Here is a 55,966-nt window from a genome sequence, read left to right as displayed (position 1 = left end):
GTGATCAACACAGTCATCTGACATCACAGAAATGATTTATTATAATACCTGATTTAACTGTTCTCTCAAGTTGACTGCAATTTAAAACAAGGACAACATATTGAAATTAAAATCTAGCTCAAAATAAAAGTATATTTTTAAGTCATTTTAAGCCTTCGGACAGCCTTATCATAACTGCGTAGACAAATGAAGATGCACATTGTAGACAAATGAAATAAACGTTTTTTCTCAATGTTAATGCTTTTTTTTAGTTTTATTTAAGGTATGAGAGCATGTACATGTAGTAGATTCAATACACAACGGGGTTTTGACTGAGTGATGACACTTAAAAAAATTTGTAGTTGTAAACAAAGTAGTAAATACCATAGATTATTAATGGTTGGTGCGTTCCTAGGTTCTGTGATTGATATGCTACCATTCATCTCATTGAAATCGAACAGCCAATCGATGAGTGATATGATAATCAGCACACAAATTTTTTTGCACGCCCCACAAAGCAAAGTGTCACGCTGTTCTTCAAACCATAATATATTTAAAAAGTTATTTTTATGCCATGTTCGTCTTCCGTCCTGCTGTCCTTCCGTCACACTTTGTGTTTAGCTCTGTTCAAGGCTAAGTTTCAAAGAAACTATCCAAGATGTTTTCATCAAACTTCATATGCTGATAGATATTGATGAGGGCTATGCAACTGCATCAACATTTGTTGACCTTGACCTTTCCTTTGTCCTTGACCTCACTTTTCTTAAATTAGTGTTTAGCTCAGTTTTAAACATACCATTCAAGATGGTGTTATCAAACTTCACATATTGATACAAACTTCCACGGATGATGCATCTCGGGATGAACACTACCAGACTTGCTTCAGATGCTGGATCTGATCTACATTTTCCAGATGAATGACCAGGTTAAAGTTTGGAGCAGGTCAATTCCTAAGGAACTATAAGCTCTACTTGGACCAAACTTGCATGGATGATGAATCTAAGGATGGACAATACCAGACTTGCTGAGGATGCTGGATCTGACCTACACTTTCCAGATGAGTGACCAGGTTAAAGTTTTTGAAGCAGGTCCATTCCTAAGGAACTATAAGCCCTACCTGAATCAAACTTGCAAGGATGATGCATCTAGGGAGGGACACTACCAAAATTGCTTCGGATGCTGGATCTGACCTATATTTTCATTCCCAAGTAACTATAAGCCCTACCTTAACCAAACTTTCATGGATGAAGCATCTAGGGATGGACACTACCAGACTTGCTTCAGATGCTGGATCTCACCTATATTTTCATTCCCAAGTAACTATAAGTCCGACCGCTTTTAATTACTTATACATCCTCGGCGGGGCATTCATGTCCTATGGAAATATTTCTCGTTAAAAAATCCTGTCAGAACACTGGATTTCCTCCTTTTCTTCAGATGGTTGGTGAATATGGGCAAAAACACATCGGCCGAGTTGGATGATATGAGCCCTTGTTGAACCAATGGGTTTGTTTGATGAAGTGGCCACATGCATGACACAGTACAGATGTTGCACAACTGCTTAAATCATCTTTATGACATGGGAAGTGAAGTGAATAAACCGTATTGCTTAAAAGAGTAAGTTTTATTTAAAGGAGTTAAATTGCATAATTATTTATTAGAAATGGTCTTGCTCAGGCCACTTGAGTTCATCAAACACATCTTGCAAGATTAAAATTTAAAGATTAAAATTTGTCTAAATAATTTATTTGCCGTGATATTAATTTCTATTCATTCATTTTTAACATAGAGACTTTCTTGTGAATAACTTGGTCACCTTGCTTTTCTATTAATTCAGATGAACACTTTGGAGCTAGTTGCTTGTGGTCAATGGCATCTGAATTGAACGGGAAAATCCCAGTTTTCCGGGAAGCCTCCTTGATAGCATATGGAGAAAAAAATCTTCTCTTCGGCAGTTAAGAGAACAAGTGCATATCTGATAAAAATATGAATGATTGAAAAAAAAAACATTTATGTATTCTCAAAAATATAACCGGATATGTACAATAGTAAAATAATCAAGCAATGTATAAGCAGAACCTACTTGGCCTTTCCACTAGTCAAGTCTTTTCTTGCATGTCCAAGATTCACCGCAAGCTCAGAAAACTTTGCCTTTAGGGGACGGAAGAGACAGACGTCAAGAGGTTGGGTGATGTAGGTCGTGTGTGGAGGACTTCACTTTCCTCTCTAGCCTTCCTAATCAATTTTAAAGACAAATGGCTCTCGTGATTATCTAGAATTAATACTGCTGGTCTCACATGACAGTTAGGAAGAAAAATAACCACTTGTAGAAAAGGTCTTTGTCCATATAACTATTTAGAGAAGTTCCAAACAGCCAGTCCATGGGTGTACCTAAATATTTAATATTAATAGTTGATTTTTGTTTTGTTTTTTTTAAAATATAAAATACATATTATTTTCATAAACACAAATCAACTATTAATATTAATCATTTTTTAAAATAATTAAATTAAATTCTGAAAGGAATTCATTTTTAGGTCACCTGAGTAAACCCAGGTGACCTATTGCTATCCGTTTTCGTTCGTCGTTGTGCGCCGTGCATTAACATTTGCAAATTTTCAGCTTCTTCTCTGCAACCATTCATCTAATTTCAACCAATTTTGGCACAACAAAAATTGTGAATTTCATGGTCCCTGCCCCCCTGGGACCTGAGGGGTTGGGCAAAAACGTGTTAATTTAATGAATTCTTTAAAAAATCTTCTTCTTTACTCTTGGACATCAAGCAGTCAAACTGTTTACATGACTGTAATCAGCATTGAGTCCTGTACTAACAGTGTGAAATTCATGGCCCCAGCGTCAGGGGTTCTAGTGCTAGGGCGGCGCTAAGTGGATTATATAGTAAAAAAGCATAATTTTTTGGAGAATCTTCTACCCTGCTCCTTGGCATCAAATAAACTAACCAACTACATAGTTATGTTGAATAAGGTGGCCATTGGTTCTAGTGCTAGGGCGGGGCTTTATTGATTTTAGTGAAAATACATTAATTCTTTAAAATATTTTTCTCTACTCCTGGGCATTAAATAAAGTAACCGAATCCATAGCTATGTTGAATAAGACTGCCTCTTCCCAATTTGTGAATTTCAGGGCCCCTGGGTCAGGGGTTCTTGTTTTAGGGCGGGGCTCTAATGATTATATAGTGAAATGCATGAATTCTTTTAACATCTTATTCTTTGCACCTGGTTAATATTCCAATGATCTAATTACATATTTAAGGCCAAGATTTATTTTATTTCAGGTGATCTATAAGGCCCGTGGGCCTCTTGTTTAATGTTACAGTAATTATGTTCCCCAAACGAAGTTGGGGAACATAAAAATATTTTTTTACTCTGTTTCTTATTATTATTATTCTTTTTTCTTCTTATTTCTTCTAAAATTTATCAATGTTTTCCATAGTGTACTTTTTTGTCCGGAAAAAATGTTCTCAGAAACTGTTCACCAAACTAAGTTAAAACCTTTTTAGGGTTAGTAGGCATGTTGTGTAGATGTGCTGAACGAAGGTCATTTTGCGCGCATTCGCATGCACGTGCGGGCGCGTGCAATGAGTAAAATGACTGATATATTTAATATGGTTGTAACTTTTATATTTTTTGATAAAATGTTTTGAAACTCATTATATAATGATATATAAGATGTGTAGATAAGATGACATGCTCAAATTTTCATGAACTCATGCGCATGCACGCGCGCTTGTGCTCTGATTGGCTGAAACAGAAGTCTTAATATCTTTTTTGTTTTATGATGAAATGCTTTGAAATTTATAACATAGACATGCATTAGGATGTACTACAATATGATATATAAAATTTTTCATGAAATCACGCGCATGCACGTGCGCTGCAATCTGATTGGCTGAAAATTTAAATGTCTATAACTCCCTTGGTTTTCAACCAAACAGCATGAGATTTAGAACATAGATAGACATAAAGAACTTCAAGATGGTATGGTCACCCTTCACATGCATGCACGTGCGTGCACGTGTGCTTTGCTCTGATTGGCTGAAACGAAAATCTCAATATCTTTTCTGTTTTTTTACAAAATGCTTTGAAATTTAAAACATAGGCATACATTAAGATGTCCTACAATATGATATATAATAATTGTCAAGAAAACACGCGCATGCACGTGCGTTGCAATCTGATTGGCTTAAACTTTAAATGGCTATAACTCCCTTGTTTTTCAACCAAACAAGATGGGATTAAGAACATAGACAGACATAATGGACACCTACAAGAAGGTATGGTCATCATGCACGTGCGTGCACGTGCATTGAGTAAAAAGTATAGACAAGATGATATCGTCATTACGCTCATGCAATCACATGCGCTCGCCTGCATTGCTTAAATTTGAAATACTTGGTATACTTTTGGGAAAACTTTGTTTACGTCTTAAATGCATAGATTTTGCCTTCTTTTATGAAACTTACAGGGAATATGGCACGAGAAGGGAGTTGGGGAGCGTTTGGGGAACATCTGTAACGGTTCCCGTTACAATTAGCACTAGTTTACATTGTGTTTAGTTTTTAAGTTCACCTGAGTTGTCATATAAGGCCATCATTAAAAATATTTTTTTGGCTTTGCAGTATTGGACAAAATGATATTTGTTATAAAATCAAAGTCTCTAAAATTTATCAATGTTTTCAATGTTTTCATTCATAGTGGATAACTATACAGAATAATAACAAAATGCAGAAAAAATTAATATCTATTGCTATGAAATTTTCAATGAAAAAGCATCCTATGAAGGAAATAATATTACAGAATGGAAAATTTATAAGAAATTTAAAATCCTGAATAAAAATTATTGGGTATGGGTGATTTTGACAGGTTGGTTGGAGTACATCAAACAATACTTTTTTTATTGTTGGCCTGAGCTTTTCTGTTCACATTTTGTCTGTCCATCTGTATATTTTTTACACTTGACTAGTCACTTGACTAATTTTAATGAAACCAATTAATCAAACAGCCAAAATTTCAGACTTAAAAAGGGGCCTTAATAAAATTCCGTTTAATATTAAGAAAAGGGTTGGTACTTCAATATTAAGAATAACAATAAGAAAAAACCAGAAGTCTCTGTCGAGACTGTAGCTCTACTGGTTTGTACTTATCAAAAACCATTGCACTGTTTTATGTATCTTTGTGTAGTCTACTTGTGTGCCAACTTATTTTGAAATCAGACCAAAACTGTAGAAGGAGTAGTGTTTTAAAGGAATTTCACAGAGAATTCTATTTTTAGTAACCATGGCAACACCGTTCACCGAAATCAAAAACCGATGCACTATTCTATGTATCTTAGTGTAGTCTACTTGTGTGCCAAGTTATATTGAAATCAGACCAAAACTGTAGGAGTAGCGTTTTAAAGAAATTTCACAGAAAATTCTATTTTTTGTAACCATGGCAACACCGTTCATCTAAATCAAAAACCGATGCACTATTCTATGTATCTTAGTGTAGTCTACTTGTGCACCAAGTTATACTGAAATCAGACAAAAACTGTAGAAGGAGTAGCGTTTTAAAGGAATTTCACATAAAATCCTATTTTTAGTAACCATGGCAACACCTTTCATCGAAATCAAAAACCGATGCACTATTTTATGTATCTTAGTGTAGTCTACTTGTGTGCCAAGTTATATTGAAATCAGACCAAAACTGTAGAAGGAGTAGCCTTTTAAAGGAATTTCAAAGAAAATTCTATTTTTAGTAACCATGGCAACACCGTTCATCGAAATCAAAAACCAATGCACTATCCTATGTATCTTAGTGTAGTCTACTTTTGTGCCAATTAATATTGAAATCAGACAAAAACTGTAGAAGGAGTAGCGTTTTTAAGGAATTTCACAGAAAATTCTATTTTTAGTAACCATGGCAACACCGTTCATCGAAATCAAAAACCGATGCACTATTCTATGTATCTTAGTGTAGTCTACTTGTGTGCCAAGTTATATTGAAATCAGACCAAAACTGTAGAAGGAGTAGCGTTTTAAAGGAATTTCACAGAAAATTCTATTTTTAGTAACCATGGCAACACCGTTCATCGAAATCAAAAATCGATGCACTATTCTATGTATCTTAGTGTAGTCTACTTGTGTGCCAAGTTATATTGAAATCAGACCAAAACTGTAGAAGGAGTAGCGTTTTAAAGGAATTTCACAGAAAATTCTATTTTTTGTAACAATGGCAACACCGTTCATCAAAATCAAAAACCGATGCACTATTCTATGTATCTTAGTGTAGTCTACTTGTGTACCAAGTTATACTGAAATCAGACAAAAATTGTAGGAGGAGTAGCGTTTTGAAAAATTGTTTACAGACAGACGGACAGACAGACAGACAGACGGACGGACGCCGGACGCATTACTATCGCATAAGCTCTTCTGGTCTCTGACCAGTAGAGAAAAAATCACGCTATAATAATAGGTGAACAATGTGTCCAAATGGCATTGTTGTACATTCATCTCTAGTTATGTTCCCCAAACGAAGTTGGGGAACATATTGTTTTACTCTGTTTCTTATTATTATTATTTTTCTTCTTCTTCTTCTTCCTGGGTACTTTTTTGTCCGGGAATGATCTCGCAAACTATACATCCGACCAAGGTGAAATGTTTTTAGGGTCAGTAGACATGTTATGTAGATTTGCGGAATGAAGGTCATTTTGCGCGCACGTGCTTGCAAGAGCGTGCACGTGCAACATGTGAAATGACCGATTTAATTGATATAGGCGTAACTTTTTAAATTTTTGATGAAATGCTTTGAAACTTAAAATATAAGGATATATTAGTAGCATAGACAATATGACATGGTCAAAATAGCAAGATCTCACGTGCATGCACGTGCATTTTGCTCTGATTGGCTGAAACTAAAGTCTCAATATCTTTCTTGTTTTTTGACGAAATCCTTAGAAATTTTGAAAATAGCCATGCATTAGGATATCCTACAACATGATATATAGCAATTATCATGAAAACACGTGCATGCACGTGCGCTGCAATCTGATTGGCTTAAACTTTAAATAACTATAACTCCCTTAATTTTCAACCAAACAGGATGAGATTTGGAACATAGATAGATATGTTTGACTACAACAAAAAAATATGGTCACCATGCACATACATACACGTGCATGTACTTGCGCTGCAATCTGATTGGTTGAAACTTTAAACAACTATAACTCCCTTGGTTTTCAACCAAACGGGATGGGATTTAGAACAAAGATAGATGTAACGGACATCTACAAGAAGGTATGGTCATTATGCTCATGCATGCACGTGCGAGCACGTACGCGCACGTGAAATGAGCAAAATAAAAAACACTTGAATGAGCTAACTTTTTAAAACTTTTGGATTAAATACTTTAATGTTTAGTATATTAAAATATATAGATTGTGTAGACAAGATGATATGGTCATTACGCACATGCATTCACATGCGCACGCGTGCAATGCTAAAATTTGAATGGACTTTCTACACTTCTTAATAAACGTTGTTAAAGTTTCAAAGGCATCGAGTTTGTCTTATTTTATGAAGCTCCCAGGGAATATGGCACCAAAAGGGAGTTGGGGATCGTTTGGGGAACATCTGTAACGGTCCCCGTTACAATTAGCACTAGTTGTTATTATTCTGTATAGTTATCCACTATGAATGAAAACATTGAAAATATTGATAAAGAAGTCGGTTCACTTTACGCATAAATGGCCTTATAGATATGCCAATTAATTGATCAACACTTGATTTTCTATTTGAAGCATTAAAATAAATTAGAGACTTGGTGCTTACATATCCTAGTAAAAATTTTCTTCACAAGGTCCAGGTCTAGGAGAACTGGCTTTATGAAATTGCAATGTTCTTGAATTTTTAGGAAAACAGGTATAATTGAGCACTTTCAGTAAAGAAAAATAATGCTGATATGAGCGCACCCTCTGATCTAAAAAATAAAACATGTCCATGAATCCTCAGAAACCATTCTATCATTTACTAGTTGCATATTTTTTATCAGAGGTTGCGCTCTATATCAAATATCAAAAAATAACTTTCAAAATTGGCCGTTTTGTAGACTTTTTTCTGAATATGAGGAAATTGACGCATTTCGTGACGTCATAATGCATGGACTAGCCAGAAAATGACGTCATTTTTTATAGGATCGGATTCACCAAAGACCTAAATGATACTTTTATGCATTGTTAACTAAAACTGTGCAGTTTCAGTTTTTCAGAAATTCACAGGGCTAAATAAGGCAAAAGTGAACCTTGTTCTTTCGAGGACTTTGATTTTATTTCAAATATCATTTTGTCCAATACTGCAAAGCCAAAAAAATATTTTTCAGAAAAAAATGGCGAGATGTTGACATTGGACTAAGTGAAGGTTTAACATTATATGGAAAAATTGAGAAAGTGACAGATATGTTTTTATAAGGGATTTGCACCAAGAAGGTAGTTTTCTTGCATTTCAACTTTACAAGCTGATGTTTTCACTCAAAAATTCTGATTTAAAAGAATTTGCAGGATGACATGTGCTGTCGCACGTGTCGTTATGGCTGTGTAATGCAAGACTTACCTTTTCTAATGCTAAAATCTTTATCTTTGATGAGGAAATTTCTTCTCGGGTTGTATGCAGTGTCTACATAAATGACGTAATTTATGTTTTTTTACGTCATAATAAAAAAAAATAACAGATTGGCGGAGTTTTTAATGTTTTTATTGAAAACGGCAATGGGTACTCGCACGTTATGCTAATCTATTTTCATCAATTTTATTCTCTTTCGAAGACAGTCACCTATACCCTCTCCCTGTCGGCCTTTCCTCGGTCATTCGTGACAAAAATAATGCTTTAGAACAATGAGCTGGGTATTTTAAAACATAAGATTTGTATAGATGGAAAGTTCGCCTTCTAAAATACTTGGAAAGTTTTGTTAGAATCCCGAGTTAAGCATGGTTTTACGAAAATTCTAGGCTCATATGTGTTAAATTCAAAAGGATGGGTAAGGTTTTGTGTTATAATTATTTTACTGACAGGACAGTGGGATTCAAGCAGCACTTTTTCAGGCAAAATAGATGTTTATTTACTCAAAAAAGTTATTAAACTCCGGGGTATTGTTTTTCTGTTAGCGTTTTTGTTAAGGAACATTTCGCTAATATTAGTAGAAGTCACGTGATGCCGTGGTGGTGGCGCACGTCATTGCGTTAGACGTTCTCTTATTTCTGTACAATAGTTAATAAAAGTTTATGTTTATTAGTGGCTTTGGTAAGTTATCAAACTTAATTTTTTTTAAAAAAAAGTCTTATTTTCTTGAGAAATGATTTATATGCTTCCGTAAAGTACCCGCGACTTTAAAGTTTAAATTTCTGTGGTCAACGCACTGTTGTTACTGCATCCAAAACTCCAATTTATTTCTGGATACTTCCTTTGTCTTTCTCCAAAATATCTTGTTTGTCTTTTTGAAAGTTTTTTTTAGCTTTAATATAGTTTTTATTTCTAGCATTTTTAGAAATTGTCTTTATCTCCTGAACAAGACGCAAAATGAGAGAGCATTATTTTTTTGTGTAATAAAAAGATATATAACCCATATGCAATAACCGTCCAAGTTTTTATTTGTTTAAATACCAGAATGCAGTCAGGCGGCACCAGATATTCTTTTCAAGGTAAGGGCGTAATGAATTTTGATATATCTTCCGTTCACAAGAAACGTCAGTTTAAATGCCTTGTAGCTATTTTGAGGCTTTTCTATAACCCTGAAGGAACCGTGTCTTTATTTTTTACATTTTTGAGAAGCAATTCACATTCATCATATAGATTAATCAGTGTACATTTTGTTGAGCAATCATCGAGGAACGGAAAATGTTTACAACGTGTATGTTCTGACTAATGTTACAATGTCTGGAACAATAATTAACATTTTGTGTACTTTCTTTTTCTTTGGAAGATGTATCAAATCAACAGGTAAGCTTTTCTGAGGATAACTAAAACATTATAATCCATTATTCATCATTTTTAGTTCTGAGCCACAGTCTTTAATGAGCTCTCGAAGCCGCTTAAACGTTAACAAAGAATTAAGTTTTGTTATTCTTCGCTTACTATAAGGACTAAGATCATTAAATTTAGACTTTGTATGTATTTTTGGACCTTAAGTCACGTTGACCCAAAAATAGGTCAGTGGCGTACCATTTGGCATTTGCAGTAATTCGCTTTCAAATTATTTGGTTCTCACGGTATGTCAACTACAAAACGTAGGTCAGTGTAACCTTTCGAAATTAAATTACTTTTATAAAATTGGATTTTTGTTTTATACAGTTTGGTTTCAAATGGTCCGAGTTTGCATTTTTATGCATTTATTTTTGGTTTACTATTGCCTGACATAATAACATCTAAAATAACTTGTCTGAACCCAAACAAAAAGACTGTAGAAAACTTATTTACAATAGTATCAACGTTTTGACTGAATAATTAATGTATTCTCACTATTACAAATCGTTCCATCTATTAATTTGCATATAATCATTCATATAAATAATTCACATACAATTAGATGAAATTTTACTTTTAACTTGTATTATTTAGATATAATTTCAAAAATTAACATCATTGGTAAGACAGTAAGGAAGTTCAAGGGCTCTTAGATGAAAAAGTCTAGATCTAAATTTGAAAGTTTAATTAAATTAATTAGAAATCTGTTATTTGATGTTTTAATAAAAAAATACGAAAAAATTACTGCAGACTTAAAAGAAACTTGAATTTATTTCAAACTTTTTTTTAATTTCGTTTCTAACTAAGCATGTTTGTGTAACATGTTTTTTTTAGAATCTTCAACTGTGGATATAGCTGTAACGACTTTTTCTACCTCCCTTGATGCCTCCACTTATTTAACAAATGGTAAGTCATATTTTTCACCTGTTTTTTTTTTCTGAAATGACTTTAAAGATATTAAAAGTTAACTATTTGATTTTAAGTTAAGTGTTCCGAAAAACTGATTTTAATGGAACAATTATGTATTTAATTTCAGCACGTTAAAAAAATAAATGTATAGAATTTTCACTGTGTTCTTTTTTAATGTTTATATATCATGAAACGAACTCTTATACATATAATGAACAGTATGCAAGAGTGTATGTGAGATTATATTAATAAATGTGTGCACTTTTATGCTTGATTTGTGTTCGCTGTATCCTTGTTTTTATTAAATTATGTGTTTCTTATTTACTTAATCTTGTTTCCTTAAAAAATCTTCAAAGTTCAGAATTATATAAATATCGTATAACTGTCAGTGATTGTTGCCAGTTGATTGTTACAGTGTTTAATATTTTATTGTCTATATTGCAGGTTTGGTATGGTGTCAATTGAGGTTTAATGTTCCTTTTTAAAATGTTATTCTCATATCACTACTGTACAAAAAATCGAAATATAGAATATATAAAATAAGGAAATCTTCAAGCTTACCGACGCGATTTTCCATAAGTATCTAACATGTATACTTCATTATACATACCTACATGTGTTATGTTGCCTCTGATTTAAATACAGGTCATTTTATTTTGTAGGTCAGAAAGCAAGTACAACGATGCTGCTGCTTCAAATTGTTAAAGACCTGTCTAGTTTTTGCCTAATTTTTTTGCATTTAGTTCTTACAAATAATTGTTAATAATGCTAGGAAAAAAACTGTACATTTGAAAAATACAATATTAGAAATTAGATGTGCATGAATACACTTTATAAATAATTTTTTTTTGTACTATATATATGGAATAAACGTGTTAAAAAGTTTCTGCTTTTAGACTCCTTTTTAAGCAGGATTGCAAAGACAGAGCATTATGGAGGAAACATAAATTTTTTAACATATATTCTTTGTCCCCTGTAGCATTCTTTGGCACTAAGATCTTCTCTAGGTATCACCAAGGCTTTCTTATTTCTCATTCCTATTCTGGAAGTAAGACTTCTGGCCAACCATTTATTCCCATAGTCGATATAACGTTAATCAACGTTGCCCTTCAACCGTTGAGACATTTACTTTGTTTTAACGTCAATTTTAAAGCTGACAAGGGAATGGATGGAACTTGATTCTTGGTTCGCTTTTGGTTGCAATTGAAATTTGAATTTGAAAAAAAAAGTTCATAGTTGGTGGAAATTATATTGACTTTTGGTAGATAGATAGTAAATGCTTCATATGCATAGAGTGGATATTAAAATGTGACAAGTATTAACAATAAGACTTTTTAAAAATCTAAATATTTTATGTAAAACTTGGTTTCTTTATTTTAGCCCCGCCCTACTTCCAGGGGTCGTGATGTGAACAATTCAAAAACCATAACAACCCAAGATGCTTCAACACACGTTTCAGTTACCTTTCAGTTTATCTGGCCCAGTGGGAAGATTTTTAAAAACATTCTTCTTATATTTTTCTATGTACAACTTTGATTCCTTATTGTGCCCTACTCCCAGGGGTCATGTTTTGAACAAATGAGAATCTACATTACTCAAGGATCCTTCCACAAAACTTTCAGCTTTTCTGGCCCAGTGGTTCTTGAAAAGAATATTTTACAAGTTTTTCCTATATATTTCTATGTTAAACTTTGATTCTGTTTTGTGTCCCCGCCAACCCCTGGGGGTCATGATTTGAACAATTTTGAATGAACACTACTCCAGGATCCTTCCACATAAGTTTCAGCTTTTTTGGCCCAGTGGTTCTTATTAGTGCTGTTTCGGATATTAGTGAGACCCTACAATATAAGTGATGGAATACATGTATTGAAACAATTCGAAACCCAATGCTTAGCATCTTTTGGTGAAAGGTAATTAAAATTGTCAAAATAAAGGGCCAAGTCCCCTCAGAAGGGGATATAATTATGAAAGAAATAGGGTGGGGTCATCAAAATTTTTTCTCAAAAACCACTAGGCTAGACAAAAGTCATTATAGAACATAAGTAAAAAAAAAAATGATTGTTTTAATAAAAATAGTACATTCAGGTTGAAAAAGACAAGAAAAGATTCGAGTAATGATTAGATATACATTGTATATAGAATTGTGAAGAAGCTTACTACTCAATGACCTTCAAGAAAATGGTTGTAGGTTTCCTGATTATCAAGTCACACATCACAACTTCTTGTAATATTGCCATAGTTGGCAATAGTCGTAGAAAGTCTTCATATACAAGTTGTTTGCTTTTCATTAGACATTATGATCTTATATGCTCTACTTTAAAAACGAGAGCTAATTTCATAATATCACTCAAACAAACAGAGTTGATATCAATTCTTCCAGTGTACAGGATGTTTAATAACGATAAAAGGGAACCCTCTCACTTTAATTACTCTAGGGGCCACTGGTTCTTTTGATAAAGCATCTCTCTTAAATATTTCTGCAAACAGTAGTATACCAGGTTTGAAATCTGCTTGTCACGTCACAAAACGTTAAGTGATTGCTCCGTGAATCCTCTGACCGCATAGTAAAATTTGTTGTATATTTTGAAAACTGAAATAGATGGACATGATTTTTACATACTATTTTTTTTAATTATTGAACAAGAAATGAGAATTTAAGCAGACAAGGGTCATTATGGAAAATACATGTATTTCACGGTAAACAATAGATTTTCCGCTAAGCAATGCGTACATACAACCAGAGTAATTGGTTAAACTATAATACGGCACCCACTCCATTTTTTATAGAACAAGTCATAATGAAAAAACATAAAGTGTGGATCTTCACCTGTCCTTCACAGACATGCGATGGGTCAAAGGCCAAATTGATAAAAAAAGGCTTTATTTATAAATACCTATATTTAAATGGTTTATTTGAATTGGTCTAAAATACTGTGGGTTCCCTGTAAACCTCATCGTTTCTCCTTTCTTATAATATATACAAGTAACCCTTATGGAGCCCCCCTTCACTGCGAGGAAAAGGTCATTCGCTAACTTGATGACTTTTACACAGCATCTATCTCAGTCTATGCTTAGCCTATGTTATTGAGTGTTGTGTTTTCGTATTCATGAAGAGATTTTCCTCGTTATTCCTTGTTTATTATTGCTGGTTATGATTAGTAGTGACGGGCATATGAATATTCAGCATTCTGTGTTAAGAACAGATTATTTAAAAAAAACATTCAACGGCGGATCGCTTTCAATCCTGGTTCTTTAATTAGTCAATAATTTGTGAAACAAGAGTCCATTAACTTTTTGAAGAATTATTACATCATGAAACTGCTATGTCTTCTGACCATTATCTATTCGGCTGTGAGGTGCGATATGGAGGTCAATATAGCGGTTTTGCTGCCAAACATCACGCGATACCCTTTCTCTGTAGATAAACTGCTTCCGGCACTAGAAATAGGGATTGCATATGTCCGGTATACTTTACCTCCCAATGTTAACTTTAACGTCAGGTATGCAGACACCAAGTTTGACACGACTGTCGGGGTGGCCAAGGGGATCCTCCTTCATCAAGAGGAAACCGTCCACGCCTTCTTTGGTCCCGTGTGTGACTACGCCGTGGCCCAACTTTCTAGAATGGTAATCAGATTTTTTTCTCCAATTTATGAAGTTTTTGAGTAAGTTTGTCTTAACACTCCCTGATAATAAAATTCTAATTTTATTTTATACATTAAAAATGTGGCAAGAAAATGAAACAAGTAAATCTAAAGGTACTTGTACTTTAGACAGATTTTAAGTTAGGCAAATAATAACGAACTTCAACAGCTAATTCTCAATCTAGAAACCTAATTACTCTCACCTGATGTTGGAATTTATTGTAAAGTTCATAGTTTAGTAAATAGTTCATTGCATATATACTGAATAAATATGCATTATATTTGAGAAAAAATTGCAAATTAAAATATTTGTTAATTCTGTCTGATATTAAATCGTGCAATATTTAACAGATATGTACACCTAAAGATTCAGTCCCGTAGGACGATTTTTCTCAAAATTGTGTCAGCAATTCAAGAACGAAACTTCTTTAAATTAAAAGATGTCATGTAAATTTTGGATCAATATATAATGTTGCAGTAAATAAAACAATTGCAAAAAGACAAGTTGTAATGCTGAAAGTTTCGTATTTACTGCCACCCGGTACATTAAAAAAAATTCAAAATGACAAATAGATTGCTTTTATTGTATGAATAAATGACGGTTGCTGAACCTTTGCGAAAAGCAGACTTTTACAGTTTAGGATTTACTTTGACATTAAGGCCGTATCATTCACTAAGGTTCAGAATAGATTACACCTTAATAGCTGTCATATGTATGATGTTGGGAGACACTGATATGTGAAGGCCGAAAATGAGGGTAGGGTGGCTGTCGTTTTCTTGAAGGACAGCTATGTGGTGCTTTGAAATAAACTGACAACTTCGTTGAATTCATAACTGAGCTTAATATTTATATTGTAAAAGAGCTTCCCTTAATTGTCCTAGTGTACAGGTAAGCCGTCAACTGTAAAATATATCAAAATTCGAAAAAGGATAAATGCATCTCTTTATTTTGAACAGCAGTGCTTGTTTTAGAAACAAATTCGAAACAAATATTTGAAAAGCATCCAAGTATAAACTCGTTTCTACATGTATGTTACCGGGGTATACATTTTCAAATGGTCATACTACTTGATAATAAAGTGACCAACATGAGAGAAATTGGTTAATACACATAATTTAATAATAACTTAAGGGAGGTAAAATATTTAAAGAATCATGTTTTCAATCACAAATGTTTATATTTTCAGGCCAAGTATTGGAATATCCCACTCATTTCTGTGGGAGCCATGGCGTCTGATTTTATGAAGTATAGAAAACAGGATTACTCTAGTTTAATACGCGCTGGTCCTGTGAATTTTAACAATGTTGCCGAGTATATTAAAATTTTAATGGACTTTTTCTCTTGGAAAAAAATGAAAATTATTTCTAAAGGAAAGGGAGAGGATTTGTATGAAGATTATTGCTCCCTCCTGAGTAAAGCTGTGCACGACTATCTAAACTCGGACAGTTCAAATATTACCAGCGATTCCTTCATCTTAGATACAGGGGTCAATCTAGAAGATTTACTTGTGAATGAGATTGGAAATTCTTATGGAGGTAAATGACACTTATTCCATTCAATAAATCGTATGAAAAGGGATGAAATAACTTTGAGATCTCTTCATTGGATCGCGCCTCCATGGCACCTGATCTCACCTCTATTGTTGTAATTAGAGGTCCTGTCAAAATAGTTTTCATTGAGCTTGACTTTATCTCTGTGTATATAATTCATTCAAAAACTTTCATAAATCATTTCAGTACATTTGCATGGTATCAGTAAAAATAATGAATTAACTTAAAATTGTATATCGTAAAATTATATTAATATAAACGCTCAGAGATAATGAATTATTCCATGTCAATCTGAAGCATGCAAAAATTTGGATTTTTATGCCCTGCCATCAATATGGCCGGGACATATAGTGTTTGTCATGTCCGTCTTATGTCCTTCTGTCTGTCCTTCCTTTACGCTTTGCGTTTAGCTCAGTTTCAAAGAAACTATTCAAGATATTTTTATCAAATTTCGTATGCTGATAGATACTGAATCTTTTTTTTTTTAAATTTTTAAAGTTCTCATGCTTGTTCCCAAGGCAACAAAAAATGTAAATGGTCGATTCCTAGTAATTAGCTGTGTTGTGCTGAGCGTCACGGTAATAATTAAGATAACTAAAGGACATTAACTGCTACATGGCATTTTATGTGATTGCAGTACTACGAGACAAAAGGTCAAATAACTATTTATCTGATTTCTGTTTGTCCAGTCCCTTTCAGAAATGTCTGACAAGTACGGCAGATAAATGTTAAATTCATGCTTAGTTCTATATTATAAATGATGATAATCATCACTGCAATACCACGCATTAAGATTGCAAATTGATTTTAAAATGTCTTTGCTCGCCTATCTTTAGATTGTATGTATATGATACATTTCTTCTTAAGATCTTTAAGATGAGATCCCGAAAAAGGGGCTGGGCACTCGAATTAGGGGCCAAGAGGGGCCAAAAGTCTTCAATCGATAACTCTTTATCGGTTAATATTTTGTAATACATTACTGAAGCAAAGATGTTCATCTCAACCATCTACAACTATATATTATGATTTCCATGTCGTATGGTACATAATTAGGGGCCACAAGGGGCCAGAATGCTAAATCTTTGATGCTTTATATCTCACCTTAGCCGAAGGCTTAAATGAGCTTATCTGATCACATTTTGCCCGGCGTTCATCTGTAAACCTTTTACTATTTTCGACTTCTTCTTAAGAACCACTGGACCAATATTACAAAACTTGCCACAAAGAATCATTGGGTAATGTGGGTTCAAGTCTGTTAATTAAATGGTCACACTATCTTATTAGGGGAGATATTAATAACTAGTGAACAATTACTGACATCTTTTAAAAATCTTTTTCTCAAGAACCACTGGGCCAGGATAGATAAAACTTATGTGGAAGCATCCTTAGGGAGTGTTAATCAAGTTTTACATAGGAAAATATGACCCACGTGGGTAGGACGGGGCCACAATGGAAATCAAAATTTAACATAGGAAAATATAGTAAAAATCTTGAAAATTCTTTTATTAGAGTTTGGGCCAGGAAGAATAAAATATGTGTTAGCATTCTTTGGTAGTGTACAATCAAGTTTGTTCAAATCATGACTTACGGGGAAAGGGCTGGGCTACAAGTAAAAATCAAAGTTTAATATAGGAATATATAGGAAAAAATCTTCTCAAGAACCACTGGGCCAGAAAAAATAAAACTTATGTGTAAGCATTCTTTGGTAGATTAAAATCAAGTCTGTTCCAATCATGATCCCTGGTTAGGACGGGGCCACAACAGAAAATCAAATTTGTGCATAGGAATATATAGGAAAACTTTTCAAAATCTTCAAGAGAGAACAGCAAAGTGATGATTGATCAGGTTTATATGGAAGCATCCACAGGTAGTTTATAATCAAGGTTGTTCAAATCATATCCCCAAGGGGTAGGGCGGGGCCACAATAAACGATCAAAGGTTTTTTTTTTAGGAACCTCTCCTATAGAATGGTAAAGCCATGTTTAGCTATATTGATATGGACGCATCGTTAGGTAGTGTTGAATTCATATTTGTTCAATTCATGATTCAAGGGGAAAGGGTTTGCTCAGCTCCTATTTTGTACTGTTCTTATATATTTAACACAATCTATATATTTCTAAAATATTTCTACACATTTTCCTTTAATATATCTTAACATGTAGTGCTTGTAAACAAAATACATTTGAGATATAGATATATATTTTTCCCTTCAGTTGTGTTGCTTTGTGCCCCCAGTGATATTGTGAGGAACATAATGATTACTGCCGACGAACTCGGTTTTGATAATGGTGAATATGTCTTCCTCAACATTGACTTCTTTAGTAGGTAAGTAGAGTGTAAACTAAAACGGATAAAATGTAGATTTAATATGTGGAATTACGTTTAAATTTTTAACATTTTCTGTTATAAATCGCTTGGTTGGAACCCGGAATGAAAGCCAGACAGAAATGACTTGTGATGTAGAAAATGATTTAGACGTTATAAATATTGCCAATTTGCATATATAGGTAACTCTTTATGTAATAATACCAAGGTTGACGAACTCTTATAACAGCTAGCATTGTCCGATACAAAGTAGATACACTATTTCATCAGATCTTTTGCAACATCTATTAAAATATCGGTGGTGACTGAGGCATCCTGCTGAGTTGGAGATTCAAATAGATGTACATGTGTATCAGTTGAAAAACTGGAATCCTTCTTCAACAGGGATACTGAAATGTGTCAGAACATAATGACATTATTTAATGGTCAATATAGTACTTATGTGTATCAAGTGTCTTTGAATTAAAAAAAAATGGGGGGGGCGCAAAACATCAGATATAAAAAAAAATAGATAGCTCAAACCGGACATTTTTCCTTTACAAACCTTTTCAGAGGATGTTTTGGGGGTCCGTGTCTGCTTTGCTCCTATTGTATTGTTTTTCTGAACATTTGAACTTGAAAACTGTTCGTTATCTCCATATGTTTTCTTAAAAATTATTATCGTACTCATCAAAAAATGAAGCATTCTACCTTTGACTGATATGAAATGAATAATCCAACTCGACAATTATGCAAACCCTCCCTTTCGAAATTACCTCCCCAGAAAATGTTGTAAACAGTTTCCTCAAAGTATCCTACTGACCAGTTTTATTTCTGTACTTGATGATACGGTTCATAATATCATTTTATATATATAAAAAACTGTGCAAAAATATACATATATTGTTTTCATAACCAGTTATTTACGTTAACATCTATATTTGCTTAGGAGAGAAATCAAAAAGAAACATTTTTTTAATCGGAGATAAAGAATATCTTAATACAAATTCTATTGAGCTGCTTCTATCATCAACCCATCAATGTCTATTTTGTCATTTAATTAAAAATAGCCAGGTATTAAATAACGATAACAAAAAAATATTTTTGTTAAGTTGTTGAAAAAGATGCAATGTCAATTAAGTTCTGACATTGCCTCCATAAAAAGACCTAAATTGTTGTTTTTATTTACATTTTTATAAAATAAACATCAAAGTATGGTTAAGTATATTAAATATTGTTTTATTGAAATGTACATCACTGTATGTTTCTTTGCTGGACTTCGCTTCTAAAAAAAAATATAAACAGTTGCTTATTTAACGGCAATCGGCAATCCTCGGCTGACTCCGCCGAGCTCCATTCAAATACCTCTGATGTTATTGGTGGAGGAGTACGCATCAGATCAATACATTTCTCAATCGGATGTTGTCTTGTCATTCATTTCATATTTTTCTCTGCATATAGTTCCTAGAAAAGGTTTTTGAATTTGTCGAGGGTTTGATTACAACCTTATATAAGTACATGTAGGCTTTAATTAAAAAAATATTTTTATTCACTGATGTTAATGTAAATGGGATTGGGCAGCAGGCTTAGGCTTTGAAAACAAGAAGAAAATGTTTAGCGTGTCACAAAGATACTCAGTTTTCAAATATATGTCATTTGAACGCAATTCAAATATGTTCATATGACTGAATCAGCAAGATGGTAGAATCCTTCGACGTCCGAGGTTATGTGTGAGGTACGAGCCATCCCAGGAACTCCGGAGTGGTTTAGTGTAATTACTGACAGTTATGTTCTAAATTCACCAGTTCAAACGAACATAAATTATTTATAAATAAAAACTCAAAACACCAATATAAAGGATGAGCTCGCATGCGCGAGTGCAACAGCTTTTTAATTTTACAATCGTTATAACATTAAATAAATCTTCGTCACATACAAGTAATCACCCCGTTCTACAAAAGAGAAACGATAAGTTATTGAAAACATTCATGAAAAGAAAAACCATACAAAATAATATACTTGGGGAGGGGTGGGGGGGGGGTCTGTTGCACTTAAGGCAGCGAAACTTCGAATGACTTAAAAAAAACCTTTAATACAACCCAATACGACATATACATGCCTAGCATGATTTTAACCTACAGAACCGCGAATCTTAAAACCAATCGATCTTCGATACAGCCACGCCCCCAAATTCCGTAAACAAACCAACGTGTTTACCGTAACTTTTATAAATATATTTATGTTCTAAATTCACCAGTTCAAACGAACATAAATTATTTATAAATAAAAACTCAAAACACCAATATAAAGGATGAGCTCGCATGCGCGCGTGCAACAGACTTCGATGATAAAGAAAAGATAAAGAAAATTTGTAATTCTAACAAAAACCACCCCTCCCCCTAAATACCGAGACCTTTTGTAACAAATAATTTCTGATGTAAACTTTCTTTTACATAACCATCTTTAGCTGAATCAGATCGCCACCTGCCATGCTTTTTGAAAAGTCTGTCACAAATTCCAGAATTAGCAGCTGCAGTGGCACCGCCTGCTCGAAGGCTATGCAAACCAAATTTGCTCTTATCTAACCCAATAAATTCAAGTGCAGACAATAAAATTTCTCTAGCTCGGGTATATGATAAACTTTTATGTCCAATTAAGGAACACATACCTGATTTTTTACAAAAATTTATAGAACGAAAAATAAACTCATTAGAACCAGGTGGAATCTTGGCTTTCTCTAAATATCTTTTCGTGATAATAATAGGACATGTAACACGACCAGTGCCAGATATGTACACAGTATTTCCTTTCATATAACGATCAGTTTTACTTTTTTGTATAAAAATGGTCATATGATCATCATAAAGGCTTAAGTCACACATTCTAATATTAACTAACTCTGAGAACCTCAAAAAACCTGTGAAACTTAAAATACACATACATGCGATTCTAAGGTCTAATAAGTTACATGTTTCGTTCCCGTACAATACACATATGCTTTTAAGAATTTCAGGTGTAATAGGTTCCTTTTTATTGTTAGATCGGTGACCAATTGATCTGTGACATCCTTCCCTGGTGAATATTGCGAGATCCGAGGAACACGGATTAAGATACCCAGATAGTTTATGTGCCCAGCTAATAGCATAAAACGCTTCATCGATTGTATTCACTGAATTACAAGTTTCACCAAGTTTGACCATGTACAATGAAACATTATAATCTGAAGCAGGAAGTGGAGAAATTTGATAAGTAGAACACCACTTACAGAATCTGTTGAATGCAGCTGAATATTGTTTCTTAGTATTTTCCGCCTTTGATTTTTCGCACACAGAAGGGAGTTTGTCGGCTAATTTCTTTAACTGTGGATTCACGCATTTCCAGGAAGATGCCCATTTGCCCGATTTAAAGATATCTGCAAAACTGATGAATTAAAAAAATAATGATACTAAAATATCGATTATTAGAATATCAGGACCTCGCCAAATAAATTAAACATGGCCTTGTCCAACAAAGTATTAAATTAAATTCAAAATATCAGGACCTGCCAACATAAATGAAATGGCCTTGTCCAAACACCCACCAATACAATTTTTTTTTTTTTTTTTTTTTTTTTAAATGCATCAATTAATATGTTCAGCATTGTACGTATAATGCGATACTTGTATCAACAAAATTTATATACAAATAACAAGACCTTGCCAGCTTCATCAAGACAAAATCTTGAAAGGGCCGTGTCTTTATCTAAAATCCGATCTGTACAACAAAAATTCAGTCACAATTTCCGCTCTAAGACCTTGCCATCTTCATCAAGACAATTCTTGAAAGGGCCATGTCTAACACAAATATAACACTCTTCTGACCTTGCCATCTTCATCAAGACAATTCTTGAAAGGGCCATGTCTAACACAAAATAACACTCTTCAGACCTTGCCAGCTTCTTCAAGACAATCTTGAAAAAGGGCCATGTCTAAATTGTTTCACAGCAAAGCCTCACAGCGAGGACTCTAGAATTGAAATAACGTGAGCCAAAAAGGCTTTTATTATTCGTACCATGACAAAACAAATTTTGATGTGGCTCAAATTCTAGTACATCAATCACATAATTCTTGAATGTCATATTTTGACCAAACAACAAAGTCCAAAAAGGAGATGATGGCCATTTTGGAACGATTAAGGTACCACTAGCTCTACAAAATTTTAAATGCTTAATTGCTCGAGAAACCAAAGAGATGGGTGGAACTAGCCAATTATTTTCGAATTTCCAGTTTTTCGAAAACGCGTCTACCGCTTCTGTAGTAGGACACCAAAATAAGGAATTGAATCTCTGTAATTTGGCATTTTGAGCGTTAGCAAATCTGTCCACCGTATGTGGACCCCACATACTATCAATTAATTCAAAAAACTCTGTACTAGTTTGCCAATCATCAAAATCAATAACATTAGAAATGTAATCGGCTTTTGTATTCAAGTCTCTTGGAATCCAAACTAAATTCAAAGAAATACCAGATTCTGCACAAATAGAAAATATACTAAATGCTAGATCTTGTAAATGAATTTTTGTACTGCCTCTCTGGACAATTCTTACGCAGTTTTGGTTGTCTGTATGCCACCGCACAGACTTGCCTTGGAGTGAACTGGAAAAAGAAAATAAAGCTAATTGAATCGCTCTTAGCTCTCTCCAAGTTGAACTCATCAAAGATTCAGCTTCTGACCAAACATGATGGAAAACATTTTCGTTCATTTCAACAGTGTAAGCACCAGCAGCAACATTGCTAGCATCTGAAAACGCTATAGTAAAAGGCAAAGATTCTTGAATTAAACACCTAAGATTTAGCTTAAACAAATTCTGTGACCAAAATTTCAGTTCTGTTCTAACTATGTCTGGAAATTCAAAATTTATTAATTTGTCCCAATGAGCTCTGCTCTCCACTGCTAAATAAATATGTCTTGTCATCAAACTACAAACATTTCCGTAAACAGGTGACATCGAAATAATCTGACCGGCAAACCTGGCTAGCTCTCTAGCTGTAATCAAAGGAAAAGTATTCATTATAAATTTCAAAGAATCTAAAGCATCCGCAATTCTTCTTTCCGGTATACTTAAAGATACTGTCTTGGAATCCCATACCAAGCCAAGCCATTCCATAGACTGTTTGGGCTGAAATATTGACTTTTCAACATTGATTAATAAACCTGCTTGAACAAGAGAATTACGAACAAAATTTGAAGCTTTCAAACAATTTTCGTAATTGTTACCAAAACCGAACCCGTCATCAAGATAGAGAACAATGTCAATACCATGGTTCCTCCAGTGTTTCACCAATGGTCTAAGGCACTTGGTAAATATATAAGGTGCTGAAGTCAAACCGAACGCTAAAACATTGAAACAATAAAACTGGTCATTCCAACAAAACGAAAAATATGTCAGCTGTTTCCTACATAAATCAATATGGTGGTATCCTGATTTTAAATCGAATTTAAAAAGAAAACATTCTTTTTTGAAAAAATTCAAAGCCACATTCCAATCTTCAAACTTTACTTTCTTTTTATCTACAAATTTATTCAATTCGCTCAAATCTAAAATTAGCCTCTTTTTTCCCGAACCTTTGTTAACTGCAACACTAAGTGGGCTAACTATAAAAGGCTGGAAAGGAACTTTTTCAATGCAGCCGGATTCTAACAGATCTGAAATTGAACTATTTACAAATTCAACATTTTCAAGAGCTGACTTATTATTCTTGAACTTCATTGGAGGTGGTGCCGTCTGAAAAGGAACTACATAACCGTTATTAATGGTATCAATAACAAAATCGCTAGCACCAATACTTTTCCAGTATTCAACATGCTTAACTAAGTTTCCTTTAACACCTTTGCCGTAGACAGGTAATTTTTCAAAATAATCTACTTGATTCAGAAACAAATCAATTTGCCCGTTCAAAATTGAATCATGAACAAAAATATCATACTTTTCAATTGATTTACTGGGTACTTGACTTGTTTGTGGCCTGAGGTTGGGAACTTGAATTGGGTGTTGCTGTGCATTGCGACTTCCAGTGCCCGTATTTTCTACAGTTGTAGCAGATGTCATATGGGGATGCTTCACGACGCCTTGAGAAACGAAAGGGCTGCTGAGAAGGAGTAGGCCTACGGTCAGGAGGAGCAGAAACCGTCGCTGATGCATTCCTGTTGGAATAAGGCTTGAATCGTCGTTTCTCTCTGAGTGCCCTGAGCGCCCTATTCTCCGCCTGCCGCATACGCTTTTCGTCGTCCGAGTTAGAGGCGAGGTCATCACTCTCGTATTCTCTTACAGTGGTCCAACCCGCTGGTGATTTATCCGCTATACGAATAAGCTTATTTCTCTTGTTAATCTTGGTAATAACAGAAGAAATAATGGCAGACGAAGCAGAATCTTTAACTGACAACCTTTTCTGTACTTTAGCTAAATCGTTCAGAATTTCAGAATTGAATTCAAATTGAATTTTATTTCCTTCGTGCTTAAAAGAAACTGAAACGTCTTTCTTGAGTTTCTTAGCTAATTCATCAAAATCGTTACCAACAGAAAGTTCCTCTTTCAGAGTGTTCAGCTTTGAGTCAAAATAGGTTTTGAACAGGTTGAAAGTGTCGGCCAGATCTGACGAGGCTTTCTCTGTCTCGGGAATAACCGCAGGGGTATCCAATTTCTGCGAAGAATCCTTATAGGCAGTAGCGGGAACGTCATTCAGCAAACACTCATCGTCTGAAGGTTGCCGGAATTCAGCCAGAAAATCTTTTTTGCTTAGACATCAGTACTGGTAGCTGTTGCACTTAAGGCAGCGAAACTTCGAATGACTTAGAAAACCCTTAATACAACCCAATACGACGTATACATGCCTAGCATGATTTTAACCTACAGAACCGCGAATCTTAAAACCAATCGATCTTCGATACAGCCACGCCCCCAAATTCCGTAAACAAACCAACGTGTTTACCGTAACTTTTATAAATATATATTAACTACCATTGTTTTCTGAAGAAAAAAGATTATAATATTTGGAAAGAGTATTTTTTTTTCAAGAATTGCAAATAAATGAAGATTTAGGTTTGTATTTTATGGGTGTAACATGAGGTTAAACACAATCACAAATATTCGGATGACACTGTTGAAATCTCTGATGTTGTCCCTAGTAATCAACATCATGTACCCAAATTTTATCGAATAAACTACAATCATTGATAGTTTAATGGGGGGAAAAACTCGGGGAAAAAAACTCGGATAACTTGTCGAGAAAATATCTCGATGAAAAAATTAATGATGATTACTCCGCCGCTGGGTGATCATATAATGTCGTTTTTTTTTTAATTTATTTGGCAAATAAAGAACGTATCAAGCCAAAATTATCAATATTTCCTTATTTTTTGTTGTTTTATGTTCCTTTTAAATTTTGAAAGGCCATACTACATAGTACTAATTTTATAGCCTCAGTCCTCAACGTTTTTGATATGTGAATTGATATCACTTTGTTTTGTTTAAACAGTCAAGGGGAAAGTGGAAAACCTTGGTATAGGGAGAACGACAGTCTAGAGCGGAACAGGAAGGCTAAGAAAGCTTACGAGGCCCTGATGACGATATCGATCAGGAAACCTACAAGCCTCGCCTACAGAAGTTTCTCAAACGAAGTTAAAAGTCAAGCTGAATACGGTAGCTTCGGCGAGGAGGAGGTTTGTGACGTCATCATCATTAAATCAGTTTTAAACAAATTTTTACTAAGCCAATTCTTGGTCATAGACATAATTGATTTATCCTCACTTGTTAACTTGTGCGTATATTCTCCCTTATAATGTTGGTAAAAATATTTATTTTCACTTAAGAGGTTACACCACTTGGAACACATTTTATAAGGTCAACTCACGAGTAAATAAAACTTAAACTTATCTCATCACAATAATTATGCCTGTGAAGAATAACGGAACCCTAGCACCAATTTTTTCACGTGGTGCAGTGGTTGGAGCGTCTGCTCTGGAATCGTAAAGTTGATCCTTACATGACGGGTTAGAATCCTACTGTGGGAGGTGTATATCGGTCCTTCGTATGAGACCTTATAAGCAGAGGCCCCGTGTCCCAGTAGGTGCTGACACGAAAAAGATACCATCCTGTTCAATGGCTCTAAGTGCCGCATATAGGACAAAATTTACCGATCTGCGACGGCAAATGGCGGCGTCTCCGTATGAGTGAAATTTTCTCCGGAGGAACGTTAAACAATATACAGTCAATCAAAAGTTGTGGTCAAGGTTAAGGTTTGGTAATTTTAGTAAACATGAGTCGAACTCCAAGGTCAAGAAGCCAAATTTGGTGGTACTCTAAGAAAGGTCTTCACAATGAATACTACTGTAACATATGAAAGCCAGAGCTTCTCCCTTTCGGAATTTGTGAAAAAGGTTAATGCTTTTGCTGACAGACAGACGGATGCATAGGGAAAACAAACCCTAGACAGTCAGTGTTATCGTAAATTTTTCATAACTGAAGCTGTTTATTGTATTCAAAGTACGTACATTATTACATTTTATTTCCTAGACCTGTCACAAAAAATAGAACATGTTAAAGTGTTCCAATGTTGTTGATGACACACATATCAATTTGATGACACACATATCAAATAAAAATATGAAAAAAAAATCATGCAAACACCAATATCTATATTTATCATATACTTGTAACTTAGTAAATATTGATCTGCTCCGCTGTCCGAATTTAGCATTTTTAAAATCCATTAGTTTTGAATAAATCGTGATAATTTAAAAATAATAATAATACAAATCATTTGAATTCAAAGAGCTCACTAGGCAGAAGGTTCTTTAGTCCGAAAACCCAATTAATACAGTAAGTTAAAAAGTTTACATGCATTGAAAAAAATAATTAGTGAAAGTCACTGGGAAGACTAGTAAATTTACTGTCCATACAATAACTACCTTAAAAGTAGTTTTACTAGGTATTTGGTAGATTTACCAGATAACATTAGTAAATCTAAGAATTCATAAGTAACTTTCACTAGGTATTTAAGTATCTTTACGACCACTACTCCACTTTTCACTATCTTCGCTAGTAAACAGAGTTATTACTAATCACTGTCCTTACAATCACTACCTTAAAAGTAGTTTAACTAGGTAATTCTCTCAGTGCAGTGTCGGGCTCTGTGCAATTGTTCTTTAATATAACTTAACAGGCACAATCGGGCCCTTGTTCGATTCTTCAGATGCGTCCCTTTCAGTCATTTTAGGGAATTCCTTAACATACATGTATATACGGGTAGTTACTTTTCCCTATATGTTATTCTAATGAGACCTTATACACCGAGGTTCCTCTTCACACCAGAAAAAAGCTAGAATGAGGTCTCCAAATTAAATGAAATTCTTTGATGCTTTGAATTTTTTTTCCAGTCTATTTTTACAATTTTGGTATCTGTGGCAGGTGAAATTTACATACTCTGTAAATAAATTTTTTATAAGTTTTTTGACAAGAACTTTTCTTTAAGGTACAGAAGGCTATTTCTTCGATGTAGAAGTTTATTTTATTTAACTTGAAAAATGAACAAAATAATAGATCTACTGCCGTTAGTTGTTTTGGTGCATGTAGTTTTAAGGGTATATGAGTTATTTGCTCATATATAACTCTTTTATTGACTCCATTGCTGTGGGAACTGGTCGGAATTTCTTGGCATGTTCCAACAAATACTAGACCAAGGTGTTTATGATTACAATAATCACGTAAGCAAATCGAATAATCATCGTCATGAAACAAATATCTGAGAGGTTTTTTTTTCTTATTTTTACATGCTTTTGATTCCTCAAATCTGCAAGCTCTAAGCCCTGCTTTTGTGTCCTTATTTGTACCACCCAGCACGTGATTTTCAATAATTTTATATCGGACAACGACTGGAAACGTTAATATGTAAATATAAAATTTGTATTTTTTTCTCAATCGGACTAGTTAACCTTCGCACTAATGGGCAGACCCAATTTGGATAACATATGACGTAAAATAATTGCCAGAAGTATGCTAGGAGTCCAAGAACTTTCTAAACAACGCTCGTATTTGAGATATTTTGTTCCCTTGCCTTGTGCGTTATCTTGCTTTGATTTTCCTTTAGGTGAACAGTTTTGTGGGCGCCTTTCACGACTCCTTTATACTATATGCTCTCGCCTTAAAGGAGACTTTCGCCAATAACGGTTCCATAACTAACGGGACAGAAATGATTGAAAGGATGACGAATAGATCATTTCAAGGTAAGCATTAACCATAAACCTTTTTTTCTATATCGTTTTACTTAGGATTTTAAAGATGCATAAATCACCCAACATTCCAATATTCACGAGCCAATGGTTCGTGCCGTAAACGTGAAATTCATGGGAAATCGGCATTAATTACTCCGGTTGGAAACAGTGAAGCTTAACTTCTTGTTTTCGTCTGGCGCTGGAAAATACTGCCTTTAAAGTTGCAAATAAATCCTCCTCGGATAAATGTTTTCCAAATGGAAGATTCCGGGGTTTGTAATCAACCTGATCTCCCATATACTTGCACCACTGAATATCACACAATGATTGGTCTCCAAACATAAGGTGTGGTATGGAATCTAAATTCTTTCTAGACTGGTGCAATCAGTCTAAGCTTTCACAGCATATGCAAAACATTTGCTCAAGTGTTTAATAGTCTTTGGTCCAAGAATCTGATACCGTTTGTTTTTCCTCAATTCAAATAATTTGTTCGTAATTTCTTGCGTATGCTTAAAGTTAGCAAATGTTTGGATGGAAGGATCAAATGCGGATGTATCGTTAAAATAAAAAAATATCCATATATTTCATACATTGTAAAAAGAATTTTAAGAATAAGATATTTTTGTTTCACAAACCTCATGTGAAATAAGTATTGTCTAGTTCTTTGCAAATTGATTTGGTAGCACGATCGATAGCACTAGAAACACTTAATCTTGATATGTCATGCAGGTCACCAAACTCAGAAAAAGGAGGCTTTGCAAAGTATCTTATGGTCACCAGCACCTAAAACTAAAAGTTTCAGAACAGGGTTTTCAGACTTTTTCGTACAGAAATAAAACAAGTAACCTTTCATTGATAGGTTTTATGATATGCCGGGAACTGAGAGAGTGAGTTAACCGCGATTTTAATTAAACAGATGAATGATCTGTTTTTAGTGTCCATCGTTACTAAGGCGATTTAGAAGGAGTGGTCGCGTTACTAGAAACGTACGTATAGGCCATGTATAATCATTTAACCAAGGGCCCATAGGAAACCATTTCAGAGGAGGGGGGGGGATCAACAACTAAAATATCGACAACTGAAATAATGGGGGGGGGGCACCCCCTTCGTTCCTCTTTACTTTTCTTTTAAGTGATCAACCTCGACATAGGACTTATTTTTATGAATTGAAAATAAAAAGTTGTTCATGTTTAGAATCTATATTATAATCACAGGCACCTGACGTTACTTAATTTTCTTTTCATAAAAAAATACATTACATATTATTAGCTTGGGCATATTATTTTATTTAAAGAAATATGTAAGGTCGGGTGACTGTCATTATACCTGTAATATAGTCTCTATCTCTCTCTGTGTGTCTCTCATAAACAGAGATTACTTTAAGTTGTGTGCTGGGACTGCAAAGGGTCAATCACTCATAGGTATACAAGCATATGACCTATGTGTACGCAGGAAGAGAGTGGCTTTTGTTGGTGTGCCTCTCAACGTCCCCTCTCACCAACTCTACCAAACGATAGAGGAAATGACGAGGAAGGCGATATCTCTCGATAACTTCCTCATCGTTCAAAACATCAAGGGGATTTGTCCTGTCTAGGCAGTTTTTTTCACATTTACAGGTACGTTTTCGTCTGCTAGTAATATAAGCGACGCCATATTGTTTGTGCTTACGAGCACGCGAGGTTGTCTACGAGAGCATGGGACCACTCGTAGAGTTAAGATCATCTTTAATCGTAACTCGCAAATCGTAACTCTTAGTGAAACGCACTTAAGTGCTACGTTCAATTTTACGTCTACATTTACGAGCTACGACCTGTTTGTGAAAAAGGTTATTGTCCATCATTTTTGAAATCCCTTTTCTTTCAGTTCATGATTTAGATTGTCATATATGATTCCATGGCTTTTGCTGACTGCCCAGTTGTTACGACAGTTATGGTCTTTATTATTTTCACCATGTTCACACGATATTCATTTTTTAAACCGCACAGAAAAGGGCGTTATCTTGCCAGTTTTATGTCAAATCATGCTTGCATGTCCTGTGATTGTATGGCTTTATATATGATGCTACACTAATAGCATACATGTATGTCTTTATGCCACGATTTTTAGTTTTAAACTTAAAGCAAATTTGACAGTATAAATATCAAAAGTAATGCATTTACCAGGAAACTAGCATGATTTTTTCCACTGCCATCCAGCATCAAGAGAAGCTGTGAAATTTTCTTGATCCTCACATCTATTGTCAAAGACCTTTTATTAAAACCATGCTGATAAATTTTAGTATTCATTCCAAAAATAACTAGTGCTAATTGTAACGGGGACCGTTACAGATGTTCCCCAAACGCTCCCCAACTCCCTTTTGGTGCCATATTCCCTGTAAGCTTCATTAAATAAGACAAACTCGATGCATTTGAGACTTTAACAACGTTTGCCCAGAAGTGTACAAAGTTCATTCAAATTTTAGCATTGCACGCCTGCGCATGTGAATGCATGTGCGTAATGACCATATCATCTTGTATACACAATCTATATATTTAAATATACTAAATATTAAAGTATTTAATCCAAAAGTATTAAAAAGATAGGCTCATTCAAGTGTTTTTCTGATTTTGCTCATTTCACATGCACGCACGTGCATACATGAGCATGGTAACCATATCTTCTTGTAGATGTCCGTTACATCTATCTATGTTCTAAATCTCACCCCGTTTGGTTGAAAACGAAGGGAGTTATAGCTGTTAAAGTTTCAGCCAATCAGATTGCAGTGCACGTACATGCACGTGTGTGCATGTGCATGGTGACCTTACTTTCTTGTAGTAGTCCAGTATATCTATCTATGTTCCAAATCCCATCCTGTTTGGTTGAAAATCAAGGGAGTTATAGCTATTTAAAGTTTAAGCCAATCAGATTGCAGCGCACGTGCATGCACGTGTTTTCATGATAATTGCTATATGTCATGTTGTAGGATATATTAATTCATGACTATTTTCAAAATTTCAAAGGATTTCGTCAAAAAAGAAGAAAGATATTGAGACTTTATTTTCAGCCAGTCAGAACGAAGCGCACGTGCATGCGCGTGAGATCTTGCTATATTGACCATGTCATATTGTCTATGCTTCTAATATATCCTTATATTATAAGTTTCAAAGCATTTCATCAAAAATTTTAAAAGTTTCGCCTATATCAATTAAATCGGTCATTTCACATGTTGCACGTGCACGCTCTTGCAAGCACGTGCGCGCAAAATGACTTTCGTTCCGCAAATCTACATAACATGTCTACTGACCCTAAAAACATTTCACCTTAGTCAGTTGTGTAGTTTAGGAGATCATTCCCGGACAAAAAAGTACCCAGGAAGAAGAAGAAAAATAATAATAACTAGGAGACTTATTGTTCACAGAACAATAAGAGGTCTTTCCACCTTCTTTGAATTTCAAATTTGTTTCATATCTGACACTTAAAAATTAAATTCCATGAAAAAGAAACCAAAACTCTCTTAAACCATAGAAAAAAATAAAAATATTTAAAAAAAAAAAAAAGAAAGAACGACCTTGACCTTTGACCTTAAAAATATTCAAGGTCAAAGGTCAGGGGTCACAGTGCAATTGACCCCATGCTTCTATGACATAGTTTTCAAGTTATAAGGTTTAATAGTAAGTACAAAGAAGTTAAAGGGCAATAACTTATATAAGGGGTCATCAGATGCTTTTGCACTTTTACTTTGAAGTTAGGCCTAAAGACCCTGAGGACATTAGTGAAGGTTTGGTGTCTCTACGGTCTACGCTTTCGGAGGAGTAGCGATAACAAGGTTTTTCACACAAGGGGCAATAACTTTTAAAGGGGTTAATGTTAGGGGACAAGTAGGAAATCTTTGAAACAGTTTTAAGAGTACATACTAATGATGCATAGACATAAAGTATATGTTAAAAGACAAAAGAGATATAAAAAGAGCTAAATTTTTCATTTCTGGAATGACCTTGACCTTTGACCTTTACATGAATTTTAAGGTCAAAGGTCAATGAATCTTATGCAGTTGGTCCCATGTCTCTACGTTTTGTCGTTTTGAAAATTTTTAATTATTTGTAATATTCAAAAAGTTTCAGGGGCAATAACTCATTGAAGGGGTCACTGAATGCTTTCGCAATGAATAGGTTGAAGAGTCCCCATAATTAGGCAAAGCCATTGGTGAAGGTTTCATACCTTTACGGTTTACGGTTTCAGAGGAGTAGCGATAACAAGGGTTTTTAGCACAAGGGGCAACAACTTTTAAAAGGGTCAATCTTTGGGGCCAAGATTTATATCTTCTAAAGAGTTTCAAAAGTACATATTAAAGACTTAAGATAGATCGTATATGTTTAAGGACACAAGAGCTATTAAGAGAAATTTATTTCTCATATTTGGAATGACCTTGACCTTTGACCTTGAAATGAATTTGAAGGCAAAAGGTCATTGAATGTTATGCAGTTGGTTTCATGTCTCTACGACTTTTCGTTTTGAAAATTTTTAATTTTTTGTAAACTTTATAAACTTTCAGGGGCAGTTACTCATTGAAGGGGTCAAAGAAAACTTTCACAATGAATAGATTGAAAAGTCTCCTACATTAGTTGAAGACAATGGTGAAGGTTTTATATCTCTACGGTTTACGGTTTCTGAGGAGTAGCGATAACAAGCTTAACGGTTAAAGGGCCAATAACTGCGTAAGGGGTCTAAGTTAAAATATGGGGGGTCATTTTTCGGAATAACTTTAAATATCCAGTATCATGAACTATAAAGTTTTTCGATAAGTCTTACGGTGTCAAAACATAAGGTGAGAAATAGAACTAGGAGACTTATTGTTCATAGAACAATAAGAGGTCTTTCCACCTTTTTAAATTTCTTCTAGTTTTATATTTTACACTCTAAATTTAATTTTAAGGGAAATGGCTTGAAAAAAAAAATGAAAATGTAAAAAAAAATTTTTTTTTGAAAGGACCTTGACCTTTGACCTTGAAAAAAATTTCAAGGTCAAAGGTCAAGGGACACATTGCAATTAAACCCATGCTTCTACCATTTATAGTTTTCAAGATAAAAGGTTTAATAGTAAGTATAAAGAAGTTAAAGGGCAATAACTCATATAAGGGGTCATTAGATCCTTTAGTACTTATACAATGAAGGTGTGCCTAAAGACCCTTAAGACATAAGTGAAGGTTTCATGCCTCTACGGTCTACAGTTTTGAAGTAGTAGTGATAACAATGTTTTTCGCATAAGGGGCAATAACTTTTGATAGAGTCTATCTTGGGGAACAAGAATGAAATCTTTGAAATAGTTTTAAGTGTACATATTAATGATGCAAAGACTGATTGCATATGTTAAAAGACAAAGGATATATAAAAAGAGCTTAATTTCTCATTTTTGCAATGGCCTTGACCTTTGACCTTGACAAAATATTCAAGGTCAAAGGTCATGAGTATGCAGTTGGCCCCATGCTTCTACCATTTATAGTTTTCAAGATACAAGGTTTAATAGTAAGTATAAAGAAGTTAAAGGGCAATAACTCATACAAGGGGTCATCAGATTCTTTTGCACCTATACAGTGAAGTTAGGTCTAAAGACCCTTAAGACATTAGTGAAGGTTTGGTGTCTCTACGGTCTAAAGTTTTGGAGGAGTAGCGATAACAAGGTTTTTCGCACAAGGGGCAATAACTTTTAAATGGGTTCATGTTAGGGGACAAGAATAAAATCTTTGAAACTGTTTTAAAAGTACATATTAATGATGCATAGACATTAAGTATATGTTAAAAGACAGAAGAGATATAAAAAGAGCAAAATTTCTCAGCTTTGGAATGACCTTGACCTTTGACCTTTCCATAAATCTCAAGACCAAAGGTCAATAAATCTTATGCATTTGGTCCCATGTCTCTACAAATTATCTTTTTTGAAAATTTTTAATTATTTGTAAAATTCAAAAACTTCCAGGGGCAATAACTTATTGAAGGGGTCAATGAATACTTTCGCAATGAATCAATGAAGTGTCTACTAAATTAGTCGAAGACATTAGTGAAGGTTTCATTTCTCTACGGTTTATGGTTTGGGAGGAGTAGCGATAACAAGCTTTTTTGCGAAAGGGGTAATAACTCCGAAAGGGGTCGTAGTTTATATACGCAGGGTCAACTGCGAAAATCTTTTATGGAGTACATTCTTATGAATTGAAAATCTTTACGATAAATCTTGAAACTCAAAATCACACGGCGGAAAAATAATAAAAAATAATAAGAAAAAGGAAAAAAAGAAACAGAAGGAAATCAATAGGTCTTTCCACAGAAAGGTGGAAAGACCTAATAATAAAAAACATAAGCATTTCAATAGGTCTTTCCACAGAAAGGTGGAAAGACCTAATAATAAGAAACAGAGTAAAAACAATATGTTCCCCAACTTCGTTTGGGGAACATAATAAAGCATAAAAATGAACAGACAGTAAAAATTCATGGTGGTATACCTCTCTTTTTCATCTGTGATTAATACATCACAATTCCTATCTGCAACTGGCTCAAATATACGGCCTGGTTTTCTTTTTCTTCTTTTTTAAGTTGTTGGAGATATACAGTGTAAATGGGAGGTTCAGCGCAGCAAACAGATTATTTATGAAGGTTTCCCCAAGAAGCGGTTTATAAAAAAAGCGTAAACAGTCCCAATTTATTTCATATCGTATAACATAAGTTGAATCAAGCTTCATTCCCCACAATTTAATTTCTTTGTAGACAATGAGACAATTTTTCCATTTGTTCCTTCGGCTTCAAATATTTTAAAAGTTAACGTCCAGCGGAGTAATACGTTTTTGACGTAACTCATTGTGGCGTGGACAAGATATGTTATACAAAATGGAAAAAAACCACTTACTCAATCAAATGACGTGTTGCAACTGAAACTAAATTATATCGTTTTAATTAATATGTTCATCAATTTGTTTAATACACTCATTTATACCTTTATCACGGAAAATCACGGAAAGGCAAATAAAATCTGCTGATACTATTCAAAAAGTGACAGGTATATTAATCAACGTCGTATCTTTCCTGTTAAGTGCATATACTGTATACCGGGTTATTTTCGCCCCGTGTTATTTTCGCCCTTTCATACTTACAAACAATTTAGCCCCGTTTTAAATTCGCCCAGTCGTAGTTTTGTTTAAGAAATTATCCTGTATTCTTTGAATTCGCCCAAATGAGGATAGGGCGAAAGGGGCGAAAATTTCTCTGTATACAGTATATTGAATAAACAAACACATATTTACTCGTTACATATATGAATGATCCTGTTGCAAAATATTAACGACTTGTTTAAATTACTTCGGCGGGACCTTCTTCTCGATCCCCACATCCCCATATTCATTGTTTACATTGTTGTTCTCATTTTAGCACTTATTTTCTGAAGGAGATTGGGTGCTTCAAAGCGCTTACAAGATCTTTATGATTTTCTTACCTTCTTAGCAATAGAGAGCTTCGAAGCGGTTCCTTGTGAAATCGACAATATAGAAATCGATGCTAAATCGGAAGTTATAAGATATTCTTTCTCCACATACGTTAGTCAATAGATAGATTTTTTTCTTGCTAATCGATAACTGATCTTTGATTTATCCTATAGTACTGATCCCTCACCTCAGAATTAAATGGTCGAATGGCCGGTGTTGTTTTGTCTTTTTTTTAATTACAAGGTATTACCGGTACTGTTAGCATTGACGTTAATGGAAACAGAAGTTCCGATTTTTCTCTTCTAGACTTGGACCCGGTGTCAGGAAATTTTGAGGCAAGTATATCAAGCCTAATATGAAGTATTTGAAACTCCAATTTATGAAGAAGTTAAAAGATATCTTAACCAATAATTGTACTGTTGTTTTAGAAAAGTATTGATGTAATATATTTAGCATTCTGTTTGAATATGAGTCCGTATGTAATACCATCCCTTTCTTTTTAGAAAACCCAGTGGGATCCGGGTTAAAGTAACCCCCTTGCTTGTCGTAAAAGGCGACAAATTGTGGCGGTCCTTCGGATGAACCGTATAAAGCGAGCCCCCGTGTCACAGCAGGTGTGGCACGATAAAGATCCCTCCCTGCTCAAAGGCCTAAGTGCCGAGCATAGGCCTAAATTTGCAGCCCTTCACCGGCAATGGTGACGTCTCCATATCAGTGAAATATTCAGGAGAGGGACGTTAAACAGTATAAATCAATCTTTTTAGAAAAGAATAGACCCTTTAATGATTAATTAACAAAGTCTAGGCAGACAATCAAATATTTCCATTATTTAAAACAATTGACGTCAGTTAATTATTTTTTCTTCATGTTTTTTTTTTAAATGTGTCTTTCTTGTATTTTTTTTTCAATTAAGCGCAAGAGAGATATTTTTTTAACAGGTGGTGGCTTATTTCTTTGGCAACGTTAACAAATACGTGCCAATTCCATCCAAGAAGATTCATTGGGCTGGAAACATAAATTCGCCGCCACCGGATACTCCTAAGTGTGGTTTTGACAAAGCTAAATGTCCATATAAAAGTAAGACTTTTCGCACATTATGTTATGCCATGATCTAGTATGAAATATGCATTGGCAAAGAGAGATAAATGTTCCCATAAACTCAATGCTGTTAGGAGTCCCTTGGGATTTATAAGCTTTCCTTCAGAAGAAAATCCAAAGCATCATCTTTATCTGTCACATTGAGATTAATTACCACCTCTCTGCAAATGAAGTTTGTTTTGAAGTTTAGTCAATTAGGAATGCTATGAACACTCTGAAATGTGGGTTTAAATATAAATGTTTATACTTAATTTTGTTAAAAATACCCTACACAATAAGGTTTGATTTTATTGAATTGTAAAAACAAGAAATAGATTAAAGAAGACATATTTCTTATTCTTACTTTTTTTCCTTTATGTAAATTCAGGAATATTATTAATTTTTAAGGTCGTTCACGTTGGATAAAACCCCAATTCTATCATTGATACTGAAAAAGTTCTTATTGTAACTTAAAAAGAAAATGATGAAAGAGGTAAAATTAATCCCTTGGGATTAATTATCAGCCTGCTGCTGAAAATTTAGTAGGCTTTTCTTTATCTGTCACTTTAAAATGAATGAAAATCTTTGTCTGCTGATTGTTTTGAAGTTAAGGTCAAGCCTTCATGATATTAGCATTCAATGAAGGCTGGCATTTTATATATAATACATTCCATGTTAAGTTGTTCTTAACTGCCTAAGTAAATACAAGGATCTTATTTACAGGTTTTTGGATATTCAGGATTTATCTTGAAATTTTAAGAATACAGTTGCTGTTGCTTATTCATCGTATATTTTTTAATCATTCCGTAAGCTGCATCCTTAATAATTCAACCCAATGGCGGGGCCCTTGCTAACTGGTCTGTTTTCTACTTAGAACACAAACATTCTGTTAACTTAATTCCATGCACTTTGAAACTCCTGATAAATCATCTAAATTTTCATAAGGCATAATTTGTGAGTTTACAGTTAATATCTATTTGCAAATATCGAAGTGATGTTCCACTTGGAGTGGAGAATTTGCACTTTTAAAAATGGCACCGGTTTTGATAATATTCTGTCACGTGAAATATCAAAATCATTAAAAAACGAGTTAGGCAGGATCAAGTCCAAAAGATTGAAATTCATTGCTTCTGACTCTGACCAACCTCACCAAGATATAAAGATTCATATGTAATTTCCCTCCTTTTTTCATCCATACTTTAATCACCTGCACTGGTCATAGATCTAAGGAGAGTTACATTATGAAGTAACCCTACGAAACTCCTATAGAATTGGTCCAACTTTCGAAAAGGGGAAGGCGCTTTGCTGCTGTCTATATCTGTTTGTCATCAATCCACCAACAGTTTCCGTTCATTTTATAAGCAGAGGTTGCATATAGCAATATGAAATATGGTATAAATATTAATCATGAGAATATCTATATCAGGTAATGTTTCGAATCGATGGATCAAATTTTGACAGAATATACATATATTGCAATGATATTTGGTATACTTTATTTTTTTAACAAATATCTAGGACATTTGCTCTATACAATAAAGCAATTTTTGACAGAGTTATGTCTCTTGGCCTTGGAAAATTCCTTTTATTTGTATTTTGTAATATTTGTAGTTTACATTCATTGTGGGGGGATAATTGCTTCATAAACATATCGTTGATTCCGGTGTTACTGTGGTGATTATGAATGTATTTCATTTTTATAAAAATATATTTTTATTTATTATTATATTAGAATTTGATACACAAGTTGCTTATATAAAAATGCATTTAACTTTCTAACAAGTACACACCAGTATACAGTCTCTGAGAATTTTTATTTTTCCCACGAGACAGTAGTAATATTTTTGGTCCCCTATAAGTGAACTTCGCATTGAAAATCACTAAAATCAATGTAAACAATTTCACGCGAAGGCGTTGTTGTAAAATTGTAATAGAAGCTCATGGCCTAGTCATGTAAAGCATGTCTCTTCTCTTTTAACAAAATTTGGAGTTTATTGGAGTGTGACCAGTCGGCAGGGGATGCTCTTTCCTCCATTGCACCTGATCCCATCTCTGATATTTTGGAGGTCCGTGTTTGCTCTGCTCCTATTTCGTGTTGTTTTATGGACATTGATATTGAATACTGTTCATTATCTCTTTATCCTTCATACATAAAATTATGCCTATATATGCAGTTTTATTCTTCAGCTAATGTCACAGGAACTTCAGATACTTCAAAGTCGTCTGCAAATGGCTCTAGAACTCTTGTCCGGTGTATCCTGGTCATGGTTATAAGAACATATTTTGGACTTTAAACAGACAAACGAGGTCACAGAATCTAAAGAAAAAACGGTGCCTTAGAATGTACCTGGAAAAAAATTGATATTCGAGCATTGTTAATTCTCATTTTTTATCTTATTTTTTCAGACTAAAAGATCGACAATGAAGAGCTTTGAATATTCTGATATCTATTTTAGAAAATGTATTTATATGTATTTAAAATTTGTGTATATTATTAAATGAATCCCTTTTTATTTCATTTTTATTAGCTCTTCTGAGCCAAAGGCTCAAAGAGCTAATGCTATGGCCATTTGTGCGGAGCATGTGCGTCGTGCGGTGTGCGTTAACTTTTTAGAATATGGGCCATAACTCAAGAACCCCTTGGCCAATCAGTGTCAAATTTGTCACAGGGTATCCTTGGCCCAAGGGCTACCATTTATACTAAAATAAGGGTTGGGACCATAAACAAGGGGAGATAATCAGGAAAACAAAACCAAAAGTACTGGTTGCAAAAAAATCTTCTCCAGAACCACGAGGCAGATTTTCACCAAACTTACATACAATGATCCGGATATGTTGAAGATTAAAAATTGTTCAAGGCCTGACCCTGGGGCAAAGGGCGTGGTCTCAAGGTCACTTCAAAGTTGACCTAAATTTACAATTAATGAAAATGTCTATATTTTGCTTACTATAAGGACTAGGATCATCATATCTTGTTAGTTGATGCATCTTAGGACTTCATCATCATCACACTCAAAAGTAGGTCATGATGACCTACTTTTAGAATTTTGCGGGCATTTGTTTTCAAATTGATTTGAAGGCATATTTTTGGACACTTTAAGGCCCATGATCATCAAACTTTGTCAGTTGATGCATTTTGGGTCCTTGAACAACGTCAACTTAAAAGTAGGTCACCGTGACCTACTTTTTGAACTTTATGACTTATCCTTTTTAAAACATTTCATCCCATTATTTCAGACACTGAGAGGGTTAGAATCATCAAATCTTGTTAGTTGCTGCATCTTGGGACCTTAAAACATATTTTAGTAAAAGTAGGTCACTGAGACCTACTTTTAGAATTTTGCAGGCATTTGTTTTCAAATTGTTTAAAAGGCATATTTTGATTACCTTCAGACCAATGATCATCAAACTTGGTCAGCTGATGCATCTTGGGACTCTGAAAAATGTCGACCAAAATGTAGGTCACTTTGACCTACTTTCGACATTTTATGGCTATATTTCAGTATCTGAGTTATTTATTGGGTTAGAATCATCAAACTTTGTGAGTTGATGCATCTTCGGTTTTCGGAGAGTGACGACCAAAATGTAGGTCACGGTGACCTACTTTCAATGTTTTATTGCTATATTTATGTATCTCCAGTACTTATCGGCTTAGAATCATCAAACTTTGTCAGTTGATGCATCTTGGGTTTTCGGAGAATGTCGACCAAAAGGTAGGTCACAGTGACCTACTTTTGAATATCTCGTGTATTTATTGGCTTAGAATTATCAAACTTGGTCAGCAGATGCATCTTAGGCCTCTGATAAATGTCAACCAAAATGTAGGTCACGATGAACTACTTTTGACATTTAATAGCTATATTTAAGTAACTCCAGTACTTATCGGCTTAGAATCATCAAACTTTGTCAGTTGATGCATTTTGGGTTTTCGGAGAATGTCGACCAAAAAGTAGGTCAGGATGACCTACTTTTGACATTTTATGGCTATATTTAAGTATTCTCTGGTACCTATTGGCTTAGAATCATCAAACTTTGTTAGTTTATGCCTCTTGGGTTTTCAGAGAATTTCGGCCAAAAAGTAAGTCATGGTGACCTACTTTTGAATATCTCAGGTATTTATTGGTTTAGAATTATCAAACTTTGTCAGCAGATGCATCTTGGGCCTCTGATAAATTTCAACCAAAATGTAGGTCACCATGACCTACTTTTGACCTTTAATCGCTATATATAAGTATCTCCAGTACTTATCGGCTTAGTATCATCAAACTTTGTCAGTTGATGCATCTTGGGTTTTCGGAGAAAGTCAACCAAAAAGTAGGTCACGATGTCCTACTTTTGACATTTTATGGCTATATTCAAGTAACTCCGGTACTTACTGGCTTAGAATCATCAAACTTTGTTAGTTTATGCCTCTTGGGTTTTCAGAGAATATGGACCAAAAAGTAGGTCACGGTGATATACTTTTGAATATCTCAGGTATTTATTGGCTTAGAATCATCAAACTTTGTCAGTTGATGCATCTTGGGTTTTCCAAGAATGTAGACCAAAAAGTAGGTCAAGGTGACCTACTTTTGAATATCTCATAATACATATTGGCTTAGAATCTTCAATCTTAGCTTGTCTATTAATGCATCTTGAGTCCTCAGAAAACTTCATTCTTAAAGTAGGTCACCGTGACCTACTCATGTTTCTTTTATAGCTTTATTAAAATATCTTCAGTCCTAATTGGCTAAGAATCATCAAACTTTTTATCAGTTGATGCAACTTGGGTTTTAGGATACTTAGGGTTAGAGGCTTCAAATACAAGTGATAGGTTGTACAATTTATCAGAAGAGCGATTCAAGGCCCTTGGGCCTATTGTTAATCATGGGTAAGATACTGTCTTCCTATTTCACACAAAGTATTAAAAATAATGTGTGATACAATATAAATATATTTGTCAGTATATTTGAAAATAATTCTAAGGAATTTAATCAATCAAAAATCCTTAAAACAACACAACTGCTTTATGACAAACTATACTGTATAATTTCATTTCTTTTTGTACTCCCCTTTCATAAAGTGGGAGGGGGGTATTAATTTCGGTCTGTCTGCCCGCCATAATTTATATTTTTCTGTAACACCTTCGTTTCTGCGAGATATCTAGCTTTTGAGATAGAATTTTACACTTTATATAGCCTAAGGAAGTTACCTATTTTTTTTTAGAGCCCAAAACGTAAAGATTATTAATTCTGTCATTTCCAAGTGATATACATGTATCGAGAAGCCTATGAGTTTTTTCACTGAAATTTTGTACTATAACTTCCTATGTGTTTAAAGATCCCAATTTCGGAGGTGAAATTGTTAAACTATCAGGTCAAAAATTCATTCATTCTGTTAGTATGTTGTTTAATTTTATACAATCATTTAATTTGACCCACCAATCTCTTCTGAAAGTGTTCACCCCCACCCCACCCCCAAAATCGCGCAAACTCGTCTTTTTTAGTTGGGAACACAAATTCTTTTAATAATCTTGTTAAATATGTTTTCTGTGCACTTGTCTTCATATAAGGTTCAGAAAGAGATCACAGGCATGAAAGTTTGATAAACACGTTAATTTAAAGAATCTCCATTTGCTTTTGTCATATGAAAACACTGCTCAATCACAGTAGGTATTATAAAAGAGAATCTGGTACATGTAAAGAATAGCATAGAAAGTTTCTCAGCTGAGCAATGTGAGCCTCTTGTTAACTCGTTTTAGAGCCGGTTCCATATAAATAACAGTTCAAATTTCAGTCGACCTTCAGATATAACTGACTGGCCTAGTTTTATTCTGTGTTTAAAGCAACGAACACAAATGCTTAATACATGATTTTACTGATACTCTTCTGATCGTCACCACTCGGAAGATTTTAATTCACAGTAACTTTCATTTAATGGCGAACTCTTGAGATAAGTGATATTTCAATGATCCCGTATCCTTATCCACTTCATGTTTAGTGTGGAGTTAAGTACTAGGTATATCTGTTTAACTGCGTACTTAAATCTTATTTTATATCAGTCTCTTTATCTTACCTAAACCAACGTTTCTGAAATATTAGAAGTGAAGAGATTATCAACTTTATTTTAATACATATATACCTCGCAGCAGAGTAGTAATTTGGTATTTAAAAGTTATGTTTATAATACGAAATAGAAGGAAGTGTAGGTCAATGATTTAAAGTCAACCAAGAAGGTTGATATTTTTAAATATTTTAAGCAATCAAATTATTTTAGGGGATTTATTCAATTCTATAAAATTGTCTTAGCAATATAAATGATTGCAAAAAAAAACTTGACAGAAAATATTGAAATTATCAATTGTCTTATAAAATATTTGTTTTTTCTGTATTATTGACGGATTTCGCTGCTTACCAAATAAATGCAAAGAAAATAACGCGGATGATACCGTTGACATTAGGATCTCTCTCCTCCATCGCCTCTGATCTTTGTTTTCACGGGTCCGAGTCTGATCTTCCAACAATATGTTTTATGATGTTAAACTTTGATAACTGTTCCATACCCTAATATTTCACTTTTTTCTGTTATTTCGAACAGACCCCCCCCCCCCGATTTTTCTTTTGTTGCAAGTTCACAACATTTCAAACCTTTTCCGAATAATTTAATAACAGTTAAAATAATTATCAAAAATAAACCCCCTGAGCCCCTGCCTACGAACAGTCTTGTCGGGTTTTTGTTCATTTTAATTTAATTATGTTTTAATGTTTTTTTTTTTGTCAGACAATCTTTAAAAAAATGTTTTGTTGCCCTCTTAACTTGGGGTAAAATAATTGCATCAGTAGGTTCATTTAGGTGGGAATATCCTTTTTTTCAAAAATGTTCATCATATGTTTTGACGGAAATAATTTTTTTTAAAAATCGTTTCCTGCAATGTAAAAAAAAAGAAAAAAAATGACTCGCGCCATTTTTAGTCAGTCGGTCGAAAGAGGGCAACCAACAACTTTTTTTGGTGGTTTGTTTGCTTTTCGCTGTACCCCCTCCCATCCCCTTCTTCATAATTAACATTGATCGCTGGTGTACATATGGTAGCTCCTTAAAATGAATGAAAATATCTCAATTTTCATCTTAAGGGGTCCCGAGCCTCTGCTACAAATTTCATCAAGATAATTTGAAATATCTAATATTGATTTTCATAAACAGCAATAACATTAGAGCCACATGAAAAATAGTTTAAAGTATGAAGCGCTACTTATTTTTTTTCCAGAAATGCTTTTTATGTCAGATCATGATATGAAGAAATTTCAACACAGAGAGCAGAAAGAGTAACGGTTTATTATCACAGCATAAAATTTAAAATATGAGGTGTATATGAAATTAATACTTAGTATCATACCAATTAAGGGGGCCGACTATAGTTTCCACTGCGCAATATTTCGCGCATCATAGTAAAATGAAGCGTATTTACTGTTTTAATGCAACTTTTTTCACTTATTTATTAAAATTAAACAAAATTAAGAAATTATAGGTATAAAAATGTAATTACAATTTGATATAACTAATTTCTTAACCGATTTTGCAATTGATAGGTATGTTGACGTCGTTGCAGTGTGTTTTTGACGTTATGATAATCTGTAGCTCTTAAAGAAAGGGGTAATAAAAATATTATTTAAAAAAAGTAATAAACATACGCTCTTGAAATTTAAAACATAGAAATTTGAGAATATCTCCAATATTCTTATTATGTTTTCACGTGAATCCATTGTGTACGTCATATTTTGTAATACTCTATAAAATAGTAAAATTTGCTAATTTTTTTGTATTTTGAGATGCCCCTCTGGTAACAAGACGGTAGTATTTGTGTTTCTCACATATATTGTATAATATAGTAATACTCATCAAATATTATAGTTTGAACAAAATGTCTATTGTAGTATTTGTATAATTTGCTTTAAAGTGCTAAAAATTGGCATTTTCTCGTATAGTCCTATAGTAAATGTACCTGTATTTTGAGACGGTCCCTCAAAAATACCTGGACGGTAGATTTCCCTCAAACTCTGCATGTACACTGAAGTGAATGTAAATTATATATGGTACAAAAATGAAGAGTTTCGCTATTGTAGTTTTCACACAATAAAACTATAGTCGGCCCCCTTAAATGCATCTTACAAAACTTCATAAAGCGATGCTTCCTTAGTCAGAATATCACACTGTTGTATGTGGTTGTGAGAAAAGTACATCTGTATCACATCTGTGTTACCTTTTTCTAATTATTTGTCCATTAAAAAAATACTAATCAAAATTCTGTTTTATGTACTTGTAACTATAAACCATTTTTAAAATGGTCCCTAAGAAGTTAAAATTCATTCAATTAATAAGGCTTTTGAACTTGGTTTTAAATGTTTTATTGTTAAATATAATAAACAATTAGGAAGACTTAGGCAACAGAAATAGAAGGTAATGTTTCCATAATGTGATAGATTCAGCGAATTGAGTACTCAAAGGTTCAAATAGGAAACTCTGATAAAAAAAACTATGAGTAGTTATATTTTGTAATTTGCAAGTTATCTCTCTTATTATAAGGTCAAGACCCCTTAGAGATATTTCATCGCGATTTTGATCGGGTTGCGTTGTTCAATGCAAATCTAACGATACATGATCAATTAAAAAACAAAAATACGTTGAAGGCTGAAGATAATGACTTGTAAACTGGTGATTGATTAATTGTTTTTTACGTCCTGTTCGAGACCACTGGCGATTGAACCTTTTGTGCCAGCATGTACTGGGATATACGCAGTAAGATTCATTTCGTCATAATTCCTCTCCTCAAGTGGATTCCACATAGGGACATCAAGACTTTCGGTGTATACATATTGATCAACTCCTAAGTATGCAACTCTAAAACGATGTTTAAAAGTCAATGACCACCAAATGAATTGGTAATGCAGATGCACAAAATTGCAACGGCACATTTTAGCGTCTCAACACACACAAAAACAAATATTTTAGACTACCTTTAATACATGCGAGAAAAGAAAGCATAAAGAACATTAATAAAAGTCAAATGAAATAAGGTAACTTTGGAAAGTTCTTATCATTTGTCTTTTTCTGTGTTTAAGACATCGAAAATACAAATTAGTTAACTGTAAAAATAGAGAAAAAATACATTCGTGGCAAGTACTGTCAATCAGTGTGAAGAAAAATTGTCCTTTATGACAGATTATAGATAAAAAACCATCTATTTGTTAAAATAAAATACATGTACCAATTCGCAAAAGACTCGCATTTTCCTCTTTTTACCTAATTTTTCCTCATTAATTTATACAGATCTTAAAATCAAAACTCCCAGAACCATGGTAAAGAAGCCAAGGAAAGGTGTTGCATAGCCACCTAAAAATAAAATAAAAAGCCGTTCAGCTGAATTAAAACTACAACGATGTACGTAAACATATATCTAGAGAACATATCTTACATCTTGGACATTTTTATTTCATTCATATTTAGCCTTTGTCTATAATAAATGTTTATCACACTGGTATATCAGGAATTAATTTAAACAATTGAACGTTTTCCTAACAAAATACGGGATTTAATGTCGCAGCTTTTTGTAGAAAAGAAATACATAACCCAATTACGTGTATAATGTATTTATGCCCCAGTAATCGGAGATTCGGTGTATATAATTTTTGTCGTGTCCGTCCGTCAGTCTGTCTGTGTGTTCGTCTTCAAAAAATCTAACACTGCCAATAAACTTTGACTTCGTGAAGCTATGACTTTCATATTTCACATGCTTATCCCTTGTCACGAGACCATTCTTTTGGTATAACATATTTTGTTTGCATTTAAGAAAATGTTTTATCTCCGCTATGTTGCCATGGGGGGGGGGGGGGGAGAGAGATCAGTGTTTCACAAACATCTTGTCTTTTTTTCTGCAAAAGCTGCGATGTTAATTCCGTACTAACAACCAAAGTAAAACATTTTGTTGATATTTACATCTCTATGAAAATAAACATTCAAAGTAAAATTACATTTTTAATATTGTATTATACACGTATATGTCATTGTATGCATAATTGAGGGAACAGCCATGTTTCAAGAAATCTTTGTACGTGGCTGGCTTTGTATTCTTTGTGGACTGAATAACGATAATTGTCTTCATAAGAAATAACGGAACCTAGAGATACTGTGAGAAATGAGCTCACTAAATGACACCCCCGCCTCCCATATGAATATGATAGCAGTGTCCTTGTTTTGCTATGGAAAACCTAAAATATAAGTCGGATCAAAAGGTAAAATAAGAGGTGCACAATTGCATTATGTAATAAAGATTCTCTGAAAGTTTCATCAAATTTCATGAAGTGGTATCAGAGGATTGCGGGTAAGATAGAGAGTACTCCAAACCGTAACAGACAGACGGACGGACAATCCGATTACTATATACCCTCCCGCATTTCAAGCGGGGGGTAATAATAATATTCAGTGGATATAAATACTGTAGATTCCTAAATATACGCATGGAATTAATTATCGCCTAATTTCGCTAGAAGCACCACACGCGAAGTAAAATTACTCGCCTTTATTTTTATGGTGCTGAAATCCATTTAAAATCTTTTGAGCAACCGTCCATTCGTGAATTATTATTCTCGCGATTTGACGTTGAAGAGCCCATTCGCGATAATAAATATTCTCGAAAAATAGGGAATTTACAGTATCTGATGCTATACAGCTGTTACATATAAAAATCGTCATATTCTACCCACAGGCCTTTAGATCGCTTAGAAAAAAAATTGAGGTGTTGAAAAAAAATAAAGGTATGGAACTCTTCATGGGTTACCTACTTTCGCCAATAAATTTTATTTAAATCAAATGCTTTACAATTTTACTTTCTATCCATATCTATTCAAATATAAACAATCTTCATTACTACCAAAGTTCATTCCGTAATTCCTTATACTTCTCGAGATATTCTGAAATCAATTCCTAAATTGACAATAATTTTTCTACTCGACATCAGCTTGGGCCTTCACTAATTGTAAAGCGGGAACGACGGGACAAATTTTCCCCGGATTTGATTCTAAACTCAATGAATATTTGCTCATTTTCATTCAAGCTTTACAAGGTTTTTCTTTAATTTGATCATATGGTGTAACAAAGTCATAAACAACATTATAGCTGTCTAATTGTTTTGAAAATCGAAAGGTATATAATGCATTCCGGGAAAAATTCGTTCTACCATGGCTTCATTTACATTCATAATCAACATGGCGGTAGTTGTTGATGTAAACGTTTTCAAATTAATTTTTCGCGAAAGGAATATTATTACAGACTTAACGTTACAATCTGGAGCAAGAAGTTAACTTTAAATTGTTAAAAGATTTTGCAACTACTATGCAACTCTTCGTCGCACTTCAAACACCGTCTGTTTACATGGGAAATGACCAGGGGCCCAAGCTAATGTCGAGTAAAAGAAAGTAGGTCATTTATGAAATTGATTTCAGAATATCTCAAGAAATATATGGAATTTCGGAATGAGCTTTGGTAGAATTGAAGAATGTTTATCTTTGAATAGATTTAAATAGAAAGTAGAATTTTAGAGCATTAAAATAAAAAAATATTCTATTAGCGAAATTAGGTACCCAGTGTAAGAGTTCAGTACCTTTAATTTTTTTTTTACACAGACAATTTTTTTAAGCGATCCAAAGGCCTGTGATTCTACCTTTTGATGTTGTACAAAACTGAATCAAAGTCTCTTCCGCGGCCTCTAATGTGGGTGTGACGTCAATGTTACATTTCTTTCCCGCAGCCTCCAGGCATGTTATGTAAACATTGACAGCCCTGTAGCAAAAATCAAATAAAAGAGAATAAACAGAAAGTGAAAAGAAGCTTGAAACAAACATGATAGTTCCTTGTACATCCCCCCAATATAATTGTTTTATTTCGTGTAAACCATGGTTACCTGAAACTACATGTAGCTTGTGTGTTTCATGTCTGCCTTAACAGTATTTTTTTTTAAAAATGTCCAAACAATGGGCATTTGTGTTTATAACATACATCCAGTTTCTATTAATTCTCTTGATTTGAAGTGAGCAAATAGGGCATTCGTGTTTCTTAAATACATCCTGTTTTCATTAAAATCTGATGACAATTAAGTTGTTACAAGATAAAGGAAATTCCACTCTAAGAAAAGGACAGGAGAACAATTTAGGATGAATTTTACACTTCTACCTTAAAAGTGGCAACAAGAAGCAATTGTGTTTATCAAATACATCTTGGTCAATTTAAAATCCGCTAACTTCATTTCAACTATTACCCAAAGGTTTGTCCCTGTCGTTTTTAAAAACAATATAGATACAATATACGCTTTTATAAGGGAAAGGAAATTCTACTCAAGGAAAAGAAGAGAAGGGGGAAGGCTTTTCTGGTCTCCTTTATGATAGTGCCCTTCCTTAGAAGTAGACATAAATAGGGTATTTATGTGTGTCAAATACACTTTGACCAATTTAAAATCTTACATTTTTCATAACTTTTAGCCAAAATGTCCCCTCAATTAATACCTACGTGTACAATTAAGAACTCGACTCTAGAGGAGGAAATTTGGCTGTAGCGGTCGATTCTTTTTCCTATGGGGAATTCTTCTCTATAGTGTAGATTCATAGACAAGGGATGCTATATGTGTAAAATCCTACTCTAAAAATCATAAAAGGCTTATCTCGTTTTATTTAAAAAAATCACTTTCATAAAAAGGAGAGTGCATTGAAACAAGATAGACTTACTTGCATAATTTGCCCTGGTTTTGTCCGGCTACTGCTTCAGCGGATTCGTACTCTGTGGTACAGTCATTTACATCTTGACAAGTCTGTGCATCTATCCCTATGATATAAATTACATTTTCTTAATAGTTACACATTTGCTAGCGAACCTTGTTATGTCTTAATTATACCCCCCGCAAACGAAGTTTGGGGGAGTATATAGGAATCACCTTGTCCGTCTGTCTGTCTGTCCGTCTGTCTGTGCAATCGTGTCCGGTCCATATCTTTCTTACAGAGGGACATTAGAATCTACTACTCCACACTGAGATTGCTCATGACCTAAGGGTGTGTCATGACCTTGATCCAAGGTCATTTGGGGAAGTTCAAGGTCACTGGAAGAAAAATTTCATAATTGGTGTCCGGTCCATATCTTTCTTATGGATAAACTTGGTAGGTTTTCATTTCACACAAAGATTGCCCATGACCCAAGGGTGTGTCATGACCTTGACCCAAGGTCTTTTTCAGAAGTTCAAGGTCACTGGTAGATAAATTTCATAATTCGTGTCCGGTCCATATCTTTCTTATGGATAAACTTGGAAGGTTCTCATTTCACACAAAGATTGCCCATGACCGAAGGGTGTGTCATGATCTTGACCCAAGGTCATTTGGGGAAGTTCAAGGTCACTGGAAGAAAAATTTCATAATTCGTGTCTGGTACATATCTTTCTTATGGATAAACTTGGTAGGTTCTAATTTTACACAAAGATTGCACATGACCTAAGGGTGTGTCATGACCTTGACCCAAGGTCATTTAGGGAAGTTCAAGGTCACTGGAAGAAAAATTTCATAATTCGTGTTTGATACATATCTTTATTATGGAAAAACTTCTGAAGAACCCAGCGGGGGGTATTTTGTCCCGTTTGGACAGTTCTAGTTATTTTTAATACTAACATTCCCTCTAATTTATATCATAAAGAACTTTTTTTATCTATAATTTCGCTCCTACCCCTAATGTGTGTAACAATCTCTACCCGAATAAAAAGAAAATAGAAATCGTAATATAATAGAAACTCTTACTCTACAAGTAGCTACAGGTACTTAAGGTGGTGCACCATTAATTTCACTTTCAACTACTACTGACAAACAAGGAATTAAACGTTGAAAAAACTGTTAATGTATGATCCTACCTTCCTTGACAAGACTGACAGACAACAAAGCTGCGAGGATGGAAGCGATAGCCGGTACAGACATCTTGAAATATTTCTATAAATAAAAACATTTGTTAAGAAAATCAACTTGTCGCTGTTCACATCATCCGATCAAAATTTGTCCGTATGCTATAATTAGATCAACTCGTTGTGTGTCGTCGTCGTTAACTTTTCACATTTTCATCTTCTTCTCAAGAACCTTTTCCTAGTGCAAAACATTAACGACTTGTTTAAATTACTTCTGCGGGACCTTCTTTTCGATCCCCACATTCATTGTTTACGTTGTTGTTCTCATTTTAGCACTCAGTTTTTGACGGAGATTTGGGGACTTTAAAGCGTTTATAAGATTTTAATGATTTTCCTATCTTCTTGGCTTTAGAGAGCTTCAAAGCGTTTCCCTGTGAAATAGACAATATAGAAAAACGATAATGAAATCGAGAGGTAAAGATATTTTTTCTCCATATACGTCACAGGTCACATGGTGTGGAGGACCCTTAAGGGGGAGGAACACTAGTCAATGATATATTTTTTTTTCTTGCTAATCGAGGACTTATATTTGATTTATCTTCTAGTACTGATCCCTCGCCTAAGAATTAAATGGTCGAATGGACGTCATATTATACCGGTGCTGCTTTAACGTTTTTTATTATAAGGTATTACCGTTACTGTTAGCATTGAAATTAATGGAGACAGGATTTCCGAATTTTTTCTTCTAGACTTGGACCCTGTGTCAGAAAATTTAGAGGTAAGTATATCAAGCCTGATATGAAGTGTTTGAAACTCCAATAAATGTAGAAGTAAAAAGATATATTCTTAACCAATCATTGTACTGTTGTGTTTAAACAGTATAAATGTAATATATGCATATATATTTTAGCATGATATTTGAATATGAGTCCATATGTCAAACAATCCCATTCTTTTTGGAAAAGAATCCACCCTTTAATGATTAATAAAAAAAAGTCTAGAAAGACAATCAAATATTTCCATTATTTAAAATAATTAACGTTGGTTAATAATTTTCTCTTCATGAATTTTTTTTTTGTTACAAATGTGCCTGTCTTGTTTTTTTTTCATTTAAGGTTTCGTCAAAAGTCAACATGTCCAAATTTATTTTTACAACAGCTCCGAAACTATGTGAGGTATAAAGTTAGAACTTTTACAGTTTATAAATTTTTCATTGATTAACAGATAGAAAGTATCATTTGATAAAAAAAAAAATGGAAAAAAATATTGAGAAAATTTCTTTTTAAAATGCATATTTTTTCAAAAAATGCACCTAATTAATTCCGTGCTTTCATTGCAGAAACAAAATATGTGTATCAATAAAGGGCAAGTTGGACTTGGATAGCCTTTGGAAAGTTTTTTTCCCTGTTTATTTTATCCAAATGTTAAGACTTGAAAGCGAAAGTACATTGCAAATAGCGGATTCTATCGGGGTCTTGTCTTTATACATGTCATGCTTTCAATAACAGCCTTTCAGAGACCATTCACATTCAACTTGCCCTTCAATGATAAACATATATTATTTCTGCAACGATGGTTTTCACAAAAAGGACAGAATTAAGCAGGTGCATTTTTCTTTAAATATGCACATTTTCTAATACAAGTTTTCTCAAAAAATATCTTTTTAAAAATATTTGTTACCAAGTGATACTTTTTCTTTATTAAGGAAAGAATTGCACGGGTCCGTGAAAAAATTCTGCCCAATGAATTTTTCTCATTTTTACATATAACCTTCCTAATGTCAATGATATCATTATATCGAAGTATCAAGCATGGTCATCAGGCTTATAAGGAAGTTATGGTTGCCATGGTAACCACCATTTTTTAATCTTTTGATATTTATGAGGTGAATGTTTTATATTGCCATACATGCAACAAAATTGAAGCAAATTAAATATTTTCCTGCAGATATTTAATAATATGCTTTATATTTATTGAAAATAAAAATTGTTACGGAAACTATTGATAAATGTAGCAATGCCATTGATTTTGGGGGAAGTATTAATTGTAAATTTGCAGTAATATTTTCAACTCAATAACAGTTTTTAATAATAATAATCTAGACAAAAAATTACCAATGAATTTTCCCAAAACTAATATATGCTGTACTAGTCATTATAAGTGACTTAAATGGTTAAAATATGAAATAAAATTGTAATCAGATTAATTTTGAAGCTACACGCATTTCAGTACCACCCCCCCCCCTCCTAGAATATTAAAAGATTTCACAGATTTTCATATGATGGTTTGTTGTTGGACCTTAAATATGCATAATCTGTTTAAAGACAATAAAGGCCATATGTATAGATAAATAAATACTTTTTCCTCTGAAAAAAAATCTGGCAGCTGGTGCTCATTCTATATGTGAAACACAATGATTTACTTATCACCGACAGTGGTCACGAAAATAATTTTTTTTAAAACTAATCAGTTTTTCATCTCCATAATATTCATTTTGTTACTATATCAGTATAAATAAATAATATATTAAAAAAAACCAGTGTATACAGTCCTCAAAGGCCTTATTCTTCATGCTTTGAACAATCAGCAAAGATATTTCTACTTAGTGACCTGGAATTGGCAAGGGGGGGGGGGGGGTGCTCCTTTATAATTTTTCATGCGAGATGAATTACAATGAATTTGCATTTTAAAGAACACATTAAATAAAACCTGTTGAGAGGTAATTTTATAAAACTTGTAACTGCATTATATTTTTTTTAAATAAATGTATTCATCCATAAATAATCTTATTTTAATGCCAAAAATTATAGTAATAATTATTCTAAATATTTCACATTTACACATAGTTTTCCTTGAAACGATTCTTTTCAAGTAAGTACACTTCATTTTCTGCGCGAATCCTGCAAAGTAAAAATTAGTCCTGATCTGGATGAGCGACTATCTCCATTGTGACGTCATAATGTCACAATTTTAGTCGAACAGTGAACTTAAAGTAAAATAAAGATCTACTGTTTTGATTTGGTCCAAATAATCATTGATTGAAATAACTTTCCGTCACATTATGATATATGCTGGAGTGAAACATCTATATTCATGTCCATGTGATTAAAAATAAAACATTTTTCAAATGTATTCCCATAAACATGATGAGTTCTCATTTTAGTTTTTTTGACGGAGATATTTATTTATGTACATATTTTCCCAGGTATTCTTTCAGAAGAAAGTGTGTTGTGTTTCAATATAGAAAAACGGCGCATAAAACATTTTACAACAATACGTTTAGGTCATATATTTGTGCGGCGATCATTGAATGTTTACACGGTCAATGTCACTGCTGAAAATGCTAACCTAGATCTTATAGGAGAAAACAAAATTCTCCGGTGCTGCTTTATCGTTTTTTTAAAGATATGTACTTCTACATTAATGGAGTGGTCTTTTTCTCTTCTAGACTTGGACATGTCTTATCAAAATCAAGCCTGATATGTTCATTGTAATATTTATACATCTAGAATAAATCACGCCGTCTGATTCTGTAATATATGCATTTTTCAGCATTCGAAAAATATCTATACACAGATGTAGATCCTATGATACACAACAATCTTAAATAAAATTCTAATTTTAAAATGAGGATAATAAACCCCAAGAAATAAATTAAATTTATTTTTAATGAAATAGATTTCAATGTTCAGTTTATATATATTAACAGATAGAAAGTATCGTGATCAAAAAAAAATCGTAAAAAATGCACGTAGATAAAAAAATATGATCAACGCTCGCCAACACTTTCAGTGCATCGTAACAATCTTTATAGCCTAAAGTTTTTTTCCCTTTTATTTTCTCCAAATGTTAAGAAACAAACCCCATTTGTCATGAGCGCAAACATATGACGCGCCTTATCAGGAAATAGTTACAGCAAACATTATTTTTCTGCAACGATGGTTTTCACCAAATGACGTGATCACGTGACGCCGTGCAATCGCGTCCTTAATCAATGATATATTTATAAACTGTAAACGTTTTGACTTTATACCACACATAGTTTTGGAGCTATTGTAAAAATAATTTTTAGACATGTTGACCTTTGACGAAACCTTAAGCGCAAGAGAGATATTTTTGAACAGGTGGTGGCTAATTTCTGTGGCAAAGTTAACAAATACGTGCCAATTCCATCAAAGAAGATTCATTGGGCCGGAAACATAAAATCACTGCCACCGGATACTCCTAAAAGTGGTTTTGACAGAGCTAAATGTCTACATAAAAGTAAGACTTTTCGCACATTATGTTATGGCATGATCTAGTATGAAATAGGCATTTTCACCATTTTTATATCTCACGTGCCAAGAAAACGTTAGAACAGTGGCAATGATGAAAGTGGAAATTCGCCACCTCTGACTGTAGGCGGCAAATTGAAGGCGGAATTCTTGGGTCAATACCTTTAAGCATAGAAAAATGTCTAACCAAGATTTTAGCAAGCTTACATGCTTCTACTTCTTATCAGTATCGCTTTTTTGCTTTTATAATGCGAACTATCTAATTAGAACACAAACGTTTTGTTAATTTAATTTCCTGCACTTTGAAACTCCTGATAAATCATCTGAATTTTTATAAGGCATAACTTGTGAGTTTACAATTAATATCTATTTGCAAATATCAAAGTGATGTTCAACTGGGAGTGGAGAATTTGCACTTTTTGAAATGGCACCGGTTTTTATGATATTCTGTCACGTGAAATATCAAAATCATGAAATCGAATTAGGCAAGATCAGACACAAAAAATGGAAATGCATTGGCTTAAATCTAAACTCTGAACAACCTCACTAAGATATAAAGATTGATATGTCATTTCCCCCTTTTTCATCCATACTTTAATCAGCTGACCTGGTCATAGATCAAA

General features: G+C 33.8%; 2 protein-coding genes and 1 long non-coding RNA gene across 3 annotated transcripts; 2 read left to right on the top strand and 1 right to left on the bottom strand.

Moving 5' to 3' along the window:
- The first annotated feature begins 9,646 nt into the window (after positions 1–9,646).
- On the top strand, positions 9,647–11,758 carry LOC134238131 (uncharacterized). Its single transcript, XR_009985939.1, has 3 exons — positions 9,647–9,967; positions 10,826–10,897; positions 11,345–11,758. It is a non-coding gene; the product is annotated as an uncharacterized LOC134238131 (long non-coding RNA).
- Positions 11,759–14,030: 2,272 nt separating this feature from the next.
- On the top strand, positions 14,031–36,451 carry LOC134238130 (atrial natriuretic peptide receptor 3-like). Its single transcript, XM_062720254.1, has 6 exons — positions 14,031–14,527; positions 15,732–16,080; positions 18,309–18,420; positions 25,914–26,097; positions 28,524–28,659; positions 36,336–36,451. The coding sequence occupies exons 1-6, from the start codon at positions 14,213–14,215 to the stop codon at positions 36,449–36,451; spliced, it is 1,212 nt and encodes a 403-aa protein (XP_062576238.1). The 5' UTR covers positions 14,031–14,212.
- A 9,695-nt stretch (positions 36,452–46,146) lies between these two features.
- Positions 46,147–51,589, bottom strand: LOC134238129 (uncharacterized). Its single transcript, XM_062720253.1, has 5 exons — positions 51,470–51,589; positions 51,082–51,159; positions 49,919–50,015; positions 48,862–48,980; positions 46,147–46,535 (listed from the first exon to the last, which is right to left on the bottom strand). Exons 2-5 carry the CDS (start codon positions 51,143–51,145, stop codon positions 46,465–46,467), a joined length of 351 nt encoding a protein of 116 aa, XP_062576237.1. The 5' UTR covers positions 51,146–51,159; positions 51,470–51,589; the 3' UTR covers positions 46,147–46,464.
- Positions 51,590–55,966: the final 4,377 nt, after the last annotated feature.

This window comes from Saccostrea cucullata, unplaced genomic scaffold (assembly GCF_032062105.1).
Source record: "Saccostrea cucullata isolate Sc308-1 unplaced genomic scaffold, CSIRO_AGI_Scuc_v1 ctg6025, whole genome shotgun sequence".
In the NCBI taxonomy this organism is placed as follows: Eukaryota; Metazoa; Mollusca; class Bivalvia; order Ostreida; family Ostreidae; genus Saccostrea; species Saccostrea cuccullata.
The sequence above is the reverse complement of the archived record's forward strand: the minus strand, read 5'-3'. Positions and strand labels throughout refer to the sequence as shown.

What these genes read in the sequence shown, in the direction of transcription:
- LOC134238130 (XM_062720254.1), top strand. Translation starts at nt 14,213, where the DNA reads ATGAAACTGCTATGTCTTCTGACCATTATCTATTCGGCTGTGAGGTGC. An exon ending in AACATTGACTTCTTTAGTAG is followed by an intron (nt 18,421 to 25,913) that starts GTAAGTAGAGTG and finishes TTGTTTAAACAG; the next exon opens with TCAAGGGGAAAGTGGAAAAC. An exon ending in GACGAATAGATCATTTCAAG is followed by an intron (nt 28,660 to 36,335) that starts GTAAGCATTAAC and finishes TTTAATTACAAG; the next exon opens with GTATTACCGGTACTGTTAGC.
- LOC134238129 (XM_062720253.1), bottom strand. Translation starts at nt 51,145, where the DNA reads ATGTCTGTACCGGCTATCGCTTCCATCCTCGCAGCTTTGTTGTCTGTC. An exon ending in AACCAGGGCAAATTATGCAA is followed by an intron (nt 48,981 to 49,918) that starts GTAAGTCTATCT and finishes TTTTTGCTACAG; the next exon opens with GGCTGTCAATGTTTACATAA. An exon ending in GTTTTGTACAACATCAAAAG is followed by an intron (nt 46,536 to 48,861) that starts GTAGAATCACAG and finishes TTTTATTTTTAG; the next exon opens with GTGGCTATGCAACACCTTTC.